This window comes from Alexandromys fortis, unplaced genomic scaffold (genome assembly GCF_014885135.2).
Source record: "Alexandromys fortis isolate MF-2015 unplaced genomic scaffold, M_Fortis_MF-2015_v1.1 scaffold_3, whole genome shotgun sequence".
In the NCBI taxonomy this organism is placed as follows: domain Eukaryota; kingdom Metazoa; phylum Chordata; class Mammalia; order Rodentia; family Cricetidae; genus Alexandromys; species Alexandromys fortis.
The window spans coordinates 26571136-26629970 of NW_026067909.1; the positions used below are offsets into that span (position 1 = coordinate 26571136).

The 58835-nt window shown below is 50.9% G+C and overlaps 3 protein-coding genes across 3 annotated transcripts in view; all 3 read right to left on the minus strand.

Annotated features, from left to right (window-relative positions):
- Myom2 (myomesin 2) overlaps positions 1-1849 on the minus strand; it is a 71689-nt gene extending 69840 nt beyond the window's left edge. The window contains exon 1 of the mRNA XM_050137169.1: positions 1734-1849. The gene's annotated coding sequence lies outside the window, so the exon portion shown is untranslated. The remainder of the gene's footprint in view (positions 1-1733) is intronic.
- Positions 1850-16464: 14615 nt separating this feature from the next.
- On the minus strand, positions 16465-37791 carry Kbtbd11 (kelch repeat and BTB domain containing 11). Its single transcript, XM_050137816.1, has 2 exons — positions 37688-37791; positions 16465-22894 (listed from the first exon to the last, which is right to left on the minus strand). The coding sequence occupies exon 2, from the start codon at positions 22159-22161 to the stop codon at positions 20260-20262; it is 1902 nt and encodes a 633-aa protein (XP_049993773.1). The 5' UTR covers positions 22162-22894; positions 37688-37791; the 3' UTR covers positions 16465-20259.
- Positions 37792-49657: 11866 nt separating this feature from the next.
- Positions 49658-58835, minus strand: part of Arhgef10 (Rho guanine nucleotide exchange factor 10) — a 70684-nt gene continuing 61506 nt past the window's right edge. Inside the window, exons 27-28 of the mRNA XM_050136507.1 lie at positions 53300-53422; positions 49658-51362 (exon numbers count right to left, since the gene is read on the minus strand). Coding sequence (XP_049992464.1) covers positions 50845-51362; positions 53300-53422 — 641 coding nt within the window. The 3' untranslated portion in view covers positions 49658-50844. The remainder of the gene's footprint in view (positions 51363-53299; positions 53423-58835) is intronic.

A 58835-nucleotide genomic window follows, 5' to 3' on the forward strand; every position in this document is an offset into this window, starting at 1 on the left:
GGAAGAGACAGAAATCTTTAATAAATGAATGAATGAATGAATGAATGAATGAATAAATAAATAAGAAAAAAAAGAAAGAAAGAAAACGTCCAACTGGCTAAACAATCACGGCTGTTCATGATCAGAAAATCCCCTGGCTCAGGGTGTGATGACGCAAGCCTTTAATCCCAGCACTCAGGAGGCAGAGGCAGGCGGATCTCAAGAGAGGCCTATGGCAGGGAGAAGCACGAAAGAGAAAGAGGGGGGAGAGGGGGAGGAAGAAAGGAAAAAGAGAGAAAGGAAAGCCCTAGAGGTCAGGACAGCCCAGGAGGGAGGCAGTTTAGCATGCCAGGAAAGCAGTCCTGCTTCAGGTAAGTGTCCAGAGAGATAAGCAAGGGATTTGCCATCTTCCCTCTGTGAGTGTCGGAATGTCCTTTGGTTTCTGTTTTCTCCTCTCAGAAATGAGGAAAAGATGAGGCCTGGAACCTACTCCAGGGCCACAAGCAACAGCTGCTATGACCAGCCCTGCCCGCAGCAGCCCCCTCTCCCGCCACCACACCCAGGGCTTTCTCAGCAAGAGTGTGGCACCTGTGGACGTGCCTCTACCCATGCCCACTGGAGTGGCTAGGCTCTGGGGTAACAGCTTACACGTGGGTGCCACTGCCATCCACCGTCCACACGGAAACCATCCATAGAGAAATCAACCTCTTAGAGGTGGTGTTGGGGCTGAGGGTATCCGTGGCCACATAGTGGTCACACAGCACACCCTGCCTTGCCTTCCAGACTCCAAATCCATGTGCTCTTTATAGCTTGTTTTTCTACCTCTTCACCGTCCATGTGGACTTGTCAAGGGAAAGGGAATCAGTACCTTTAACCCCAATGGGATGTCACGTGTTTCCCTACAGCCACTGGTGAGATGTGACCCCACTCTGGGGAACTCTGCTTTCTTTCCTAGTTCTAAGTCAATCAAGCACAGTTCACAGAAAATGTTTAATAGTGAAGGTCTCTTGGTAACTGACTTGCTAAACTTCATGGTAGTTTGAAGGTAGTTGGCTGCCATAATCTCCTAGGAAATGGTGCAATTAGGAGGTGTGGCTTTGTTGGAGTGGGTGTGGTCTTGTTGGAGGAAGTGTGTCTGTGGAGGCGGGCTTTGAGATCTGATATATGTTCAAACTAACACCCAGTGGTCCCCGAAAGTCCATTTCCCGTTGCCTTCTGTTCAAATTTAGCCAACAACATGTCTGCCAGCACACTGCCATGCTCCCTGCCATGATGATAATGGACTGAACCTCTGAACTGTAAGCCAGCCACCGATTAAATGTTTTCCTTTATAAGTGTTGCCATGGTCATGGTGTCTCTTCACAGCATTAGAAACCCTAAGACACAAATATACAATATTTTCCTGTTATTATTTTATCCCCCCATTATCAGGGACAATAAAGACAAGTACTCATGTTCCCTTAATTGATGCTTTTTTATAACATTGACCTTACTTTGTATCCTAGTGAGGTTATCCGGTGCCTCTCCTGAGACCAATGTCGGTGTGACGTGCTATACTTCAGATTTTGGGTGAGGCCTTTTCCAGCCCTACCTGCCACCTTCAACACACCCAGAAATGTACTCCACCCCCCTGGAACTGGGATGATAAAGCCCAGGTTCTCGCATGACGAGGATGAGGGGCTCAGACCGCACACAGCTTCCCTTAGTAGGTCCAGCTTCATTTGAAGACAAGCCTGGTTTCTGAGGTCACTTACCCGGCCTGCCGGCTTGCTTGGCGTTTGGCATTACTCTGTGTCTCTGCAACGGAGCCGGAAGGTTTTCCGTATCTTGTCGATCAAAACATATCCTAGGAAACCCATCAACAGATCTCAGCAATGCACCTTGCAGGTATCATGTGTGCAACCCTCTGGCACCAGCTCCACCGCCTTCAACCCAAGCAACGTGCCCAGGCCGCAGCGGCAGGAAGCCCAGAATCAAAAGCGGCAGCGGGAGGCTTTCCCCTCAGCCTACAAAGGTCTGTCTTCAGCAGGCCAAGGGTGAAAGTGTTCTTAGCAGACAGGAAGCCACAGAGGGCACGAGGTCTCCTGCGTGACTGAGAGGGACACAAGCGGCTTAGTGTGTGTAGTGATCTGGACGCCCTCATTCCCATGCATCTAGCTAGCACTCAGAGTTGCAGTAAAACATTCCTGCAGCATTCAACCTGCGAGAGTAGCCACCCAGCTGCAACTTTCCGGTAGGAGAGCATACTCTCCGATAGTTTGTCTACACCAGGTGGCCAGGGTTGCCTGCGGAGGACATTGACACAGACCTGCACCTTCACTCTGACGGGTCCAGCAACGTCCAGCGTGCTCAAGAGTCAATAGGTCTATCTTGGGTTAATTGTGAAGGCCTGGAGTTTACCCTGCAGGTTCTATGAATAGGCATCTGTCTTTAGAAGCACCGGACTCCAGTGTCTGCATTTATATCTTGCAGGAGCGTGTGTATGCACATGCCCATGTTAGTGTACACATTGTATGTACATGCATGGTTGCATGCACTAGGAAAACAGAAATTTTCATTGTCTTCTTCAATAACTTTTTACCTTGTGTTTTTTGAGGCAGGGTCTCTCACTGAACCTGGAGTTCAGACTCCGCAACACTGGCTAACCAATGAGCCCCGGGAACCTGCCTGTCTCTGTGCCCCAGCACTGGGGTTAAGGATTGTGCCACAGCATCTGGCTTGAATGGAGGCGCTAGTACCCAAGCTGAGGTCCTTAGGCTTGTGTGGTAAGTGCATTGCTAATTGAGTCGTATCCAGCCCCCCAGGGAGCGTATTCCTAAAGTGGCTTCAGTGAGCCATGCTAAGGCAGCATGCTAAGGCAGCGAGAGCCCTAAACTGAAATCAAGGGTATTGGTTCAGGTTCATTCGCTTTGTTAATCTATTCTTGTATCTGAAAGCCTATTGAGAATCCGTTCAGCTGCCCTGGGCCTTGACTTCCTCTAGGCACAGTGGGAATCAGATTAGAGACTCCTCTTTTAAGCCCCAAGAGGCTCTGGGCTGGGTCCGGCATGGTCGTGCTCTGAGCGTGAGCTGGATGCACAGGACTGTGTGGCCAGCTGCCTGGCCCACGACAGGCTCCAGGAAACAGGAATGAAGGCTCCGACAAGCCAGGCCAGCGAGGATTCCATTCTGAAATTGCCCAGAGGCTCAAAGATTAGCAGCAATGTGCCATGCCACGTGTTTACAAGAACAGTGGCGGCAATAAAATGAAAGTGGCAGTAGGCACAGGAGTCCACGCTGCTGGCCCTGCCTGTCCTGGCAAGGCGCGAGGCAAACAGGGTGCCCACTGGGGTAAGGACCAATGGCTGAACCAAAGCCATTAGAGGAATTCTTGAAAATGACGTCCTTACCTCTACCCCACCTGCTGGAGTGGAAACCATGGTCTGGAGGGGTCTGTAAAAAGCCAGTAGAAGGCTCTGAACTAAAATTCGCCACTTGTGATTTCTATCCCCCTGTGGTGGAGCCTCCTGGGAGGAATGAGAGGCGCACAGAACCGGGCTATGATCAAAGTCTGAGCTCCCATCTAGTCCAGCATGGAACTGGGACAGAACTCCAGCTCGGGAGGCCACCGAGAGTGAGTGTGGACCCAGGGAACCGAGCAACTTTCAGGGACCTGTGGAGCTTGGACAAGACACAGTCAACAACAGGGGTGGGAAGTCAAAAGGATTTTAAACAGCTATGTGAACAGCCACCAGAGTCTGGTGTGGTGGGGCAGACTATGATCTCAGCCCTTCTGAGGGAGATGAAGCGCTAAAAGCCGTCTTCAGTTACATATCGAGTTCAAGGCCCCCGTGCAACCCGATCGCTAAAGAACAGCTAAAAACACGGGTTGTGCTCACGGTAGCTTCAGCCTTCTGTGCCTCGAGGCCGAGACTAAACTCTACATTCACAAAGCCAGAACAACTGGCCTGCTGCTTTTGCCGTCCCGGGAATACGCTGCTCATCCACAGAAGCTCAGGTCCCCCGCAGCCTCATCCTTCTCTGCGTATAACCATGGTTGCCCAGCCAATAGGAAACGCAGGTCGAAGGAAGCGTCCGTCTCAGGATTAAGCCACTCTGAAGACTAGCATATGCCACCCCCTTAGCTCAAGAATTGAATGAAGCCAACACCCGAGGGGCTCTTTCTCAGGGATAGGCCCATACTGTCCTCTTCCATCCCTTCGCGTAAGCCCACTGTGGTCCAGTCCTCCCCAAGGACCCCACAGCCGCCTATATGAATGCCTGATTTGCTTGATCAGCTGCGGCTTCCCCAGAAGCCCACAGGCTAAGGGTGAGTAGAACAGGAAACTACAAGGTCACCAAGCAAACAAGTGGGTGTTAGAGATGGCGCTGACGTCCCAGGCACTCACCTGCCAGATCTGTGACCTTGGATGAGACACGGGTTCGGCTTCATAACGAAAGGGTGACTGTGAAGTCCTTGGATACAAGCAATCTCAGACTGCCTCACTCCCACAGACCCCCGAGTCTGCTGTGACTAGGGGGGCCACACAGTTGATCATCTACAACAAAGCTACCCTGAGACTGGAAAAGGGACCGTTCACAGCCTCTGCATGGCCCGAGGTCCAGCCGTCTGCCACCCTGACCACAGTGAGCCTGTCTACTTAGCAGAAGCATCTAAGAATGCAGATCCTTAATCTGCCGCCCATGGTGATGGAGTACAATGGCTGTCAACTTGGTTGGATCTAGAAACAACTAAGAGGCATGCCTCTGGGTAGGGCTCTGTGGGTGTTTTCAGGAAGGGTTAGCTGATGTGACCCACCATAAATATAGGGGTGCTATTCCCTGGACTGGGGTTCAAGAGCATAAAAGGGGAAAGTGAGCTGGTTGCCAGCATTCATCTCGCTCTGTTTCCGTACTGCCCTGACCTGAAGCCTCCTGCTCTTTCCCCTAAGCCTTCCCTCCACTATGAAAGATGCATCCTCTCAAATTGTGGCCCAAACAAGTTCTTCCTCCCTTAGCTGTTCTACAAGGTATCTTGTCTCACCAACAAGTAAATAACACACTCGCCACCTGTGGCAATCACTGCGAAAATGATTTGCAAAAGCAAAGGTCAAAGTTCTGATCCTTGATTGCTCTTCCCCTCCCTCGCTTCACTAACAGCCACTACTGCAATCTCACATGTGTCCACAAGAGGGCGCGCCAAGCCACCAGAAATCTCTTCTTCCCTGAGAATTTCCCTGAGTTCTTTAAAGCTCAACAACATCGTGCAAAAGAAAAGAATCGAGAACTTTCCTATTATTACCCATAATCCTTTCCTGAATGGAGCTGGCGATTCACAGTAATTGTGTCTACAAACAGCACAGCAGCATGGGGGTGGGGGCTGGGGGGTGAGAGAGGGGAAGTGGGGGTCAGAGTAAATGTGTCAACAGACAGCAAATATGGCTTTTTTTATTTTATCATTGCTCATGTGATGTGTTCATAAAATCTACAGGTTTCTCTACTGTGTGTCTCATTGAAACCCAGAAGATAAAGGGATTCTAAACAGGTACCACCCTTTGCCACAAATGTGGAAATTCACCCACATAAAGCCGGCAGCACCCCCATTTGCAGCTCCTGGGACCCCAATCTACCGGGCATAGCCAACAGGAAACACACAGAGTCACATCTCAGCTTCACTGGACCAAGATGAGACCAAATCCTTAACTTTCCCCCACATTCTGGGGCATCTGGGCTCTGCCCTGTGCCTTAAGGGATGGTGACCACTTGCAAACATGGTCCTCATGAGGAAGGGAGGCCGAGATACAGCAATGAAAAGGACCCTAATAGTGTTCTTGACCTAAACAATAAGCAAAGAGAGAAACTGTCTTCAGAACATTGATTTAGGGAGCTGAATGCCCTGTGGTGGGGACAGGTGTGTACAGAAAGCCTTGAGTGGAGGCCAGAGGGGACTTCTACAGACAGAACGGATTACGTCAAGCACCTTGGAACTATCCTCCTTGACCACAGATCAACAAGGGAAATGCCACCCATGGCTGTGTGGGTGATCGCTGGGCAAACATTCTGAAAGGGTTTTCTGGACAAAAGTCTGGTTCTGTAACCAATGCAATGAGCATCTTAGTGAGTACAAAGTCAAAACAAACCAGCACGAAACGAGAGGGGAACGACTCACCACCTGCCGCAGGGCAAGACAGGAGGCCACCTCCAAAGCAATGCCCATCCTTAAAGTGCCCGGATGCTACTCAGAGAGCCTAGACATACACACTTACTTCAGAGGTGAGCACATCACTGAACACGCCACTCAGACATGAACGCCTGAGCATCCCCAGGTGAAGGTTACATTCAAGAAAGAAAGATGGTAGGCACATTTCTTGGCACGCTGCGTTGTAAATATGGCAGGCGGGAGCCACTCAGCACATGACATAAAAATTCCATGAGAGAGGGTATTAAATTCCGCTGAAGAGTGTTTGCCTGCCATGAGGCCTGCTTCACTGAGTGGCTAAGACAGCGTGCCTCTGCCTGTTGAGGTTTGCTTTGTTTCCTGTGATCTAACTGCCAGCCAAGTGACAGACCTTTTTTTTTTTTTCTTACAACCTCCTAGTTTTAGCTGTTAATAAGCAGTTATTAAGCAGACGAGCGACTCCTTTTGATTATGGTAATTTTCAGTTTTAAAAATGATCTCGCATTTAAAAAGTATTAGCTTAGTATAAATGATTGATGTCAAATGATCCCTTTAGATAAAATATTACTTTTATATTTGAAAACTCAATGGCCAGGGTCAGAAGCAACTGTTAAAAAAGAAAAAAAGACCTTTGAGTGGATAGCATCACAGAGGTCCCCACCTAGTGTAGCCTCCAGTAGGCGACACCTATCAGACTCCCTGGCTTCCCAGAGCACAGAAGTAACACTGTATCCGAAACGTCCAAGCCTGCCCTGCCCCAGTCATACCGTGTGGGACCAAGTAATTAGAAGCTGGAGATCCACGGTGTGGTGGGGAGGGGCCCTGGTGCAGGACAGCAAAACTGAGACAGAGGCAATCCGGCCTGAACCCAAACAACTGAACGAGGCTGTAACTGCTAAGCGCCGACTTTCCCTTGGTCTTCCAATTTTTACAAGGTGAGTGTTAGATGCAAATCCTGGCCTATCATGAGTAATTCTGGGATGATATTGGGGATTTACCAAAACGTGTAAACCCCTATGGATTTCAGGACCAACAGGCCCCTTCTGCACTGCCTCCCAGTCCATGAACACAGACCAGGGAGCTCACACAGAAGCAGGCACACACTGGGGGCTTCGTGGAATGTATTGTGGGCAGACACGTGTCACTGGAGTGTGTGTTCTCTCCACGGCAGGCACTGCACCGAAAAGAAAGTATATTTCATGTCTTCAGTTAGCAAGCATTTGCTGTGCATACACTACTCACATCGTATAAAATGTACCTAAAATGCTTCGAAAGGCTGGGGAGAAGCTTCACTGGATGCATTACTTGCCACGTAAGTTTGAGGGCCTGAGTTCAAATCTCCAAGACTTGCCTAAGCTAGGCTTGGTAGCGCAGGTTTTTCCTGTGAGGGAGTCAGAGACGGGACAAGCCCTGGAAGTTTGCAGCCAGCTGGACTGGCGTACACAGAGCAAAAAGGGGCTCTGTCTACAACAGGGAGGAAGAAGCAAAGCCTGAGACTTCACATGCACACTGTAGCACACACACCGCACATTTTACACACATGAATGCAGGCACGCACACACTCACACTAACATGCACACAAAGTAAAAAACTGAAAATATGGCATCTTGATTACCATTTATTCTTAGTAACTTTGTTGTTATTAATATACCTTTACTTGTCTCTATTTCAATACTCAACATTTTCTTCAGTTTGACCTAACAGTTGCAGTATGCTGTAGTAACCTGCAGGGGGTGGTGTTGGATTTGGAGTTGTACCTCCCAAACCTTGGCCCACGATCTGCCAATAGCTGTGGGAAATCTAGGGGCAGCTGCGTCACTGCGGAGCCATCAAAAGCCTTTTGTGAGCGTTTGATGTCAGCTGCCCGCTTTGCAGTCAGAATCCAAAGGCACGGATTAGAATTTGTAGAGCCATTCTAACAGGAACCCGAACTAGAGAAAACAAAACTCCTCACACCGTGGGAAAGTACAAAAGAATTCTGGCTGTCTATGCCCCTAAAACCAGGTACTGAGGCTCTAATCCAGGTGCTGGTGTCTGGAGAGGGTCTTGGACCAGTGAGGGTGGATACTATTCAGGGTGGTCCGGGGTACAGTGGAATGTGGGCCAAACAGCCCACTGTTGACATTGCATCAGCCTGTGCACAAGTACCCCCTGTGCACAGTACAGCCTAAGAAAGTGCCTGGGATAAGTTACCAACAGTGTGCACAGGACACAGAGACTCTGTGCATCAAAATGCACTTAGCAGTTGAAATATATTACATTTTAAGTAGCCCGCCCGTGGGTCCAGGTAAGCTCCACTGGGTGGGTGCCGTGTTGAATACACCTGACTCTACCTGTGGGGCTGGGAATGCAGGGAGTAGAGAGACCACGAGCCTCATAAGGCATTGGGGGGGGGGGCTTTCCCTTCTAGTGACAACCCACATTTTCACCAAAGGCTCTTGGACTTATTAGGACAACCCCCGGCTTGTTCAGCCCCAGCTGTCACAGTGTAGGAGTGATAATTATTTTATTTATTTAATTATTATGTATACAATATTCTGTCTGTGTGTATGCCTGAAGGCCAGAAGAGGGAACCAGACCCTATTCCAGATGGTTGTGAGCCACCATGTGGTTGCTGGGAATTGAACTCAGGACCTTTGGAAGAGCAGGCAATGCTCTTAACCTCTGAGCCATCTCTCCAGCCCCCAGGAGTGATCATTATTAACCCAACTTCATGCTCACTCCATGCCAGTTCCTCCTGGGATACAGATGTGCTGTAGCAGATTGGCCTGACTCCCTCGCGGGTCACCTTAAGGTGAGGACCGAGAGCCACGGGGTACAGACACTGCTCTGTGGCAGTGTGGGTGGTATCGGTGCCTCCTATTCTGACATAATTCTCTGCATGATGTTCAGAGCCTCTGGCGCCATTATCAGGGACCGTGGTTCTGACCTTCCGAAGGCTGGTGGGCTTCAGAGGCAGAGGCCCTAACAGTTTCAGGGTTCCTCAGAGCTGGGGCTGTGCACAGTGTAGTTTCCTGTTCTCTTCTTGGTGGCTGTTTGAGATCAGCAAGCAAGTGCTCCCCACCTGCAAGAACCTCTGGTAAATAGAGACAGAGCGTCTAGGAAGAGGCAATGGGTCAGCCTCTGGTCCTTGACCTCATCACTTCTCATTCATCCCAGGGTCTGGGATTCACTTTCTCATCTAAAAGTCACCCTGATGAAATTTTAGCTGCAGGGACAGCTGTAGCCACGGCACAAGCCACGATTTACCTCAGTCACTACCATCCCCAGGTACCTTGGAAAACTCTCAGGCAGGCCAGGCAGGCCTCAGTGAACTTCAGGTGACCTTTCTCACCCTTTGTCTCAAGAGGGAGCAGCTGGGCAGAGAACCACCTGAAGTACCTGCTTTTGGAAAAATGCCGGGCTTGTGATCGGCTCTTTTTTACATTTTTATTTATTTATAATTTATGTACGAGTGTTCTGCGCATACACCTGCAGGCCAGAAGAGGGGCTCATATCCTGTTCTAGATGGTTGTGAGCCACCATGTGCTGCTGGGAATATTATGCTCAGGTGTGTGGCTTTTGTTTATGTTGCATTTGTTTAACTCTGTGAAGCTGTGATTCGTTGCCTGTCTCGAACATCTGATGGTCGCCTGATAGCGAGGCAGGAGAAAGGACAGGCGGGGCTGGCAGGCAGAGAGAACGGATAGAAGGGGAAACTGGGAGGAGTTCTGAGTAAGTAACCTGAGAAGGGGACATCAGGGGCCAGCCACCCAGCAATCCACGGGGTAAGAATAAGATTTAAAAAGTAAAATAATGGGAAAAACACAGAAGCCAAAGGGATAATTTAAGAAAAGCAAGCAAGAAACAAGCCAAGCTAAGCCTGGATATTTATAATTAAGAATAAGACTTCATGTGTGATTCATTTTGGAGCTGGGTGGTGGGCTCCCCCAAAAGACTCCAAAGAGCATAACATCAAATTACTACAATGCGGTTCCTGGGAACTGAACTCGGGACCTTTGGAGCCATCGCTCCTTAAGAGAGGTATAAATGAAAGCCGTGCTCGCACAAGTCTGAGGCTTGGTAGAATTGCAGCTAAGCAGAATTTTGCTGCACTCCTTTTTTCGATATATAAGCAGGCTATTTCTCAATCTTGACGGGTTACCCTAGGCCTCTCCAGTATGTTCCTACTCCCGCATTGTAACAAGAGGCAGTAGAGGCCTCTTCTGGGTGGTCCATCGTCACCTACTGTCCCTGGCACAGGTAGAGCAGGCTGAGCTGGTGACACTGGAACAGGTGATGCTCTGGGGACCCAGGCCCAGGCCCAGGCACCCAAGATTAGCAGCTGGAAGGCAGCTGGGGAGATGCTGAGGCTGCAAGCCCTGAGCTCACTTGCACCTCAGGAGGAAACTGGAGACGACAGAGAACTCAAACAGTGGACTGGGGATGGGCAAAGAGCCACATCCTGGGGCTAGAAGAGCTCCAGGGGGCTTCCATGGATAGAGAGCTAACAGCTAAGAGCAAAGAGTCCTGGCACCCAAAGCTAGAGAACCGCATGCCGTTGTAGAAGGCCTAGATTTGCTCCGGCCTGAGCGCTTTGAGGCTGAAACTAGCGCTGAGGAAGGAGAGCTGTGAGCCTCTCAGGTTTGCAACCCATGAGACCCTGGCACGTGGGAGCCCAGGGCCATCAGCACCCACAAAGCTCCCCCAGCCTACCACATCTGAATAAGGCAGATGGAGCCAGCTGTTGATGTCCCAGGCTGGGCGGGGCTCCATGCAGACACATTCCACCAGACCTCTCTCCTGTCTGCCTCCCACACTCTTCGGTCTGTCTTCCTCTCCCACACTCGGCGACCCATGTAACTCGTGACCGGCCTTGCTGCTTTTACATCGTACGTCCGCTCACAGAACCCCAACCTCGGGGAAAAAGCCGTTTGAATTGGACCGAAGACATTATCAGTAACGGAGAAAGAACCTCAGAGAGAGAGAGAGTTTAAAGACAAGAGAGCCGAGGATCGCCAGAGATGACGAGATACAGAGTATGGCAGAGACGGCAAGAAACACCCAGTTCTCAGAGGGGGGTTGTGGGAAGACCTGAGGATCTGGATCTGGTTTTGTGAGCGCTCAGGCTTGGCCTTCTCCCAAACAGCACTCCCCAACTCTTGGTGACCGTGTAGGTGACGGTGTAGGTGACGGTGTAGGTGACCGTATAGGTGACCGTGTAGGTGACCGTGTAGGTGACCGTGTAGGTGACCGTGTAGGTGACGGTGTAGGTGACGGTGTAGGTGACCGTGTAGGTGATCGTGTAGGTGACCGTGTAGGTGACTGTGTAGGTGACAGTGTATGTGATGGTGGAGGTGACGATCACATCAGACCACCCACTTTCTCCACAAGGGTCTTCTGGAGCAACAGAAGCCACTAAGACTCTCAGTCTGCTCCCCCCCATCACATCCGGCCAGAGCAGGGGGACCAGAGGAAATCCGATTGGAGGGCTAGCCAAAGAAAGAGCATTTGTCCACCCAGCAGCCTCCAGCGTCCTCCCCACAGCTCAGGACAATGGACACTTCTCTGTTCTCAGCTGGACAGAGGGTAAACTGTGACAGGCAAGACCTACCAAAGAAAGTGGTCTGTGTAGAGAGTGTGCCCGGGGCTCGGTGATGTCATGCTAAACCCGGGGAAGGAAAAGGAACTGGGAACATGGGTGGGGGGTGGGGGGAGGCAACAGGAAAAGTACAAAGAGGAAACAGATTTCCAGAAGCTGCTTCCAGGCCACAGGTCCTGAGCCAGCTGCTGCTGGTGTTGGGGTGGACACTCAGGGTCATTGAAGCCCGTAGTGACCTGCATACACCTGGCTTGCTGTTGCTACCACCCATGCGGTGGATTCCTGTGCTGGGCTGCAGAGCACTGGTGGGGAACAGGACGTAAAACACTGGGTCTCGTGGCCCAAGGTCTGTAATACACCAGAGAAGCTGACTGGAAAGCCAGGTGGTGGTGGCGCATGCCTTTAATCCCAGCATGGGGGGCGGGGGATCTCTAAGTTCAAGGCTAGCCTGGTTGATCTACAGAGCTAGTTCCAGGACAGCCTAGGCTACACAGAGAAACCCTGTCTCACGATGGGGGCGGGAGGCAAGCACGGCAGAGCAGGGGCTTCTTCCTATAAGACTCCAAGGTCAAGTAGCATTTTAAATGTGAATGTCCTGAACAGCAGAGGGGTCAGTGTTCAGCTCTTGACCTCATAGTTCCCAGGAAATCCTTTGAAAGGACAGTTTTTTTTTTCTTAAAGCTTACATACTTACAGCTCCATATTTTAGAAAAGAGGAGCTGAACAACCCAGCAAGACCATACAGCCAAGGTTAATAAGGAATTTACAGACAGACAGATGTACTTGGCCATGTCCAACTTGCAGCCAGGGTGCCCCAGAATAGCTAGGAATGCAGCTCGACACAAAATGGTGAGTTTACTCATAATGAATGAGATTTGGGTTTTTGTTTGGTTTGGGTAGTTCTATGTGTACTGAGTGTGTATGTTTTTGTATGGGTGCATGCATGTGTGTATACATGTAGAGACCAGAGGTTGACACTGGGCATCTTTCATTGATAGGTACCCAAGCAATCAGAGGGCAACTCTGTGGAACTGGTTCTCTCCCTTATGCGGGTTCCAGGACATGAACTCAGTCCATAAGGCTTTCATCGTTCAATAGCAATTGCTTGACCCTGAGTCATTTCACCACCTTTTTTTAGGCCAGTTCAGCTATGCCGGCTGCCAATGACCTGGGTCCTCCTGTCTCCATCTCCACAGCACTGTGCTGCACACCGCCCCAGCTGGGGCACCCAAACTCATGTCCCCATGCTTGCATGGCAAACACTTTATTGACTAAGACACCTCTCCAGCCTATAATTAATCTTTACAACACCACTGTGCAGCTCCTAAGTTCAAACTTTGAAGGTGACAGTCTATCACAACGTCAGTAGCTTGGGCACACCTGACAGTTTGTCTCACTGATCTCGGCTTTCCCCAGATGAGTTCCTTACTATGTTGCAAGGTTTTCCAGGGTTCAAGTTGTCTACGTCCCTCCAGCCTTCACCTGGAGGGCGAGGAGGCCCAGAGGTCTTGACAAGAGCCTGGAGACTCGAGGGTGAAATAAGTGTGAAGGTTAGGAACCTGCTGTAAACAGTGGCCCTCCTAGTCCAGGAATCTCTGTGACAATTCTTTACAGACATCCCATAGATCTGGGCAGTCACCACATAAGAGTTGCCCAGTCCTAATGCATGCAATTCTTTTCTAGGCTACCATACTCCGGAACTGTATTAGAATGGGGACGCTGCACTCAGTGTGCTCATGAGGGGCACCGTGACTGCCCGTGGACAGCTCACTCCATGGCTACCGAGTCTGTAGAGGAGCTGGCGCTCCCTGGCTATGATCACTCAGGTTTTGATCTAGGTCTGACCCGGCCATCTGCATCCCTGCTGTCATCTCCTCTGCTCGCTGCATGCTTTGCCACTGAGCTTCACTATCAGCATATGTCGTGACCTTGTTTGGATCATTTCCTGGGATACAGTTTTACCTACACCCATTTATAGTAAAAGAGCACCTGAGCTGGTGAGACGGCCCAGCCGGTAGGGGCACTTGCCACCGAGCCTGGCAACCGAGTTCAACCCTGTGCTACTCGACTGGTGGAAGAAGAGAACCAGCTCCCACCAGCTGTCCTCTGACCTCCGTATGCAGAGCATGGTACATATGGGATCCTTGTCTCACACAATAAATAAAAGGCAATCTAAATTTGTAAAGCACACATTTAGAAGCTTCTTATACAAACTGCAGTTTCCTTGTACAAGAGGTCTTTCAATATATGAAGAGTTTACATAGGGCTATTAACAAATATTAAATTTTAAATATTTAATATCAAAGTATTCAATATTTTCGGATTAAAAATTAATCCCCAAATAAGAAACCATTGGGGAGAATCAAATAGATTTGAAAATCAAGAAAAAAACTGCTGGGGGCTGGAGAGATGACTCAGTGATTTTAAATAAAAAGCCCCACAATTGAGGCCAGAGGAAAACCATGACTGTGGGTCCTCAGGGACCACCTAACTTGGCTTTTTGAAGCAGTGTCTTACCAGCCTGAATTCACTAGGTAATCTAGGCTGGCTAGCCACAAGCCTCAGAGATCCACACTTCTCCACCTGTTTCCACCTGCCCATTTCTTGGATTTCAACACACATTATCACGTGTGACTTTTTTGGGTGCAATCTGACCATGGAACCAGGTCTTGTGTTTGCAAGGCAGACTCGGAACCATCGCCTGCGTACCCAAATGTCATCCCGAATAGAAGGAGCAGGAAAGAGATACAGAAAGATGAGAGTGATTGGTTGTTTTTCAGCCACACCTGATAGACGTGGTGGCACTGGAGTCAAGGCCCATGGGCCTCACGACCCTGGAACCTTGTTTTCAGAACTCTGTGCTTTAACATCTGATACTCCAGACTCCGAGCCAAACACACAGTGTATGGGTGTCCTCAAGGTTCAGCAGAATCTGGACATCCCCTCCCATCACATACATGCACACTGGAAATCTGGCTGTCCCTAAGAGCAAGAGTGTTCTCCTAGGTCAAGGCCTGCGCCTCTCTCCAGGAAGAGAGCATCAGTTATACTCCAGCCTTTCCCCATGCATAGGAGGGAATAAGGAGACTACTGAGGGGTCTGCCCCATCAAAGAGCATGCTTTGCGGCCCTCCGAGGATCTGGGCTTCTCTTCCCAGTGGCTGTAGAGACCAGTATCAGCCCAGGACACCCCAAGACGAAGTTCTCAGCACAAAGGAGATTTGCTTGCCATATAGGGACAAAGGGCAGGGAATAAGAGACAAGACAGGAGACAGAGAACGAGGCAGAAGGGAAGGGGTGTTTTCCTGGGAGGGACAACGGACTGCCTCTGGAGAGGAGTCAGGCATGACCCATGGGCAAACGGCAGTTTATAAGGTAAATGGGAAACCCTGTGTTAGAATGAGGTGTCTAATTTTGATTGGATTGATTTTTTTAAATCAGGGCAGCCACAAGGGGGTTTTTGATTTTTGGACTTCAATACCTTGATGGCTGGACCTTGTTAAACAGCCTCAGGAGGAGGAAGGGCCAAATAAGGGAATCGATTGTGTAGGAATGGAATCTAATGGTTTTTAGCCAGGCAGAGGGAATGGGAGAGACGGGCAAGGCCCTCCAGAGCCATGTGTGTCATACTCAGGCTGGCCAGAGTCCATTCAGTAGCCCCTGTCCAGGTTCCAGAGCCAACCCCAAACTTCTTCCTACACAGATCAATACCCATGCTTCTGGGTATCCCAAGCTCATACAAGTCATCCATGCTCCCCCAGGTCCTATGCTGGGTCCACTCTGCATATCTGGTTCTCCTCAGCTGACATAGGTCCCTCTGTTCAGTGGGGTTCTCTCTTCTCAGCTGCTAGGCCTGATCTAGTTTATTTTGAGTTTCCTGGGGTTGTCTGGAGGCCACGTGATGTAGGAGGTCCCCAGTCCCATACACGGGGGAATCCCAGTCAAATCAGGGGGTGCTTGCATCTCCAGTTCCCCATGAACCCTCTCCAAGAGGTGTGGTTGGCCGATGTGACTATATCCTGTACTTTCTGTTTTAAGATGTTTGGACGTGCTAGAGCTTGATGCTGGGGAGAGACACCCCCTCCCCCTGAATCAGTCGGTTCCTAGGAAAAACAGCACAGGATTTGGCTCGCACGTCCCTCAGACAGACCAACACCCACACCCTTCTCTGACTTTAAGATGCAAAGCTATGTTCTCTGAACTACCCCGAGTCAGAGAATTAAAGAGGATCCCGATGTCAGACAGAGTCAGGGAGGTGGAGAGAACCTCCCCTTTCCCCCCGCCCCACACACACTTCCCCATCGCCACCAAAGCCCAGAACCCAGAATCGGTCACACTGGGCAACAGTGACCAGTCTGCTTGCTCTGCCTACAGGAGCCACAGCACAGGCCTGGCTTGAATCACTCTCACCTAGTTCTGAATCCCCAGCCCCGCTACCCATCCATAGCATGCAGTGACCACTCCTCGGTTCTGGCGGCTGTATGGACCTCATGAGCCCATACACAGCCCTCATGGCTCCATCACCCCAGTTTCCGGGGCAAGACCTGGCTGTGACGGGGCTAGCTATGAAAACAGGTATGAAGACAAAGGTCATGAATACCCTGAGGTTGATGGAGAGGCGGAGGAAACCTCAGCATCCACGGGAGCTGGCTGCAGTGATACCCTAGATCTCTCAAGACTCATCAGAGTCCAGTTACTGTGGGGCCACACCACACCCGGCCATTCTGGGGATCAGAGGGAGAGAGGCAAGCACAGCCGAATTTCAGAAGCACTGGCACATGGTTTATTTCGTCTTGGCGCGGGTGACAAACATAAAGGGTTTTACAGTATTCACGCCTAGGAGAAAACTCAAGCGTTAGCACAGTAACTACACATCCAGAACGGCCGGCCTGACCTGGCCTCCCTTACACAGGTGCAGCTCTTTACCAAATGGCAGCACGTGAGTGCTAGTTAGTAGGTACTGGTGAGCGATTCACCGAGCATGGGGGGCTAGGGGGGCACTGCAGTCTCACATCAGAATACACCTAGGCTTTTACTTCAACCCAAACCTGTCCACAGAGCCACGTGAAGCTGCTGCCAGGACCAGCGTCCTCTTCACGGGTGTGGACAGAGCATAAATGACATGGCCACTTGTCATTTGTGACAAAGTGCAGACGCAGCTGAAGTGTTGGCACGGTTCCACGTTTAGCTGGGGTCATTACTTCCTTGTGCACGATATCAAAAAAGAAAGGGGACAGTGATATTGTTGGAGAGTCAAGGTGAAAGCTGTGAGCTGGGGAAGGCACTAAGCTGAGAGACAAGGCTAAAGCACGCTTGGGCTTCCATCACCCACAAAGACGTCCCAGGTGGTCACGTCCTGCCTCACCTCGACTTCCACAGACCGCCTCAAAGGCATTCGATTTCAACACTGGGCAGAGTTTGCTAAGAGTTCGCACAGTCGTCACCGGGACTGCTAGAGATCACTGGTCATTGCTCTTTGTCGAAAGAGCAAAGCCAGCACAGGTAAGAAATTAAACTAAGCAGCCAACAAAATTTCCACAATGTTCGTTTTCTTGGAATTACAGAAACTCCTGCCATCCTCTCTCTAGAAGCCGAATCACTGCACTCCAAGTCGGCGAAGCTGCCAAGAGACTGCAGCAGAGGTGGGGCTCGTCCCATGCCAAAGTACAAAACAGAAAGAAAACCAAGAAACATCAGCTCGTTGCCTAGGATCCCAAATGAGCCCTGGCAACACAAATGTAATTACCCATCAGCCAAACAAACGGTCAATCTTTCGTGTGTCGATCATTTTCCCCTTAAAGCAGCACTGTTCTTTCAAACGCCCGGGGCATCAGCGTGCAAGGGTTACTGTCCTGAGATTATGAATGGGTGTCACAAACATATTAGCCTTATTTGACTCTTGTAACTGATAGTCAGATCTGTGCTCACACCAACCAGCCTCCTAGGTGGACTTAGCTGCAGAGTGTGACCAGCAGGTAGAACATGAAAGGACTTACCCTGGTTCACACCCTGGAGGCACATCTCAGCGATGCCTGCTCCTCTCACTACCAGACCAATACCATACAGCGTTCACGTCTGTTTGTTGGGGGTGGGAGGCATTAAAGTTAGTGCTAACTGATAGGACCTGGAATCATCCAGAAGGTGGGCCTCTAAGCATGCCTGTCGGGAGTTAACCTTGATTGCCTTCACTGAAATGGAAAGAGCTGTCCACTGTGGGCCACACCATTTCCTGACTGGGTCCTGGGAATGTGTACGCTGGAGAAAATGGAGCTGGGCGGTAATGCGCATTCAAGGTTGTCTCTTGACTGCAGATCAATATCACCTGTTCCCTCGAGGTCCTGCCCTGTGACTTCCGCAGCATGAGGGACTGTAACCTGAACTCTGAGCCACAATAAACCCTCTCTCCCATAAGTTGCTTATGTCAACATGAAATGAATCTAAGACAGATGGGTAGTAAATCTCCCAGAACCCAAGAATAAGATGCATGGTTGCTAAGACATGCCAGGGCCTGCAGTATTTGTTTTCATAAGGGTCACTATTTAGAAACAGGATATAAAATATTTTATATGCTCTCAAAAACAGGTTGGCCACACATCTAATCATGATTAATGAACTAATTTTCCTCTCACGGTCCACACATTAATACATTCACCCTTTTGACTTCCCTGGGTTGTGTTTGTGTTCCGTGGGACACAAGAGCATGCCAGTCCCCACAGGAAGACTCCTCTAGTGTACATCTGTCCTCTCCAGGGGCGTGTCACTCAAAAGGCCAAATTTCAAAAGGGAATGTCAGAGGAATGACTTCTCAGGCAGAAACCACATAATGACATTTTATAAGTTAGGTACTGAAGGAATGAAAATAAAAAGAGCTACAATATAAAAGGGACATCTCTCTAAACACTGTTTAGAGAGTAACATTGTTTCACTTTGCTCCCCTTCCTCCAGGACACTCCTAAGAAAGACCAATAAAACCAGGCATAAAGAAGTCTGTTTTTCTTTCCTAAGATGATTAACCAAGTTGCCAAGACATCCTCTTGGTTTATGAGTAATCAAGAGCAAGCACAAAGCAACTGGAACATCCAAACAGAAACCTTCAACTCCATTCCTCTGGGTCATGCGGAATAACCAAGCTGGTTGTTTCTAAACACACTTCACTATGACCTCTCAGAGCAAGCTCTAAAGCCTAACCAATTCCCAGCTAAGCACTGACTTCTATGGGAATGACATGGTACTCGCAGAGCTTCCTCTAATTGCGCTCCAGAAACTCTCAACCTATAGGGACCCTGTTGCAATAAAACAATGGGCCAGATGTAGAATCTCAACAAGTTGTTTGGGAACATGCATTGGTCCTTAACTTCCTAATAAATAGTAAGCCTTGTCTGTATATGCGCAAAATGGACAGCATCCTAACGCATGAGAGAAACATGAACTGATTTGGTTTGGGTCCTTGCAACCTTGTCTACATATGAGTTTCCTTTCAACTCTATTAGGGTGTTTGAAGTTAGATAAACGACACTTGCTAAACTACATTCCAAGCACATGTGTTTCTCCATGTCCTACTACGTAGGGTATCACACATCTCCCTCATCAGAATCACAGAAGACACATTCAAAACATAACCAAGTAGAGAGCTCAAAGCGTGCAACTGTCAACATGTGATTTTAACTTGTCTTAGAGCGGGTAAGCTTGCCCTTGTTTATTCTAAAACGGGGAAGCGGGTGAACATGCAGAGCCTGCCGTCTTTTCAATAGGAGGACTCCCTTGCTGACTGTTTTTTTTTTTTTTTCCTGCTCAGCATGCTTCTTTCATTATCAAAGACTTCAAATCTAAGCAAGGATGAATGATCACCCTCACTAATAACATCCTCTCCACATTTGCCTCGAAGCATGCCTTGGCTCTGAGACACAGGCCTGTTTGTGTGTCTGTGTTGGACACAGTATGTTTGGGACTAGAAACCATGCTGGTCAACAAAAATTCACCTTCGGTACTTGGTACATTATTCTTGAAGTTATGTCTCACGCAGGGAACTTTTCAGGTCATGTAAGATCTTAAAAGTTGTGGTTTTAAACCTCAGTGCGGGATGTGACCTTCCCTCAGCAGTTGCATTGATGCCTGGTCTACTTTCAGGATCCCATTCAGGCATGAGAGCCTTGCAGCAGGGACTGGGCAGGCTCCTCATTACACCTCATGTCCACCCCTGACTTCATTTGTGGCCTTTACGACTCTTCCCTTAAAGCATCAGATTATCTGCATCATCCCAAACTTTATGCCCTGAACCCCACTAAGCAAGTGAAGCAACGGGAGAATCCAGCACTGCAAAGCGGGGCTTAAAACAGCATTGCAAAAATGTCTTCAGAACCAGCGAAGCTTCTACTCTCAAAAGCGTTAGCATGATGCGCTATGGCCAGCAGCCTGCCCTATCGATAGCATCCTCCTTTCCTGCACCCTCTTTGCCCTCCCTCCCCACTGGGGGGGGTCCTAGTCCACTCTCTTGCACCCCCACCCCAGCTGCTGGACAGTGGGGTTGTACAGCTGATCCTGTCCTAGGCAGCTGATCCCTGCTCCCCGCGGTCCGGTTTCTCAGGCAGGTTGAGCACAAATGGAAACAGTACACCCCGGACATCCAGAGGGGATCCCAGGGGTTCGGGCTCAAAGCTGCCACCAGGTCCCATTTCGCTGCCAGCCTCAGTGTCCTGAGAAGGCACGAAGCGCCAGGTCCCCGCGCGGCTGACACAGTAGATGGTACCATCCAAGGCGGCGCAGCGGAAGGGCTGCAGGCCTGACGGTGCGCCCGGGGGCCGCAGGTGCACGGCACACTGGCTCCATTGCTTGGCCAGGCAATGGTAGCGGAAGACGCTGACCCCACCACCTGAACCCACTGCAGCCTGAGCGTCACCGCGGTTCCCACATAGGTCAAAGCGATAGAGGAAGCCGTCCAGGGCCACCATGTCAGCAGAGCGCTCTCGACTGCTGCTGCAGGGACACTCCTGCCACTCATCACGTCGGGGGTCGTACTTGAGCAGGCGGTAGAAGAGCGAGCCCCCGGACACGTAGATCTCGCCATTGCAGGTGGCAGCCTCGTGGGCCACTGCAAAGGCGCCCCGGGGCAGCGGGGCCACCGCGGTCCAGCGGTCTGCTCGCGGATCATAGCGCTCCACGCTGAGCAGGCACTCGCCGCCCACAGCGTACAGGTGGCCGTCCAGGGCCAGCAGCTGCACCTGCGAACGCGCCTGGCGCAGCGGTCGCACGGTACTCCAGCAGTCGGTGGCCGGGTTGTAGCAAAACACCTGGTCCGAGGGGCGCGCGCGGCCATCGGGTCCCGCGGGAGCCACACCGCCCGCCACGAAGAGGTAGTTGAAGAGCACGCAGAGACCGCAGCCGCGCGCCGGCGCGCCCTCGGGCAGCCGCGTCAGCTCGCGCCACTCCCCGGCCTCCGCCTGGTAGCAATAAACGGCCGCGTCCCCGCGCGACTCCGTGTCCCCGGACGGGCTCTGCGGACGGCTGCCCGCGCGCTCTCCGGTGGGTCCGAGCGCAGCGGCCAGCAGGCATGGGCGGCCCGAACACAGGCGGCGCCGCAGCAGCAGATCGCGCTCCGCACCGGACAGGCGGCCGAAGACGGCGGGCTCGCGCAGCACCTCCAGATAGTGGTCGCTCATGAAGCGGTAGGCGGCATCGCGCAGCTCGCTCAGCCGCTGCCGCTTGCCGGCGCTCAGCACCTCGTAGCAGTTATCCAGGCTCAGATGCGGCGCCATGGCCTCGGTGGCGCGCTGCGCAGCGCCGGGCAGCTGGAGGCGGCGCGCGCCGGCCACCACCTCGGCCACATTGTCGGGCCGCACGCCCGCCATGCACCCGCTGTACGCGTCGGCCAGCAGCAGCCGCAGGGCCGTGAAGCTCACGCCTTGCACCCGCAGCACGTCCCGTGACGCGCGCGCGCGGAAGTAGTCGCTGCGCGCCGCCAGCACCGCCTTATGCGCCCGCAGCCGGCGACCGGCCACCTCGATGACCAGGTCGGGTTCTCCGTGCGCGGGTCCGACCCCAGGCGGCAGCGGCACGAGCTCCCCGAGCTCGTCTAGAGACTCGGCAGGGCGCACGTCCTCGTGGCGGGAAGGGGGCGCCTCCGGCGAAGCCGGCTCTTCCGGGCGCGCGCACTCTTCCGGGGACTCCGGGGACGCGGCGCTGCTGACTTCCCACTGCGTCTCCACCACACGCGAGTCGCTGCGATGAGGAGGAGGAGAGGCCTCGGCGCCCTCCGCGGCAGAGGCGCGAGACTGCGGTGGGGAGTCGTCCCCGGAGCTGAAGCACAGCGAGGTGCTGAGACTGCAGGATGTCTGCGCTGGGGACGCAGCGCCCTCCTCCTCCTCGGCTGGCAGCGGCAGGCTGTCCTCTCTCGTAGTCCCGGGCTCCATCCCCGGGTAGAGGACGAAAGGCGCCACGGAGTTCTCCATGAGCGGGCTGTGTTGTGTGCGGTCTCTGCCAGCTCAGGAGTCACACATGTCTGGTGGAGGCTGAGCGTTCGTTGCCCTGGGGTCCTTGGCAACACACCCTTCCCTTGGCACCAGATCAGATTTCACATATGTCCACCCCCCCCCCTTCCCTGTTTACGCCACTCCCACCTTGCCCTTCCCACTCTCCTCTCTTGTGAGGAGGACGCGGCCAACTCCCACTGAACTTTTGAACCGCGGGATCTTCAACTCTGGCTATATCCGTCGGGGTGGAGGTGAACCAACTAGCTTGGTGCCAAAGCAGTTTTGTCGCAGTTCGCACGTCCCTCCGACAGCCCTGAGCTGCTGCTCTCTGGTGTGGCTTCAGGAGAACTGAGGTTGATGCCTCTGGTCCACCAAGGCACGCCCTTCTTTTGAGTCTGTGAACCCTCTGTGTCACCTTGCCTCACAACGCTGCAGCCCCAGGACCGGAAAATCCTCTAGGGGTGGGGGTGACCACATTTAAATCCTTGGCTTCCGCTGTTTAGCCTCCAGCTGTGGCAGCAGCCCAGAGTTCAGCTGAGGTGTGTGTCTGAGTCCTGGGTGGCAGCTCTGCACCCACGCAGTCCACCTGGGGAACTACCACCTCTGGGTGGGTGTCAGGAAAGACAGTTCCTGTGTGTATCCCGGGCCTCCTTCATTTGTCATCTGGGGCCTCCCTCCGCTGCCTCCTTCGTGGGATGTCAGGGTCTTGTTCCTGTTCACAAAAGGAAAGCGGGAAGCGTTAAGTTTCACTGTTGAGGGAGATGGTTTCACCCCCTGACCCTTCACCACTTGCAGTTAGTATTCTGTCTGGTGGCCAAACATCTGATTAGCACTGGAGTTTGGTGGAGAGGGAACACATAATCACTCAGTCCCCCTCTGGCACAAGACTAACAAAGGCCCAGTTCAGGCAACAGATATCACCAGAAGAAACTCTGATCACAGTAAAGTAAACCCAGTATGTGGCTAGTTCCATAAGTTGGACATTGCCAGCTATCAATGTGAAGTTTAACCCAGTAGAAGTACATTCAGAACCTAAGACCGTGTGTTGAGGAAGCACAGCGTGGCTACAGGACCTCATTAACTTAAAGCGCTGGCAGTCTCCTTGACTTTTCTGGACAACAATCCTATTCGCCTGCAATCAATATGGGTCAAATATTTGAGATCATCAAGGATCTGATCCTGGGGCTCCGCCTGCCACCCCTGTGGTTCTTATTGTAATCAGGTCTCTTCCTAGGAGAGGCAGTTGCCAAGTATTCTGAAGGGGGTAAAGGAGAAGCAAGGCAAAGCCACAGAGGTGTGGCAGGGTGTCAGGACCCTAAGAATACTAGGCAGAGTTCTGTCCTGGCAGGCACTGGCAACAACTCCCTGCCTTGCTGGAGGGGATTTGAGCAGCGGGTCAGTGTGGCCCAGTTGTACTCTGGCTTTCTGAAGAGCATGACCAGAAAAGCAGAGGCAACTCAGGGACTGGCACTAATGTAGAGAAGGTACTTGTCTCCCCGAGGCAAGAAGGAACATTCGGGTGCTATCCGTGTGCATCTCGGGGCCTGCTCCGTTCCCTCTCCCTCCCCCCCCACACACCATAAGTGCTGTCATGGTTTGAACATGAGCTGTCCCTCCCAGCCTTATGTTTGAGCACACAGTTCCCAGCTACTGGTGCCCTTGGAGGAGACTGTGGCTGCCTGAAGCAGCAGGCATAGGCATGCCCAACCTTTTGACACTGCAACAGGATGTTGTCACCTGCAGTATTCCTGCTGGAGACCTGTGCAATCAATTTAACCTACCCCCGTAAAAAAAAAATCCCCTCGTGTTTTACGTTACGAATTTCCTCCAGCCACCTTCATCGCTATCCTGCATAGATGTGTGCTTAGGAGCTGGGGCTGTCTTGAGGGTTACAGACCATCTACTTCCTGCCTACTTTTCTGCTTTCTGATCTGCTAAGGCAAAGCAAACCCTGGGCAGGCGCTCACTATCCCAGACAGAGCCCTAACTACCCTGCAGTAATGGCTGTCATACCTACCCCGCAGTAACGGGTTAAAAGCCTTGAAGCAGCATGCCCCAAACCTTCACCTGCTGCTTTTCAGGTATTTCTGTCACGGGATGAAGAGGATATCATAGAGGCATGTCATATGCAGCACCAACACCCCCACCCTGTTCCTCCAGCCACTTCGCCACTGACATCTATTGTGGAACTTGAAGACATTAAGTTCCCTCCATGCCAGATCTGCTTCACTTGGCATGTTCTCTCTGCCCGTGGCGCTGCACTAAGATCTTCAGGAGAGGTAATGCCAGGGAGGTTTGGGAACCTGAAGCCTTATTCGTCAGGCACATGGGTCAGAGGACTCCAAGGAGGATACAGGATATGATGTCATTTGTTGACCTATGACCATTACAAAGAAGCCTCCATCCAGCTGTGTGTCAGCCCAGGGAACAGAGGGCTTGCTGGTCTACAACAATGAGGATGTGAGGATGACCTCAAACACAAGAGAGATGGGTGCCCTAGAACCCCACGGGCTGTAGAGCTTTTCCTTTGGGCTTAGCACTGAAGGAAAGTGAAGTCAGAAGCTTGACACAATGCATGTCTTATGCAGAAATGTCTGGAAACCTCACTGGATGTGACCGAGTAGAGCTGCTTTTCCTGGTCGGCCCATTCTTCACGCTGCCTCCATCGTCACCTTTAGAACATCTTCTGACATGGGAAGTGGCCTCAGCACTATCTGGTTCCCTGGCTTCACAGCCTGAGAGGGGGACCAAGCAACTGAAGACTCTAAAAGAGAAGCTTGGGATTGGTCATTTCAAAGTCCTAAGTCCTGAAAGAATGTTCACTGAGTGAACATTTTACTGTGTCCAAGCTGAAGCTATGCTAAGGCAGTGGTGTGGTCTGGCCAACACCTATGGGATCTGTCTTTGGTCAGGAGGCCTGGGATGAAGCTAACTCTAGCTCCTAGTCATTCTAGAAAAGGAAACTCAGTTACCACCAAAAGCACGCTTGCTGTGTTTCTTAATGGCTATATTGCTTACTCCCAACACACATGACCCCAACACACAAGACCCCAACATGACTTTTAGAAGCACATTTCCAGAGTATGTCTTTCACGGTGCCCCCAATGAATTCCTCGGTGTCCCATGATGCCCCTCAGCATGGACGGCAGTCCTGTGGTCTGAGCATGGCATACAGAACATCTCCTGTAGCCTCACTCTGCTCCTCCTCGAGCGCGGGCTCTCCTGTCGCCCTGTGACAGCCAGCAACACTCACCCCAACACTGCAGCAAAACCTGCCGGCCTCACCTCTTTGAGGCTAGTGCAGAACAGGTTAGGAGCAAGCTGGCAACCATGATGTCCCCCCACTAGAGCCAGGGTCACACTTTAGAAATCTGGTTACCTGAAGGTTGACTGCACTTCTCCCCAGCTCAAAAGAGAGACGGAGGTACCAAACCTCCCAACATGAGCAAGACGGGGAGGGGGGTGTCCCTTGGCCTTTCGGAGGTGGTGTTAAAGAAAACTGGGTTCTTCACTAGGATCAGTCATGACTGCGGCTTAACCTGAAAGCAGCCAGGGCAGCCAGGCCATTTCCACACACAGGCTCTCCCTAATGAGATGGAATGGCTTCCTGGACAGTCTGTCCATGGGAACGACCGCCTGAGCTATCTGACTCTGGTGTGATACCCCCCCCCATGCCTGTGTACAACAGGGTGCAGGGAAGCAATGTGGGTTGTACAATTGGGAGCAGCTGTGTTCGTATTAGGGGACTAACTGTAAACCCTAGCAGCTTTAAGAAGTTACAAAACTCTAAGCAAAATAGAATAAAGGAAAAGAACAACTCTGGCAGCTGTGGCTCTGCTAAGCCCATTCCATGCAATTCCAAAACAAATGGAGATTTGGAAGTGGAAATTTCCCTGCATTGTGGTCAGGTCTCCTTGAGGGCGAGGATTCCTTGGAGGCTCCTGCCGAGCACTGTCACCATTATGGTACAGTAACTGAAGCCCTCACTGCCTGCTCCTGACCTTAGGACAAGACTCTCCTCAGTGATGCCAGAAAGCTGCTGGGAAGGAGTGTGCCAGCGAAGAGGAGGAGTGACAAGCCTCTTTTCCTAAATAGTCAGAAAATTATGCATCACAGAAAGCTTTTAGATAAATATAGTTTGCATAGCATTTTCTCTGTAAAAATATGACCTTCTATACCTTAAAAATATCTAAACAACACTAAGTTTATTTACCATTTATATGAATAAAAACCAAAAGATTGTGTATGGCTTCCCAATGTAGACACTGGGCTATATGTTTAATGTGGGTATCAGTTTATACAAAATTAAGTTGTATGCTTTGCTCTAATGCCAGTTGTGAAAACAAATCCTTCAGGTTGCTACAGCCAGCTCACTTTAATTTGTTGATGTACTTACAAACCTGAGACAAACTCCAATGATGCACAGTACTCCCTCACGTCTCTCCCGCCTGTGTCCCCCACACCTACAGGACCACAGCTTCTCTCTCTCTCTCCAACTAAAGGGTCTTTCCCTTTTTTGCAGCCTGGGAATCAAGAGACAACCTGCCAACAAGCGTGTACTGTATGGGCTGCTCATCGGCTACACGGTATAGCCCCCCCAGACACTCTGAAACATCCGAGGGCCCTTGTTAGAAGAATAGGTCTGAACGTTTTGGAACTCCTGGCACATTGTCTGTCTATGGCACTAATAGCTAATAAACCTCTTGCCCAAAAGGCCAAGCCACTTCAGTGTCCCCCTAGGACCTGAAATGTGAGACTTTTCATTAACTAGGGGGATATAATATATATTATATATATGTGTATGTGCACATATCCCTAGTTAATATATATTACATATATACATCCATAGTTTATAATATATATTTCCTGGTTATATTTATTTATAACTCGTAAGCACCCAGATAAAATGCCCCACAGTATACAACACACAGGACACCATACAATGTACTTGTGAGATGGCAGACTTCCCAGGTTTGGTGGGCATGCTGGGTGCTGGAAGGCAGAGCCCAGGCTCTCTTGGATAACCACACTGAGTCCTCCCTGTGTTTTTCTTTCCTGAGACAGGATGTCACGACACAGCCTAGGCTGCACTTTAACTTCCCGCACAGCCCTGGCTGGCCTCACACTGGAAACCTTCTTGCCTTTGCCTCCCACGCGCTGGGATTTACAGGTAGGTGCTATCACACCCAACAGATTTCCATATTTTTTTAAATAAACCCTATATGGCTTTTGTAATCATACAACTTGCAGGTTTTAAAGTATTGAAGTTCTCTCTTAAAAGTTTCAAATGTATAGAAACAAGGACAGATGTTGGGACAGTGGCTCCTCCCCCCCCCCCCAGTCTTTGATCATTGTTCCTATCAAAAGCACCTGTGCTTAGATTCCTCTTCCCCTCCCAGAACATGGTCTCACCTTGTTCTCATCCTTCACTGTTTTGAGCCCCTGAGCTCTCATGGATTCCCCAGTTCCCCTTGTATCCCCCGCACTCCTAGCCTGGCCACACCCAATGATGTGCAACTGACATTTGTCTCCTTGTATGCCGGAACAGCACCAAACACCCCAAACCCAGGAACAGGTGTCTCAACACACACTATACAAGTGGGAAGGCCAGCGGTTGAGGTAGGGGCTCTTCCCCAATTTCCTGACTCACTGAGGACTGAGCCACAGTGGTGGTGGGGGGTCCTCAGCAGCTCACAGGTGCAGTGAACACGGAGCAACCAGCATTCTCTGGGGGAATACAATGCTGGTGGCACTTTTTGAAGGGGAGAGAGTGCAGGCCATACATCCTCCAAATTCAAATCACTGGGGCAGGTTTTGCATGATCCACAGTTGCCTCTGTGGTCTCTGGCGTAAAGCAAGCAGATGCAGCTGCAGCTTGAGTCTGTGCCCAAAGCGCTCCTGCTGCGGTCCCACATACCTGCCTTGTATGTCTGTTGCTGACGAGCTGGGACTCCAGGCAGCTGACATCCCGACTGCCTGTTTCAGCTCTAGACTAAGCGCCATGAGTCCAGAAGGTTCCTCCCTCACGACTGTCACTGTCCCTTTGGGGAGAGAATCACACCCAGCAAATACTCCCTTCAGCCCCAATGGGATGCCAGTCACTATGACCATGGCCATGTTATGGCAAGTTCAGTGCAGACTCTCCCCAGCCCCCCGAGGTCAAGAGGCTTGAGGGTAGGCTTAGGGTGGTACCAGAGAAAGCATTTGTCCCAGTTCACTCTAAGCTAGAATTGAGGGAAAACTTGCCCTGGCCGGTCTGTGTGTGTGTGTGTGTGTGTGTGTGTGTGTGTGTGTGTGTGTGTGTAAATCTCAACATAAGTTAAAAAAAAAATCTAAGATATGAAAACCACAGGAGAAAGAACACTGGACTGAATCAGGTCCCAAACCCTTCATCTGGCATACAGAATTCTGAGGTCTGTGAGCTGCACATACCAGTACTCATCTGGACATGCCCTACAGCTGTGGCCACTATCACAACCATCGCATGAGTAACAGAACCACTGTCTTGGTTAAGAGACAAGCAAATGATCGGTTCTCAGAAACACTAGGTGCATGGTCTCAAAAGACCAAACCCAGCCCAGCAGTGGCCCCCTATTGCCCTTGCACCATCCACAGGTGGCCTTGGAGAGGAGAGCCGAGGCATTTGGCTTTCCTAGTCCTTAAGTTTAATAAACCATGTGAGCTAGCAGGGCTATTCACTGGCCATGGTGTTTAAAGGTCCGCGCTCAGTCAGACTCTAGTCCCCAGGGTTTCACCGTATTTACAGCATGACGCTAGGGTCAGGCCACACTGTATAATAGAGAGGAGGCAGGAATCCGTCCCCTGGGACCCTAGACCATCACCAGCTGAGGGCTATTTGGAGAGATCTGAAGTATCATGTAGAGAGATTACATTTTCACTTACCCAGTTGGACACCAGGTCATGAAATAATAGCTGTTACCATCTGCTTCCTCCACCCAGTTGTGGATGGTCTTAAATCCCACTATTCTGAGACACACACACGGCATAGCTTCATATCCTACAGGACGCATTCTCTACTTTCAAGCCTGAAGCACGACACTTGAAAGCAAATGGGGATAAAGACCACTGCCCAAGGGTGGGAGTGTTCAAACCTGGACTACAGAGCGACCCTATCCACCCCATCTCTGTTACAAGGCAGGCAGACTCACTGGGATCAGAGGTGGATGGACGGACTGAAAACGGTGGAAATTAAATGCCGGTTCACTCAAGGCATTCAAGGTTAGATGACGCAAGCTGTGCCCCTGCCTTCTGCGAGGACAGACGCCCAGACACAGACGAAATATTCTGACATCGGAAGTGACTCAAGTGACACTAGGGACTTGGAGAAATAAAAAGCATGAACACCTGGAATCACAGAGACCCAGGGGAAAGGTACACACACTGTAAGTCTATCTTACATGTAAAGCTAGAACATCCGATTCCTAGCACTGCCTGGAACAGCCTGACTGTGGAACCATCCGTGAGCCCAAAGTCAACATGGAACGTTTCACCAGTGACAGGTGCTGGCGTCAGAAATGAGAGGCCAGCAAGGCTGACGAACCTGCAGCTTTTCCAAGCATCCACTCAGGTTCTGACTGGTCCTCCAAAACTGGACAATACTTATCGGTAGTCATTATCAGATGGACACAGAGCACCTACCATGGGCTGGGTACACAAGGCTGGGCACCTGGAGCTGTATCAGGAGACAGACTAAGCTACCACATGTTCAAATGGAATCAGACGCCATGACAGTTAAGTGTGGACACAAGACCTAAGATGCCATGACAGGACCTAACTTCCAGGGCAGGTAATGTTCCCGGAGAATATGTAATTTCTGCTGAAGCCAGTGGGAGACTCGAAGGCCTGTGGGAGTGAGTCTGGCTCCCCAGGAGAGTGGACAATGGAATGTAAGGGGCAGCGAGATCTCGGGTAGCCACAAAGTTCTGTCACCTTGGCCACAAAGAGAACCATGAGCACCTTTGGAAGAATTAAAGCAAGCAGTGAGGTGCAGGGAGGCCCTGTTTTGTCCTTTCAGATAAAACAAAAGATAAAAGATCTTGATTCTTATTCTTCAGCACTGCTAACTTTACCTTAAAATCCATGAACTCAAATCTGCATGGCCCAATCATAGTGAATCCCACAAACACGATTCCGCCTTTTTGAAGATTGGCCAGATGTTACCTGTAATGCCACCTACATGCTTTCTTAAATATAAAAATGCTGCCTGTCGCTTGCAAAGTGGAAAACACAGGAAGGGAGGTGAGACAGGTCTTTGAGCAGACTCTACGTGTGAAGTACGGGGCATTTCCTCCTGCATCAAAGGACCGACAATAACACGTTCAGTCTCAGGAACAGGAGTGCCTCCTTTTCTGTTCTGATAGTCTGTGTTTGTTCAAAGTCTTTTAACTTGTAATTTGTTACTCTGAACGCTTCAGAGACAGACTTTTCAGTGGCGTGAGCTGGCCTACACTAAGTACAAGGTGTGAAATCCCAGACAAAGTAAGATTGTCACCAGGCAAGGGACAGGACAGCTAAGTGAGTTATGTGGTTACTCATGTTCTAGACAAACGAAATGAAGGAAATCAAAAGGGACACTCGCAGGGTATACTTTCTAAACTTGCGAGCTCTTGGGTTTATAAAACTAAAACTTGGGCAAGATTACACAGTGGCAACAGGGTCAGGAGTGCCCAAGCCCTGACAGGTCCCATACTGCAGCTTCTAGTCAGCACACTTGATTCCACGCTTGATTAAAGGAGGCGGCGGCCCCCAGCCAGACTCCAGCTCCTTTGCTCTCCTCATCCACAGTGCCTGCATTGTGAAAACTGTCAGTTCGCAAACATAGGATGTTCCCGAACTGGAACGTGCTGTTCAGCCTCAACAGCAGGTGTTAACTGCTTCGGGGCCACAGAGAAAACAGGATTCTTTTTATCACAGTTAAGGTGTCCAAAGCCACACTTCCTGTTTAGAGGTCAAAAAGAGGAGGCCTGGAAGAGATGATGCTGAGACAGGAAGGCTGGGGTGGGGCACCCTGGCTTGGTCACATGACGGCCCCACACTCCAGTGCTGACACACTCTGGGAGCTGGAACCCTTCCAAGTGTGCTGGATAAGAGTAAAGGACGGAGGAAGAAGTGGCTGCAAGGCAACCTCAGCACAGGGTCCCAAGGACACTCTGCAATGAGGATTTACGATGATCTCCCTTTGGGGCCAAAGGTCACGTGGGTGGCCCAATGCCCTTGCAGCTTCTGTGGGTAGCCTTCCTATAGACATTGGTCTCTTCTCTCTGAGGGGGTTTTGTGAGAGTGCCACAGGAGTCCCACAAAGGCGCCTTTCATTTTCTGCAGGCAATTCCTCAGTCCCGAGAGCACATTCGGGACACCCCTAAGAATGTCACACTTCACCAAATAGCAGCGGAGAAGGCAGGGAGAGGGACACTGTGTGGAAAGGAGCCGGGTGTCTTAAGAGGGCCGAGTTCCAGGTGTCCCTTTCCTTTGGGATGGGGGAGGACACCGCAGGGTCCTGCTAGCTCTGGGTACCCACAGCCTCTAAGCAAACAGCCCTACATGCTCTGTCAACCTTCCAGACACCTGGCCCCAAGAACAAGTGAGTTTAGCAACTTAATAACACCAGTCTGATAAACTGATCTCTGCATTAGTATTGTTGTTGCTATATATGCTGGCTAGTTTTGTGTCAACTTGACACGCATTACAGATAGTGAGAGGAGGGAACCTCAGCTGAGATAATGCCTCCCTAGATCAGGCTGTAGGCAGGCCTGTAGAGCATGTTCTTAAGTAGTGATTGATGGGCGGGGCCAGCCCACTGTGGGTAGTTCCACCCCTGGGCTGGTGGTCCTAGATTCTATAAGAAAGCAGACTGAGCAAGATATGAGGAGCAAACCAGTTAACAGCACCCCTCCATGGCGTCTGCTTCAGTTCCTGCCTCCAGGTTCCTGCCCTGTTTGAGTTCCTGTCCTGACTTCCTTCAGTAAAGAACAGTGATGTGTTAGTGTAAGCTAAATAAACCCTGCCCTCCCCAAGTTGCTTTCGGTCATGTTGCTCCATCACAGCAATAGAGACCCCCCAATTAAGACCCCCTAATTACAATCATTGCATATGCTCCTGCAGTACAGAGTGCCTTTGTCTGCCATAAAGGTTCTAATTTAGCTTGTTTCATTGGCCACAAGCACAGCCACCCACAGTCCCGCAGGCCCCCCTCACATGGTAGGTCTCTCTGCACCCTCGCTGTGTGCAGTTTAACCTTAAGAGGGAAGCCTGCTTCTCAAAGGAGGCATGAGTTGAATCTTCTCTGGAAAGTAGCTGAAATGTGCCTTCTGGAGGACTGAACCCATGTTATCCATGAGGCAGGCGGGTAAGGCTCACTCTCGCCTTTCCTTCCGTCTTTTCTGTTTGTTTTTGCGGTCCTGGCTGCTTTATCCTTCTCTCCTTTGTTAAAACTCCCATATTTAATCTACATGGGAAGTAGAAAAAGACAAAAAAAACAGAAAAAAAAAGGAAAAAAGGGAACATAGGAAAAGAATAAAAGGGGAAGAGAAAAGAAAAGAGGGGAGCAGAGAAAAATGTAGAGCTCAATAAAAATCAATTTAAAAAAGACTCCCATATTTAGCAAGTCTACTGCAGGTGCCTGTTCCGGTTTCTGTGATGCTGCCTCACCAGGTTGGCCCCCGGGAAACGGTCAAGGAAGAGAAGCACGGGGCTCTGTGGTTCCTTTGGCAGAGTGCAGCGTCTTCGGGAACTGTAAGCGCTTTTACTCAGGGCAGCCCTGCGGAAGCCCAAGAGAAGGAAACACTCTGTGCAGAAGGGATGTGCAGATGCAGCTCTTGTCTAGTGGCGTGGGTCCCCAGAGATCCCTGGAAACTCGGGACGTTCTAAGACAATTGGAAATTGGATGGGGTGAGATGCGGCCAGCTCCAGCTAAAAGAATCAGATGCAGTACAAGAAGAAACAGCATGCTAGACTCAGGAGGTACTGCGGGGGTGGGGGTGGGGGTGGGGGAGAACACAGGCAGAGAAGGTCGCTTTGCAGCAAACAGCAGACATTCCACGGAGGGCCAGGACCAAGCTACAGCTAGTTTGTACCTGGCTGTTCTGGGATAGCTATGGGCCAAGGGCTTATCAGTCTCTCAGTTCCCCTTCCCACCAGAGATGAGAAAATGATTGGTTTTATCATCCATGTAGGTGTGCCACACTCTCCAGATGTTTGGTCAAACATCAACCTGTATGTCACCTGGATATCAACCTATATTTCACTGTTTAGACAAGGCTAGCACAAAGTCAGCAGACTGAGTAAAACTAGATGTCCTCCATTTTCTGAGTAGGCCTTGCCTGGTCAGTGCACAGCTTAGGAGAGAGACGGAGGTGTCTGAGGAAAAGAGAATTCACCCTCCAGACTCATGCTACACCATCGGCTTTTCCTGGTGTACTAACACATTTTCTGTGGTTGTAACTGGACACCCGAGTCCGGGACGTTTATAAAACATAGAAAGTTATTTATCTCTGAGGACTGGGAAGTCCAAGGACACAGCTCTGGCCGCCAACATGGCTCCCGGCACAGGCATGACCAAAAGCAATGGACAAATGCCACCTTCAGAAGAGGCAAAACGTGAGAAGTGGACTCACAATGAACCAAGCACAACCAATCACAAGAGCTGGCACAGGAGCGGCACCAACCTCCAAACGATCAAGTATATGTCATCAGGAACCAAGTCTCCAACACAAGCCTTTCAAGGGACACTTCAAACTGGGGCAAAGCTTCAAGGTGAGTCATATAAGAAGAAACCACATTCAGAGCTCTGGGACCTGGGCACCTGCCTGCTGAGCTGCCCCACCCATGGGGCCTTGGTTGTGATTAATCTTCACTACCAATTTGACTGGCTTTGGAATCATGGAGAGACACCTCTAAAGAGAAGACCCACCCTGAATGTGGGCGGCACCATCCTTGTACTGGATAAAAAGGGAAACGGAAGAAGCATGCTGAGCTCCAGCATCCATCCTGCTCCCTGACGGCAAATGCAATCCCCAGCCTCTTCTCTTTCTCGCTGCCACGCCTTCCCCACCCAAGTGGTTCAGAGAGCCAACCCTAAACCAGAACAAATCCCCTCTCCCTTAACTCCTTGGCAGTTAGTTTTGCCACAGCATCGGTCTCCCACACACACCCTTGCACATTCGTGTCCCATGGTTATCTGAGGAACACTGGCAAGATCCACAGTGACCCCGTGCTGCCGATTGTGGTACCTACGGGTGTAGAGCAAACATCTTCCCTCTCGGGTGCACAGGCCTTCGAATGGATAGAAAGGGCTCAAGGCAGCTCCTTCATCCAGTAACGGGGCTTAAAACTGTGACCCCAAGAGAGCGTAAGGTATTGAGATTTCTGACCCTCATCTTAAGGAAGGGGGATTGGAGTCAGCAGTCGGAGGTCTGACTTGACAAGAGACACTTTCCAAAGACGCCTCTTAGATGTGACCTATGCAGGACTCTCCCTGGGGTAAGAGATGCCAGAGCTCCTTGAGTGGTAGAGTCCAGATCTTCCTTCACTCAGCAGGCTGTGACTGTAAACGGAAATGACACTATGTGACTAAAGGCTCCCCCGGGAAAAGTGGTCCAGCTTCCACGGGACTCTTTCTTAGGACACGCTCCTTACAGCCCATGATTCGCCAGGGAAGAAGTTGTCACACAGAAAACTAAGAGGTCCAGCGGCCTCTGCCCAGCCATGCCAGGAGTAAAAAGCAGCTTTCCATGACTCCGGCCCTGCCTCCAGGCTGCCACATCTGGCACTGACTGGCAGACATGCCACCCCTAAGACTTCAGGATGGCAACCAAAATGAACGGGTGCTATTGTTGAAGCCATCACGTTTTCTCAGCCGTGAGGACCTGAACAGGAGTCGTGGTCCTTGAACTGAGGACTGCATCCCATGTGGTGGGAAACAAAGGCCCAGTCTCAGAAGATGGGTGTTCTAAAGGGTTGTGCTGACCAAGGCATCCAAAAGCAGATGCCCACATCCTGCGCAGAGACCACCACAGCAGCAAAAGCAGAAGATGGATGACACTTGGAGATCCCAAATTCAGTGAAGGCAGATTGCCACAGCTGTGTGGCTGTAAGCGTTCTTCACCAAAGCAATGACTCCAAACATCCAGACAAGGCCTTTTATTTACGCAACCTCCTCCCACACCTGCCATCTTCAGGCTCTCCCTTTGACCCGGGGTCTCCATTCTGAGCCATGTGCCCCTCTATCCTGCCTTCCAGTGTTGAGCTTCGTCAATGTCTGTGAACTGAAGTCTAGTGATCTGCCTCACACTTTAGGGCCTCTGCACGTGAAAGTCCCTGCTGATGCACCATGCCAATCCCCTGTCCACACCAGGAGTCTTCATTATGTATGTTTACGGGATGTTCACACTCCCTCCGGAGCTCTTACAACAAGTACTGACAGGACACGCTTCGTGCTCCATGTTTTAGAGTCTAAGATGCACAGACAGGGAGATCTGGTGGATGGTACCCAGAATTGTGTACCTAGAACCTATGATGACACCACACTCACAGCAGACATCAACAAGCATCACTGAAAGAGTGTTCAGCCATCTCACTGGACCTCAGTTTCCAAGACAATATTAATTAAGATACTCTGTCTAGCAGAAGCCAGAATGCTTCCAAAACAGACTCCTAGAAGTTTGCATTTTATTATAAAAGTCCTACACTGTAAATCTTCTACAAACATTTGCTGGGTACTAACATTCTCAGTGTAGAAAGAACAGCGCAGACACGGCTGGACTGCAGGGACTCACAGGAGGCTGGGCTGGCTTCCACAGGAGGGAGTCTGCTCTGCCCCACGCAGTCCAGCAGTCCCGATACCCAGTCGCCCAGGGCTGTTCTGACCACAGGCCTCCACGCAGGGCGGTCCAGAGAATCACTGCCACTGCCTAAGTGGATCCAGATTTGCACCAAGCTGTTATTACACAGTAAACGATGCTGTTGGTGTTTAGGAAACGTCTGGAATATGAGCTTGGATGGAGCGCTGGCAAGGGGAGAGCTGCTTGGCTCAGACAGCATAGGCAAGTCCCTTTGTTCATGCTGCAACTTGTACTGGGACATACCCCATCAGAGACCACCGACAGCGGGGAACAAAGTGGTGATGTGATCTCAAACGACAGACGCTTCCATCCTCTCAGGGCGTAGTGGCCCCCAAGATGGCGTAGTGGCCCCCAAGATGGCGTTGCTGGGAAGGGCTTGTAAGGAGCCGCATTTAAAGCTTTCTCCTTCCTCCTTAACCACAGATGACCTTCCATACTGCAAGCAAAATATAAAGATTTCCCCTCTGTACTTTCCTATTGATAAGATGAGCCGTTTCTTGTAGCTGGCACTGAAAATCTCTGTAGAATTTTTTTTTTCTCATCAGAACCTTAGCTGTGTTATACCAGAAGGAAGCATTGGAGCGCCTAATGAATCAGCACCGGGACACCGGTTTCTCCCAGCAACTCTGGTACCCGGGAAAGCTCCCTTCTGCCTGGCAAGACTTGAGGCGGGGAGGGTTCTAATAATAGGAGCCGCTCAGGATAAAAGGCTTAAGGGCGCCATTGACAGACAGCCACGGGGTTACTAATTAGAGACCCAGTAACTGCGATTCAGTGGGAAGTGCAGGGGTGCTGGGAACCCGCGGGGAACCAAGGAACTTCAAGATAAGCTCCCGAGTGGGCTGAGTGGAAGTAAAAGTGCTCACCGCGATGACGTGCTTTTCCTGTCTCCAGAATAGACACTAGCAAGGAGGGGGGAAAGGTAGTTCTTTAGGAAAGCTAAAAATGTTGGCGTGACAATCCTGTCTAGCGCTACAGGTGCAGTGGGCCAACCGAGAGGAACTCTCCAGGACCTGCCCCCACCGCCCTGGAGGGGGCTGTCCCAGCCGCGCAGCGGAGCTGGCAGGGTTCCGGGAAGGCTGGGGCTCCACTGCCAGCTCCGTCGCCTGGCTGCAGGCGAGCCGCTGCACTCAGTCCTAATTTAAATGCAGCGCGCTTTCCTCCATCCACCCCCTCCCCACTGAGCTGTCAGGCACGTCCCCGCGCAGGCCACCAGGCATCCCCGACCCGCCGTCTGGCTCCATGAGCCCAGGCGAAAAGTGTGGTCGTGCCGTGGCCCGCACGCCCCCGCAGATTTTGCGTGGCGAAGGGGACAGACAATATAAGGGCCCCCGGTCCCGGAGCAGCAAACCATGTCCACATTTCGAGCTAGTGCCGCGTCCCTATCCCCCCCACCCCCCAGTAAAAAACCCGGCGCCTCAGGAGGAGGGAGCGGCCGGACCCAGGCCTGGGAGGGGCACGCGCGGGCGACTCACTGTCGCCGGCCGCCCTCCCACGCCCAGCCTGGTGCTTACCTTGGAAGAACCCGCCCTCCCCATCCAGCCCCGCACCAGTGCCCACCTCCCGCCAAGAGCAGTGCCCCTGCCTTCCATCCCCAAGGTCCCTCCATCCTCCCAGAGTCCCGCAGGCCGCACCCGGTCCCCTACCTCACCGCTCGCAGCTCGCCGCTCTCCCTCCACCCCTGCACCCACCCGAGCCCAGGACACGCAGCCCGGCCGGGGGATCTCAGGCGCGCATGCGTATGCGAACAACCTGTACGAGCGCGGCGGTGGCGGGTGGAGGGTGGATGGCGCGGGCGAAGGCTCCACGCACCTGTACGAGCGAGCGAGCGAGCGAGCGAGCGCCGCGATGCTGCGCGCCTTCCCGCCGCCGGGAGCGCGCTGGGCTCCTCTGCTCCCCCACCAACCGCTGGGCTGGCAGCGGCCGCTCACTCCTGTGTGCGTCCTGCGCTCGCAGGGAGCGCGAGCTGTGCGGCCGCCCACGTCCCGGGCGCGCGTGCACCTCGTAGCGGTCCCGCGCACAGCCTCCGGGTTGGGGGTCCGCCGGTCCAGGCTGCGACTGAGCTCGCCCTCCGAGGGTCTACTGTGAGCCGGGCCTGCGCTCGCCCCCTGCTCCCGCGCCTCCGCACTTAACCCTTTCCATCCCCAGGGAGCAGAGGCCCAGGGAGCAGAGGGGCTCCTGGCAGTCAACCGCGGGCCTAGACAACTGCTCCACCGAGCACGGGGCGCCTCCAGTAACGAGACCCCCCCCCCGTTGCATCTTGTGGGCATGACCTGTTGAGTCTTCCTCAAACCCAAAAGACACCGGGAACAGGTGTCAAAGGGTAGAATGGGTTCCGCCTATGGCCGTCTTAGCTGTTGGACTCCAATGCTACATTCTGGTCCCACTGGAGACGATGCCACGCGTAGTAATTAAAAAACCCTTTAGTCATATCTTGATAGTGTTTGGAATCTTTAAAAAGTTCGGGATAGAGAAACGTACCAACCCGCGGATGTTTCCTGGTGTTTAGACAAGGCCTTCCCTCCTACGTGGACAGCCTGGGGTGTGTGAGTGAGACAAGTCAGGGTTGGACCGGGTAAATGCTACTTTTAAAAGCTTTATGCAAATTACCCATGGCTAGATTTCAGAGGACATTTGCTTTCTTCCCGGCTTTGCTATGCTTGGCCAATTTATACCATCAGCCCTTCTGAGTACAATACCAAAGTTGTAAAAACCCTTCTTGTTCATTAGCCAGGCATCAATCTTGGCAGAAAGCCGCAAACTGCAGGAATTAGACCTTCCATTTTCTGTTCGTTACAACACAAATAGGCAATCTTGAGGCTGAGACCCTTTTCATTATTAATTTCAGTTTTCCCTCAAACTTGCGAGAGACTCTCAAGGTCCATTAGTGCGTTTCTATTTACACGTGGGTGGAGAGGAGGCAGAAGCTGATCAGGAAACAGCCTCTTCATGGCTTTCCCTACACCGAGAGCACCCAGCATCCCAGCTCTGGATGCTGGGAAAATCACTGTTGTCCAGGGCCATGGGGATTTGCAGTCCTACCCACCCCCTCTACCGACCCTGTCACCCAGGGATTTTTAACAAAGAACTTCCAACTACCACACCTCTGCAAATTTCACCAACTTCACTGAAACTGAGACTATAAATAGTGAAGTAGGGAACACTAACCCTCCTGCACTAGCGTCTGGGAAGGTAAGCTCAATTACTTCCTTTAGTTCTTCACTCTGTAAGAAAATGTTCATGGACATCCGCCCCACGCCTGGAAGGTCTTTGTACCTTCTGAGGTCCTGAAACTGACCTGGATTGTGATCCTGATGGGAGTAATAGTGTATGCTATTAAATCCTCCTGCCCCGGAAAAACCCCAACAGCAGTGTGGACTTGAGAAGAATGAAGACACATCACCATGAAAGAAAATGACTGCCCCCCCCTCCAAGGGCCTGACATTATTAGGAGGTGTAGCCTTGTTGGAGTGGGTGTGGTCTAGTTGGAGGAAGTGTGTCACTATGGGGGTGGGCTTTGAGGTCTCTTTTGCTCAAGCTTAGCTCAGACCATCAGACTACTTCCTGTTGCCTGCAAGAAGCAAAAATCTCAGCTACTTCTCCAGCACCTTGTCTGTCTGCACACCACCATGTCCCACCATAATAAAAGACTGAACCTCTGAACTATAAGCCAGCACCAATTAAATGTTTTCCTTTGTAAGAGTTGCTGTGGCCATGGTGTCGCTTTGCAGTGATAGAAACCCTAACTAAGACAATGGGTATCTGCCAAAGTCAGTTGTGACTCTGATTGAACCTTTTACACCTTGGGTATCCAGTACAAGTGGGTAGGTCCAGGTCACTAGCAGCATTTGGTCTCCACAGACTAAACCTCTAATACAGTCACCCTTCCCAAACCTGACAGGGACGAGACTCTCAGCTTCTCTGCTGCCATTACAGTACCCATTGTACAGTCCTCAGACTGAAGACGGTGGTGTGTGCTATGTACTGAGAGGTGGAGCCATCTTTCTCCAGGGAGGGTGTTCACCTGATTCTATCACTAGCGTGGGAACTCTCAGCTCTACCTGTCCCTTTATGGGGGAAGTAGAAGAGGCAGGTGGCCCATAGGTCGTAATCACAGAACTCTTTTTCTAGTCTCGTGTGCTTTGGTTGGCTCCTGTCAAATACTGGGTATTGTTTTCTTGCACATGCCACACCAGACAGTCCCCAGGCTTTTTATAAATAAATAAGTAATAATAAAAAAAAAAGCCCAGAAGACTCCATGTACTACACTGCTCCTCATTCCCCCAAGCAATTAAATTCCAATAATGGTCAGGAATGGCGCCAGTTACTCTAAGTACTTCCAGCTTCTTGGCATAAAAATAAATAATTGGATGTTTGTTGGTTCACCGAAATCCAATGCATGCTGTATGAGAGGGAAGAAGTCCCCCACGGGACCCCCTTAAGTCTGCCTTGTCTGACCAAGCCACTCCCCGCAGTGCAGTGATGAACCTGCATATGGATTCTTCCAGAGGCTTCTTAAATGCAGTGGCTGCGTGGCTTGATCCCTCCTCACTCTGCAGACCACACACTGCAGACCAGTGCCTGAGAACCTGGTACTCAGAGGTCATACGGCGTGTGTTGTCTGTGATGTGTCCAATGTGAGGGTGGCTATGGAAATGGATGCCTGTGTGAGATGATCCTGCATGCCAGGTCCTTCCAGGCACTTTAGAGTACAGATGACCCCACTCTGAGCCGATACCTCCTTCCTTAGCACTGACTACAACAAGATGCATTCCTGAGTTCCATATCCTCCCGGGTTGAAAGCTGTGAGTGATGGAGATGCGGGTTTAGCCCAGATGTCTGCAGCTCCTTGTCTTTGATACTGCTCTATGTGGGCTGGAGGTTCAGCAGTTATCAGTTTCTGAAAGGAGATAAATCCTTATCAAGTGAGTACGGCGATCATCCCCTTAATAAGCCAGCAGGTTTACAGTGTGAATCCTAGTAGACATTTTTTTGAGAATAGCTTTAAAAGGAAAAAAAAAACTTAATAGTTGAGATATTCTTAAAAACATGTTAATAAACTGAAAACAAACTCTCTGCAGTGGAACAAGATTTCACTTTCATGAGTATACAAATCAAACTTGTATAAATGATGAATCATAAAGAAATTTATTTTAAATCAATCATTTGGCATGTACGGTTTTACCATTTATTAAAGAGGAACTCGGCCTACTAATGAGATGGGTGTGCTTGTTTACTTTTGAGGAAAAATATATATTTCCACTGATTATTTGATCTTGTAGGACACAAAGCATCTTTGTTGCTTTTTCCAGAGTTGATTGATAATGTTTTCAAGATTTTATTTTTTTTAACCACATGTTTGTGTGTTGCATGTTGCGTGGGGTGTGTACATGTGAGTTCAGGGGCCCATGGGTGCCAAAAGTGTCAGCTCCTCTGGAGTTGGTGGTGCAAGTAGATGAGCTAGGGAACCGCCACATGGCAGGTATGCTGGGAGCTAAACCGAGCTGGCCAGCAGTAAAGTTTACACTCTTAACTGCTCAGCCATCTTTTCAGCCCTGAGATGATATTTTTATTTTATAATTGTGAATGCGGAGAGCACTACTCCATGTAAAGATGTAGTACGGAACAGCAGAAGTTATGTGTGGGGCCATTTCATAAGTCATCGGAATTTTTGCCTAATTCTAAGACAAAATTCATTGAACAATTTTTTTCATAAAACTCAAGTACGCAATGAACAACAGCAATTTTTAAAATGAAATGTTCAAACAAAATGCACTAATTTTGATACTGACATGCTGAGAGTTGTCAGAAGGAAAATACTGGGAGTCTTCATCTTCTGTAATTAAACGCTGTTTCTGTGAGAGCAGACAATTTGTACATACACTGAAAACACACTGCCCTTCCTGGCATTAGCGTGGAATTTGCACCTAGATGTCACAGGCAGCATCCAATGGCACCACTGGGCATGAGAGCAGGCACAGTGCAGAGTGCATACGCCACGTGCTCAGAACCACGGCTGCAGAGAAGTGCCCTGCAATGGAGTGCGTGCTGCAAGAAACACCCGAATGCATTACACGTTTGGTTTCAGATGGATGTTTGGCATTTGCACACCCTTCTACTGTTGTCCAAACAGCTCTGTGACCCACAACTGATTGCCATATGGGCTTAAGAAGCTGGGATTTGCAGTCTATCGTCGACTTGTGGTTTGTGAAATGTAATGGACTTGTTCCTGGTCACACGTTTTATACAGGTAGAGCAGTGTTCCCCTCATACCAAGCCCAACGCCTGTTCTTTGGTGATGAAATGCCACCTTTCCAAATAAACAGAGGTCCTTGCTACAGAATACAAAGCCAGAAGGCTATGAGCACCGATGAGAACACATGGAACTCCCTTCCATCTTGATCATGTTTTGTTATAAGTTAAATATTGTCAGTCTGAGGTGGTTGGCATTTTCTTTGGGCTGCCAACCAGCTCCCAAACGAAGACACAGAAACTTACTATTGGTTATGAATGCTTGGCCTTAGCTCACGCTTGTCCCACTAGCTCTTTGAACTTAACCTGTTTCTGTTCAACTGTGCTTTGTCTTGGGGCTTTTTACTTTTCTTCATTCTGTAAGCCCTACTTTTCTAGTTCCTCTGTGTTTGTCTGGCCAGCCCCTGGCTTCTCCCTGCCATCTCCTTTTCTTTTATCTTTGAGCCTAAATTCCTCCTCCTACTTATTCATCCCTACTGGGAAGTTCCGCCTGTACCTCCTCCCTTACTAGTGGCTGGTTAGCTTTTTATTAGACCAATCAGGTGCAGGCAAGGGAAAATAGCAACACGTCTTTACATAATTAAAGAAAAGTAAAACATCTTTACATAGCTAAGCAAATACTCCTGAACATAAACAAATGTTCACTGAGTTTCTGTCCTGCCCTGTTCCCGTAGTCGTTAAGTCCCAAAGAAATCACACAGATGTCTACATTAGTTATAAACTGATTGGCCCATTAGCTCAGGCTTCTTATTAACTCTTACAACTTATATTAGCCCAATATTCTTATCAGTGTTAGCCACATGGCTCAGTACCTTATTTGGCCGGGTAGTCACATCTTGCTTCTTCTGTGGCTGGGACAGGACTGCAGAAGGTACTTCCTTCTTTCCAGAATTCTCCTGTTCTCATTGACCTGCCTCTACTTCCTGTCTGGTCGCCCTGCCTATACTTCCTGGCTGGCTACTGGCCAATCAGCGTTTATTTAAAATATAATTGAGGCCTGGAGGGATGGCTCAGCCGTTAAAGGCTGGGCTCACAACCAAAAATAAAATATAATTGACAGGATACAGACCATTGTCCCACAGCAAACAAATGCAACACATGTTTACATAGTTAAACAAATATTCTGCACCATAAACAAATGCAACACATCTTTGCATAGTTAAAAAATAAAACACATTTTTGCATAGTTAAATATCCTACAACAGTTTGGTTTTGGTGTTTTGACAAGGAAAAATGATGTGTCCTAGATAGACCTTGAACTTGTGGCAACCCTCCTGCCTCAGACTCTCAAGTGCTATGATTTCAGATTTCAGGCAAGAGCCACCACGTCCAGTACAGTATAATTGTGCCCATAAGCTATGCCTCTCAGAGTGGTTTGACTCACTTCAAACGGCAGGATTCTTGTGCATTCAGTGATCAGGCAGCTCCAGATGGACATCCTGGAAGAGGGGGACCGCTCTGTACTGCAGAAGGCACAGCCCCAGGAGCCAGAATGCACAAGCTTTGGTCGGTCCTGTGCCAGCCCTGGCAGCCAAGGTACATGTTGTCACACAAATCTGTTCTCTTTTGGTGAATGCCATGCAGTTTGGAACATCAACAATGGCTTTGGTGCCGTATACAGTTTAACATAACAGGAATCCAAGTAAAAATAAGATACCCATCTATCTCACTCTTGCTCCTAAAATCACTACAAAAACTAATTTTCCAGTCATTTTTAATGAGTATAGTCTGAAGTAGCAAATTCTCAAAAATTTAAAATAATTAATTCCCTTAGATAATGTACTCTGGAAACCTCAAAGATTACCAAGGGATAAATTGTGTACTATCATAAAAAAAATGGTGGTCTCCCATCCCCACCCCCACTCAGAATGTAACTATATTGAGAAGTAGGGTTTTCACAGAGGTGGCTGTCAGAGCAGGGAGGTTCCAGACCAGCACAGCCAATGTCCCAAAGGGAGAAGAGACAGACAGACAGGTAACACAGAGCAAAGTCATGAAGAAAAGAGAGGTTCAGAGAGAGGCGTGTGTCCATGCCATAGAACACCGAAAGCTGGCAGACACAAAGGGACCCCCTCCAAGGGCCCACAGTGAGAGACCTTAGCCACAGACTTATGCCCTAAGAACTGTGGTTTGTAGCCCCCAGCTTTGCTATTTTTTGGGCTACAACCCATGGCACTGAGACAGAAGTTTTGCATCCTGGCTGTATAAATAGAAGGTTCTTTTGTTTTTGTTTTGTTTTGTTTTACCAATCAGCCTGGGCATGAACCAGATGACCTTAAGCATCTTGATGTTGCCAATCCATTATGGATTCCTTTACAGTTTATAGCAGATGTAACATTTAATAAGGAACATATGAAGGCTGGGGTGCAGCTCGGCGGAAGAGCGTATGCCAAGCATGTGCAGGGCCCTGGCTTCCATTCACAACGCTGCGAGGAAATAAATGAACAAAAGTAGAAGACAAAAACAGAAGACTGAATGCAAACAATGAACACAAGCAAAGGGCAGAAAGGAAGCGACTGAATGAAGAGCACTGCCCAGAGGGCTGCACAGGCAGAGGCCCCAGCCTGCACCGTGCATGCCCCTTTCAGCTAAGACTTGTGCCTTGTCCCTGAGGTTGAACCTATAGCGTGCTGTGAGTACTGCTGCCCAGAGGGGTCCTCTGAGGTCCTGCATTGCTTCCCCATGTCTTTCCAAAGACATCAGCTGGCAGAAGGGGACGGAAACTGGAATTCCTCTTTCACTCTGTCTTGCCCCAAACTGGCTTGGGCAAAAGCAGGTGTCGTTCGTTCGTGTGAGAAGTTAGCTGGGGCAGGGTGGGCACTGGGGTTTGAAACTGGGCCTAGACTATTTCCATAAACGTTGGCGGAAACCAGACCACTTGGCAAACTTGACCCATGTGTTCAGAGCAGACAGGCTGGCCTGCTTCCCCGCTGCTGTCTGGGATTAAAGGGTGATGGTTTGCAGGGCCCAGAATGGCCCTTCCAAAGCATACAGTCACCTAGGCTGGCTGCTCTTGAATACCCTCACCCCTCCGGACTTGAGGAAGTTGTGGCAGTGTGTGTATGCTGGTACCATGCCAGACAGACCTTTAGCCTTTCTTTCTTTCTGGCTCCTGCTTCTGCTCCTAGCATCCTGGGAAGTGGGTCAGCCTGGGCAGGCCTGGCCAGCTGCCTTGCTGTGCCAGGAGAGCATGCCCTCCCCCCATTTCCTCCCCCAGAGCCTCTCTCCCTGCACCCAGAAGCTGTTTGTTCTCCAGTAGGAGGGGCAGGAAATGAGAAAAGCAGCAGGGGCTGGCTAGAAGGACCAGACAAGCAATCTCTCCTACCCTGCTCCCCCGCTACCCTGTGGGGCCCTTGCCTTCTGTCCCTGGGTGGGAGGGAGTCCGAGCACCTCTTCTCGTGTAGCTTCTGCCTGAATGAATCACCAGCCTGCACCCGCTGGTTCCTGGAGAATGCCCACATCAGTCAGTAGCCCTCCACCTGCCCCAGCCCTACCACAATTCCCTGCTGATCCCAGGGATGCTGGAGACTATATGGTGCCCCGTGGCCTCTGCACTGAGTAGTCAGTGAACCCTGCCTCATTCCCCAACCCAACGAACCCTCCTCCCCCTCCCTTTTAGATGGCTCTGCCTCCCCTTCACCCCCACCTCCACTGCCTTCCCCCATTGGGGCTCCTAAGTGAGAGTTTCAGAATGCAAAAGCAGTCTTTGTGACTCATGGGGTGTTGTGGGCAAGCTTCCCTTCATCAACTCCACTCTGACAGTGGGGCGGATGCAGGCACCTTCTCCAGGGGACATATCTGCAGTGGGCCCACCTTCCAGCTGTCAGTGGAGGGCCCACACACTAAAGAAAGCAGTTGTTTCTTCACAAGAAGTCGAGAGAACATGTTCCTCCTGCTTTCCTTCTCAAATGCATGCCAGGTATCTGTGCTCTCCTTGGCCCGTCACTGCTGGAAGAGCTGGCTCTGAAAGTCTCCAAGAGTCTCTGTCCTCCTTCCTTCCCGGGGTCTCACCGGTGTCCGCCTGTCTCTGAGAGGCTTGTTCAAGAAGGACAGCCTGGAGTTGAGCCAGTTTGGGCAGCTCCTCCACGCAGCTGGCATCTGTAGGCATCACTCACTAACACCCTGCTCTGAGTTTCCTGATGGATTATGGGATTTTAGGATACTGTCCTTCTTGGGCTCCTACAGGGCCAAGGCTGGGTTCTACTGGGCAGGCTCAGAGGCTCCATTTGAACCAGACCCCAGAGTTGTCAGGTTTTGCACAGGGCTGTCAGGATTACATGGTAGCTTTCCAGGCAATAGTCCACGGCCTCCTGACCACAGCTAAGGTAGTTAAAGGCAGCTGGATGACAAGGTGTGTGAGTGGGTTTGTTGGGCTCTGTGCCCTGCCCACACACCAGAAGCGCAGCAGAAGTAGCTTGTCTAGCTCAGTGCTGACCCTGTCTTGACCAGGTTAAGAGCTGGTAAAAGGTTGTCTACCCTTGTCCCATTGATCTTGACAACCAAGCACGCTAGACAGTAGCCACACGGCTGAGCCAGCCTGGGTCTACCAGAGCAGGGGAGCACATTCCAAACTCCCTGAGACATAGAGCTCCTTCTTCAACAACTTGTCTTTTACAGTCTTACATTGGAACCACAGTGAGTCCCCCAGCGGCACAGACATTCACAGGGAAGTAGAGTTCTGCTGGCACCAAAGAAATACACACGTGACCCATACCAACAGAAGCTCTCAGATGCCAAGGCTTTCCAACCCTGCTTGCCAAGAAATGGTTAATTCTTCTCCAGAATCACAGGGAGCACTGGCCCCAAGCCCAGGGTGACCAACAGCTGCCTCTGCTATTTCCACTCCAGTAAACATTGCCCAAACAGTCCCTCATAAAAAGCAGCAATTGTCAGAGAAGGGCATGTATGTGTGCATACATGGGTACATGCACACCCGTGTGCAGGTGCGTGTAAGTGCATGTGTTTGCACAGGGATGTAGACCTGTGTGCACCCGTGTATAACTGTGTAAATGCATGCAGGTGCAGACCTACGTGCATACACATGGGCACAGACCTTCATGCAGGTGTGTGAATGTATGCATATGCATAGGTACATACCTATGTGTGTAAATGTGTGCATATAGACTGTGTGTGTATATGTGATATGTGTGTGCTTATAAGAGTAGAGAAGGGCTAGGACGTGGGGGAGCAGTCACTGGAAGGTTGAGAACTATCAAAGCCCTGGATCAGAGCTAAGGTTCTTCTTTAGGGGAACTTTCTCTATCCCCACGTGAATACTCTGCCTTGGGAAGCTGGGTCTGCAGTGCGGCTTAGCCAAAGGTTGTAGGGGTGAAAAGCTCCAAGTTGAAGACGTGGCACCATGTGGGCCTTCATCTTCAGATCCCAGGGCATATACTAAGCTGGGGTTGACAAGCCTTATGTTTGCTACTGAGGTCTGCAGCCTCAGTAAGTGGAGGCATGTCCAGACTCTGGCAGAGAGCGCCAGTCAGGGCTCCTCCTGGACTATGGCTCTAGTGGGCCACCTGTTTGGGGGGAGCCAATGAATAAATCCTGTAGTAACCAGCCCTGACCACTGTCTTCCATGCTTGAGGCAATGCTGGGCTGGGTACCTAGTTCTGAGTGACAGTCCTCAGCTGAAGGGTGGAAGAGAACCCACACTTACACGTCTAATTACAACCATGTATTCCAGGCTCCAGCACCAAGGGCTTCACAGACATTGGCTCATCTCTCTGAAACAATGGCAGGACAGTCAACCCTGCCTCAATGAGGCCACCCTCAGTGGCACGATCTGTCAAGCTGGGCCTTGAGGACTGCACACATCCCCAGTGTCCCCACTGTGTGCCCAACACCACAGCTGAGGTACTGTCTGGCCAGAAGCCAGCAAATAGGTCATCCTGTCCCTTGGTGGCCTCTGGCTTTCCCCGGGGTGGGCGGGGCTGCCTGCTGGTGCCCGAACAGACTCAGGACAGCTTGCTCATGTTTCCTAGGAGCTGAGTGCATTTGCAGCACTCTGGGGAGGAAGATGAATCTATAGGAGGGTGCCCAGGGCTTCCTTGTGATGATCTGGGAACACCAAGTCCTATCACCCCAGACCACTTCCCCGGGACCTTGCCGAGCACTGGCTGGTTACAGGGCCTGCTTGTATGCTGAGGTCCAGGTGATGACGTAGTGGGCAAATCCTGACTACCAGGTTTTGCTTTTGTTTTGGAAGCAGGGCTTCCCTGTGTAGCCCCCTGGCTGTCCTGGAACTCACTCTGTAGACCAGGCTGGCCTCGAACTCACGAGATCCACTTGCCTCTGCCTCCCGAGAGCTGGGATTAAAGGTGTGTGCCCCACCACCGCCGGGCATGACCACCTGTTCTGTCATCACACTCTGATCCCTTAGCTCTACTTCATGTCACTCTGATGAGCTATCCACTTACTTCTCCCACACCTCAGACCCAAGGCCTGGCAACGCTAGCCGAAGGCAGAGAGTAGGTAGCTCTTGGATGCGTTTGTGGCTTCTGAAATTTTGTCAAAACCTTACCATGTCCCGAAAACTTTGTATCTGGAGGGGTCCTGGAAGCGGGACACAGGATGGGGATGTCACGATGGTGCTAGAAGACAGTGAGGAGCTGGCCTTGAGGGCTGTGGTAGGTGTCCTTCTCCATTTGAGCCTCCAAGGAGACTCCAAGTTCATGACCCTGGGAGCTGACCCAACATACCACCTGAAACACTCTCTCAGGACCCGGGGGTTAATACTGAGGCTACAGGTCCTAGAGAGGGGTGCCAGCATGATGGGGCTCATACTTCACTCCCAAGCCTAAGAGAACTTCACGTGACTCCGCCATATGGGCTTACGAGGGGGCTGTTCATTAAGTAGGCTGGCCTTAACATGTTGCTTTGTTCAGTGGGCGCGGACACACCTGTGACTCTCAGATCCAGGACTCAGCAGACACAGGCCACAGCAGGCTTTGCCATCCTTTGAGCTCCCACCTGCACTCTCACCACCCAGCCTGCTTCTCCCAGGTACCGAGATGCGGCGAAGCTTGCTCCGTCCATGTCCTCTATCTGCAGAGCGGAAATGTTTGTGGCGCCTGCCATCCGGGGCTGTGAACTTGATCTGTACATCTCGGCTGTCCTCTGGTCCACCCTGGTCTTGCAAACCATCAGTAAGAACTCACGATGTCATCATATGCCGTGAGAACCACCAAGTGCGGGGGTCCTTGGAGGTTCCCAGCTCACCCGCGAGCTGTCCTTCACGTGGTTCAGTCTCTGCAGCTGGCCACTACAGGGCCTGAATGGACGGAAGAGGACAGCATCCTCCCCTTTTGGATTTTACTAGGGGTGGGTGGGTGGGGAGGAAGAAAGGCAACTTGTAATACTGCATTCTAAAATAAAAAGTCTTTTATTTTTATCAAACAAGATAGCAGCTAACAGTTTAAGAAAGCTTGGGTATATGTGCAATTTAGAAAATATTTGGCCAAGTTAAAAGTTAGCATTTTTAGTTATTTGTAAAGTGCTGAGAAGTGTGTTTCTGGTGACTATCTGAATTAGGCTATTAAAAAAAATACTCTTAGCCATCCAGTAAGTAAAACACTGATGTACAAACACGGGTGGGGCAAACGGAGCACAGGTTACTCCTGTCCCTTGACATGCACAGCTGCCTCTCATGACCCTGTATGTCCTTTGGGGGGGGGGTGGTCACCGGCATGGCAGGGAATGCAGGCAGCGGCTGACTCATCGGCACCATGGGCTGGCTTTCTGATAGTGCACGGACCCGAGCCTCTGCCAGTACCATCCCTGCGTGGCTGCACCCGCACGTGTCCCACCGTAGATATTACTATCACTAGCGTGAGAAGGCAAGGATGATTTGGCATGGAAACTGGAGTCCAAATGTTGATGGGTATTGAATATTTTGGCTTAAAGCAAAGATTATGTGCAAAACACTACAGCTAGAATATTGACTAAAATGTTAACGGTTAATTTTTAATAGAAAATGCAATATAAAAACGCTATTTGTTAAAGGGTACAGTACACGTATCAGTCACTTTGGAAAAAGCCCCAGTCACTCCCAAACAAAACAAGTTGACTGGACTGGAATGTGTCACCTGTCTTTTTAAATTGTTACAATTTTTATTCTGGGATTTAAAAAAATATATAGGATATAAATAACAGTAGTGAGTCTAAGTCAAATAGAATGATTTTAAGAACTGTTAATGGCCTCCTATGCTCCTGGACGCTACAGTGCCCTGTCAGCTCTCTGAGGCGTGTCTGGACGGAACTGACGCCGTCAGCGCACTTGGCACCTCGGGTGAATGACAGGGCAGACGGTAGCACTACGGAACTTTGCTCAGTGACTCAACAGCCACAATGCTGCTCTGCCTCCCTCACACATCTGGAATCAGCTGTGCAGTGGGAGAAGGCAGAAGCTATGTGACCGCTGCATGCTCCTTTCCCAAACGCTGCTTCCAGTTGGTCCCAGTGGTACGGATGCAGCCTGTGCCACTTGGCCTGCACCCGCTGAGAGCTGTCCCTGCTTGCCACCCTGGTCCAGGCAGCAGCCTCCGCCCTACGTGCTCAGCAGTGGGATCTGCCACACCATCACTGAGGACACCAGGTCCTCCTGGGAAGGCTGCCGGGCCTTCCTGTGCACTCGCCGGTGGCCTTGGCCCCCACACACCACCAATGCGGAACTGGCTTTGGCTCTCCTAGAGCGCTGTGCCCTGCTCCTTGGGGAGCCACTGGGGTCCTTCAGGAGGTCACACAGGCTGCTGTCCACAGATCTGTGCTCTAGGGAGCTGGAGCCATGCGACAGGCTCAGAGACCCCGAGGATGAAGACAGGTCACTCTTGTGAGCTGTCAATCCCGATGAGTCTCCCAACCAAATGGCTGTGTTGGTGTCAGTCTGGCCCAAGCAAGAAGTGCCGTCCTCACCGCCACCGAGCAAATCCTTGGGGTCTTCATCCTGAGGATCGGGGCCAGAGGGCGGGCTGTCTCTGGCTCTGTCCTTGTTCTTCTCAAAAGCTGTGGCCATGACAATGAACTTAACAGGCCCATTATGTGCGTGGTAGGAGACCATGCCTCGCCCTGAGAGGACAATGCAACAAAGGTCTTTAATAACACACATCCAGCTTAGGGTATTAAAGGGCAGGATCTGACCTCACACTCGTACCCAGGCAACAGCTTGGAAAACAGCACTAACACATGGGCCAGTTGAAGCAGAAACACCCTGGTCATTTAGTGTAGATGCTCAGTTATCGAAGCCTTAAAGCCGACAGTTTGTGGTAAGCAAGTCAGTGCTCTAGCAGAGGATGGGGTGCAGTTCCCAGGACCCATACTGGGCAGCTCACAACTGCCTGTAACTATAGGGAATCTGATGCTTTCATCCGGAATCTATGGACCACACACACACACATACACACCCCTAGAGTAATACAATAGCAAGTTTTTAGCTTTGGGCATGGCATATTTCCTCACTTGCTCTATGCAAATGGACCTGATTTTCCTAAGTCTTAAGAAATCAAAGACTGATGTGCTCAGTGTCAGGAACACAATGCCTACGCTCCCAGAAGGTCCTAGCAATTTCCACTGCAAAAAGTTTTTGGAGCTTGAGAAAAGCAATTTTATAGTTGTTTATTAAAACCAGGACTTCCTGTCTCCCGGCCATGGTTTGACTCATTCATCTTAGCTGCCAGAGACAGCTCCTGGCCACGGACGGAGTGCTGCCTCCCGATGTCACCGGCTCCACAGGCACTAAAGACAGACACCCAGATACTGGAGCATGGCAGGAAGTAGCAGAAACAGAGGAGAAAATAAAGTCGCCAGGAAGACACACTTTACGAGACTGCCGTAGGCAGCACAGAAAGAGGAAGGTAATGTGCGGAGCAGATTGGTGACTAAAACAGAAGGAAGGGTGTGGAGGGGTCAGGGGTGAGTGGACAAGGACAGTTGCCTGGGAACTCAGACCCATAAACCACGCCCCAGGTCCTCCACCAGGTAGCAGATGTGTGGCCACCATGCTACCCCGTTAACATTAGAAAAAACACTTGCTAATTAAAACTTGAGGTATCTGCTGTGTATCACTCCTAACAAAAACAAAATTCAAAAATGAGCGACTATGAGCTGGGGCAGTAGCTGGGTGGTAAGTGTGAATGCCTAGCCTGTGTGAGCCTGGATTTACTCCTCAGCTCTGAAAATGAAGGTGGGGGAGGGAGAGGGGAAGAACGGAGAGGAGAAGGAAAGGAGGGGAAGGGGGGAAGGAGGAAGGAGGGGGAGGAAGGGAGAGAGGGGAGAAGGAAGGGAAGAGGAAGGGGTAAATGAACTGAGATTCACGATGGAACCCGGAGAGGCTGCCGCTGCCTTGTTCAGCCCTCTGCTCTGCAGCTGCCTTCCCTGGCGTGCGTGCGTACAGCGTCTGTATTCCACCTGCGGTGTCAGCACTCAGGGCTCCTCTCAGTCTCTTCCCCCTCCTTCAGTGAAGGACCAGGCAGCCACTCCTGTGCATCTCCCACCTCTCATCTGAGCACTCAGGAGGTCTCCTTCCATGCTACTGAAACCTTCCCATGACGCTCTGGCTCTGTCCTGGTTGGCACTTGCCTGCGTCTTCCCATCATGCTTTGTTCATGGTGGGGCTTGCCTCTGAGTAGCATCCTGAGGTGGAAACCTCAAGACCACGATGCTGAGCTGCTGCCTAGTAAGAACTGCAGCCAGAAGCAACACTCAAGAGGAGAGGTGCCTACCCAGCTTCCTCTACGCCCAGTAAGAAGGGGTCCGTTTCCACTGAGCAAAATCCTACCTTCTGATGGGAACTAATGGGTAAAAAAGGCACCATGAAATGAGTTTACAGGACCGATTCTCCTGGAACTACTAACATGAGAGAGAGAGAAAAATGGAATTACGGAGAGAATATGAAAACAGAGCGAGTGAGCATCTCCGCTAACTATCTATAGTGCCCTCAAGACCACATGACAGCAACACACCGAGCCACTTTGAGGAGAGGCAGGCATGTAGCTGTGCCCACTTACCTGTCACTTTGGGGATACCCTGAAGACGAGGGACTGGCAGGGCCACAACAACGCCCAGGCTGGTACCAACCATGAGCAAGCCATGACAGACGAGCAGGCTGGTAACGGACAAACGCTGGTGCCCTGGGTAAGAAAGAGAAGTAAGTGGCCCCATGTCCTGCAGCTGGCTCAGGCAGCAGGGCTGGGTGGGTATCAGGGGGTGGGTGTGCAGCCTGGAAATGCTCCAGACATTAAGGCCAGGCTCCCAAGATACCACTACGCTGTGGCAGGACAAGCTGTAAGGATGCTCACACCTGTGACTTCCTCTTCAGAAGAGAAAGACAAGGATCCTAAGGTTGAGGTTGACCCATCAATGCACCACAACTGAACAGCAGCAAGCACACGGCAGGTCTCCAGTCTCTCCTCAGACTGGCCTTGCCAGAGGTGAGCCAACCCCAGAGCTATTCAAACCATCTGCTCCTACACAGTTACATAGTGCCTGCTCGCCCTTCCTCCCTCCCTCTCTCCCTTCCTCCCTCCCTCCCCCCCCCCCCCCCCTCCCCCCCCCGCCCCCCCTGCCCCTACCCATAACCCTAACACTAACCATAAAGCTAACCNCACACACACACACACACACACACACACACACACACTAGCAGCACACTGTGGATAAGGTACGCTGCCTTTGAGGCTTCCAGAGTTTCTGTGCAAGTGCACCCCACAGGCATGGTGCTAGTGATGATAAGGAACAGGGGTGGTGACTGCACTATGGGATCAGCGAAGGCCTCCAGGGTGCCTGGGCTGTTCTGAGCCTGCTCTGTAGCCAGGGAACTGAGGGGGCAGGAGGAGGACTCTGGAGGAGTGAGGAGCAGCAATGCTGTGATGGGAAGTGAGCCTGGGTGGGAAGGAGTCTTAAGACTGGTCCTAGCAGCCGGCCGACCGGCACAGAGGCACTGAGTTCTGCTGACTCTGGTTTTCTGTAGAACATACATTATTTTTGCTATGCCTGCTTCTGATACAAAGTTTGCGCCGAAGGCAAGCAAATACTAGGGTCAAAGTGGACTGCGGGTCCTCAGAGATTGTTTTTATGAAATGCTTAGACTTCAAAACAGGTATTTTAGAAATAAAAGGCATTTTTAACTTCATAACATTGATCTGTGTAATGTTTTAAAAAGCTAAAACAGTATTTAATCCCCGAAATTCCAAGTTTGTCTATTTGGGATGATGCAGAACTTAGGGTTGCAGCTAACCCCACAGTGGCCACATCCTCGAGCGGGTGCTTGCTCAAAGGCTGCTGAGAAACGCCGAGGAGCTCTGGGGCCCAAGGGGCCATCATGACAGCAGTTATTGCTGAGAGCTGTGTTATCAGGCCGGGGCAGGCTGGTGGGTCATCCCAACATGCAGGAGCCACTTCCTCCACCTGTTCCCCCTGGATCCCCCACACTAAGACAGGAAGACAGATGGGAAAATGGAAAGTTCCCGTGAGTCTGAGGGACTTCCTTTGTAAAACACAGAGGTATGGGAAGTACCACAGTGCCAAGAATACCTCTCCGCTTCCACCCAAGGCCTCGGCTCTGCTCAGAGCAGCTGCCTGAGGAGCAATCATGCACCCGGGCGCCAGTTAGCTGCTGCGTGCAGGTGAAGCACCACAAATGTCGTCGCTGGGACTGACTGCTCTGATCAGACATCAGAAACTATTCTGCACTGGGAGACTGACTTTCCTTTATTTTTTCTACAAAGAAGAATTTTTGAATTAATAATTTTTAGAGTGTTGACCTGAGCTGGGCTTTTAAAGAAGCCTGAGAAATACTTTTACTGTAAATAAGGTCACTTCAAAGACAATTAACGGGCAAATTGGGCGTCTCATGTGTAACGCCATTTCACTCAGTGACTCCAAAAAATAGTTTACCATCAAAGCACGAAAGACAGAGGAGTCCCTAGATATTCTCATTCATCTGGAAATACATCTTGAGTCCTTCATTCTCTGTTTGAATCTCCTATATATAAACAGTGTGTGTGTATATATATATTTTTTCAGAGTAATTTCACTTTTACACCTACATTATCTTAAGTATAGTAAGAATCTGGGAAGTGTTCCATTGCCTTTTCAAAGAAATCCCTTCTGTCAGGAGTGTATTTCCCCCAGGAGAACGCACAGAACAGTACATCAGGTTCAGATGATGGCAGCATCCTGGAGAGGTCAGAGGCCCTGCAGGGATGCTGAGATACAGGAGCTTAGGTGTGCATCAGCAGGGTCCCCCTGAGCCCAAAATGCTGACCTGAAGTCAAGACGATCAGACAGAAATCACGAGAAGAAATGGCCTCAACAATTAGCAGTAACAATAAAAGCTAGTAACAAAAAGGAAGCAGCTAAGTCCAAGGTGCTACTATTTTCTACTTTCTATTTGGGAACTGAGTAAAACCTCGTCCCAGCAACTGGCTGATTGCTGTCTTCAAATGCTCACCTCCTTGCTGTCCAGGGTAGTCCTGGTTAGCAGGAGACTTGATGCCAAGGACCTGCTGTGTGTGTGTGTGCCTGCATAGAGTTCCCCATTCACACACAACTGGGAAGGAGAGCAGTTTAACTCACCAACCCCACCAGCAAGACTCACACTGTTTTTCCAAACACATGGCCCTTTTATTTGGCCACATCACTTCCGGCAGCCATATCTGCTCAGCAGGGTCACAGAGGATAACTGTGCCCCAGTACCTCTGTCAACTTGCTCTGTGTGGTGACACGGAGGCGTTGGAGGCTGCACAGGGGCCTTCCCAGGCTGCAGCCACACCTTCTGTGCCTCTGTTCTCAAGAGTCCAACGCCTGCTCTAATAGATGAGCCCCAGGCAGGATCTAAGATCTACTCTTGGGCGGCAGTGTGCTCAGTGTGGTCTACATTAGGAGCCCAGGTCAAATGGCCTCAGATCTGAATTCCAGTGGAAGGGGAAGCTAACTTGCTAGGAACTGATTGATTATTCCAGGTGTGGTCTTAGGTCTGATCAACTTCTGATGACTCAGTATCATTTCTTTCCCAAATTTTGTCCTTTATTGACTCAGTGTGTCTCTAGCTGCAGGACCTGCTTGGACTTTATTACTCTTAACAATGGCCTGGAAGGACACTTGCCCGTGCTGCTTCCACACACACTTATGTGCGCTTACTGTGGTACAAGCAGCAGCTCAACACTCGGGCTTCCACACAGGCACTGCTGTGAAACACTGGCTTTGTTCTCCCTAGACCGCGGTGTGTGGAGCTCATTCTAGGATGTCAGGAACTGCTGATGGACAGAACAGACAGAACCCAGCTCTTACGTAACCCTCCCCCACCACCACCACTGCGGGACTGCACATCAACACTAAAGGAACACTGGGGTGCACACATGACAAGGCCTCCAGAGGCGGAGTGGAAGCCACTTAAAATACAGCAGACGACGCTGATGAGCACAGCCCAGCTCAAGGTTTTCCAGTTCACACTGGTCCCACCCGTCCATGAGTAAGGAGCAGACTGATGACCTCCTGCATGGAACGAGACCAAGACCTGTGACAGAGGGTCCCGCAGGCCGTGTCCAAAGTGGCTTATACCAGTTCATTTTCCACAGCTGTGACCAAGTAGCTGACATTAGCAACCTAAAGGTCTGACTGACTTTGGGTCACAGCTTCAGTCCACGGCTCCACTGCTTCTATGCCAGTGGCAAGCCAGAGATATGACAGGAGGGTGTGGTGAGGAGAGCCGCTCATCTCAAGTAGCTGGGAAGGGAATGTGCATGGGTTGGGGGATCTCTCCAAAGCACCCCCCAACCAGCAACACATCTCTAAGTAGACTCCACCGTCTCTCAACACCTCCAAAGTATGACTCCATCGCTGGATTAGGCCGGAGCCCTCATAAACCATCTCTAACACTGTGGAGACTCTGACAGACCCTCCGGCCTGAGGGAAGAGAGGCGGTGAGGAAGGCAGTCCTCTGGAGAACGGCCCATACCCTACATCCTATGAGTCAGGTAGTGCCAAGGGTCGGGCTTTGCCGAGGGTCGGGCTCCGCAGAGAAGGCTGGGGCGAGCCAAGGTTCGGCCAAGCGGAAACAGCGCAGAAGGCTGAAGAGGGGTAGCACTGGCCACAGGGTGGACGGAAAGAACTCAACTGCACCGTGCTGTGTGGCTCAGCTGCACAACACTGCACACCCAAGCTGAGTGGTCTCCAAGTGTTTCCTAACCAGAGCTGGCCGCCTGCCCAGGAGGGAGGGACCCCCCTCCCCACAGGTCTGTATGTGCCATGCTGGCCTGCGTCCAGGCACGTACTGCCGGTGATCTGCTCAGAAGTCAGGCGCATCCCACTGTCCACAGCAGGAGGAAACCGAGGGGACACATGAGAGCGGCACACAGTTCAGCTTTAAAACGGGGAGGACATGGAGGGCGTGAGGAGCACCAGATAAGGGAGGGTTGGCGAGGGAGAGCAGCAGAGCCACCTCACCGTTCACTTGGAGTTCTTGCGGTTTGGTTTCAGTGTATCATGTACAATGATTAATTTCCTAAAATCTCAACCCACAAACCCCACTCACTGGCCACTCCCTCCTCTCCCCAGCTCTGACAGAAACTGCAGGGGAATGAAACCGAGGCAGAGCAGGGCCCCTGTGGCAGGGACTGTGGCCAGACAACATTCCTGTGGTTGGTTCTCAGGATTCCAGGAACCATGGCAACCAAGGCAGCTTCACTGGAGGCCGCAGGGTGCCGGGTCAGGACCTAGGTCCCAGAAGCCTTTATCACAGAACAACCTAACCCCTGTTCCTTTCCATGTCAAGAGAGCGTGCAGGACATTCTCTGGCCAGATGCAAGCAGGTGTTGGCAGCTGGTGAATCTGACGTGGTTTCTGTCTAAGGGACAATAGATTCTGACAGCAAACGCCTGTCTAGGTAGCTTATGCTTGGAAGAAAACAGTCAAGTCCCCAGCAATATGCTTTGGGAGCCATCCTGATGCTACGATGTTTTTATTTTCTAAAAATAGTACATATTACATAAACACCCACTTTCCTAACTAAATAAAAGTCATTAGTATTTTTTTTAAAAAAAAAATGATTAGCAGCCAATCCCATAGAAGAAAACACCTGGCAGCACCCCTAGATGCCTGTGTTCTGCAGGTCTCAGGGAATCTTTCCTGCCGCCATATTTTTTGCCTCTACCTCATTATTCCTCACGTCATAGGAGGAGTTTGTACCCTTTCTGCACTGTGACCCCGAAACTATTGTGCTTTTTCAAGGCATCAAAAACACTAATTGTGATGGACGGTATGTGTCAGAATTCCCTTAAATTCTCATGTTGTAGGAGGTGGTACCTGAAGGAGGGGCAGATTAGATCAGGATACAGGGCAGCATGAGGGTTGGCCTCATGATGCAATCAGCACTGTTACAGCAGAGACCAGCGCGGATGCTCTCTCTGCCCTGTGTGAACACGGTGTTGTCCATGAACAACCTGTTCTCTCTGCCCTGTGTGAACACGGTGTTGTCCATGAACAACCTGTTCTCTCTGCCCCGTGTGAACACGGTGTTGTCCATGAACAACCTGTTCTCTCTGC

Coding starts and splice junctions, on each gene's coding strand:
- Kbtbd11 (XM_050137816.1), bottom strand. CDS start 22,161: ATGGAGAACTCCGTGGCGCCTTTCGTCCTCTACCCGGGGATGGAGCCC.